The 72,089-nt window shown below is 41.1% G+C and overlaps 1 protein-coding gene across 4 annotated transcripts; it reads right to left on the reverse strand.

Moving 5' to 3' along the window:
• Positions 1-11,451: 11,451 nt before the first annotated feature.
• On the reverse strand, positions 11,452-47,157 carry SDHAF3 (succinate dehydrogenase complex assembly factor 3). 4 transcript variants are annotated; one of them, XR_010609895.1, is made up of 5 exons: positions 46,889-47,157; positions 29,739-29,814; positions 25,493-25,600; positions 24,594-24,721; positions 11,850-11,932 (listed from the first exon to the last, which is right to left on the reverse strand). XR_010609895.1 is itself a non-coding variant. In XM_065666328.1 (4 exons), the coding sequence occupies exons 1-3, from the start codon at positions 47,048-47,050 to the stop codon at positions 25,539-25,541; spliced, it is 300 nt and encodes a 99-aa protein (XP_065522400.1). In that variant the 5' UTR covers positions 47,051-47,157; the 3' UTR covers positions 11,846-11,932; positions 25,493-25,538. The 4 variants fall into 4 exon arrangements, 2 of the variants coding, with proteins under 2 accessions (XP_065522399.1, XP_065522400.1); XR_010609896.1 differs by lacking the exon at positions 11,850-11,932 and adding an exon at positions 24,231-24,489; XM_065666328.1 differs by lacking the exon at positions 24,594-24,721 and having other exon boundaries at positions 11,846-11,932.
• Between the last annotated feature and the right edge of the window lie 24,932 nt (positions 47,158-72,089).

Raw genomic sequence — 72,089 nt, forward strand, 5'->3', positions numbered from 1 at the left:
GCTGGAGGGGTCTGCCTCACACCTCCCTGTCCTGCTCCTTAGCTGACAGTGATGGGGGCCACATCCAGGCATGGGGGCCACATCAAAGCTCCCTACTCCTCTCCAGTGGAGACCAGGGGTGTCTTTGGGCTTGTCTGAAATACCAGGGCCGGAGCTCTTTACCTTTCTGGGCAGTGATACATCATCATTTTTAGCACAATTATCACTTTTGTCTTCCCAGCACTCATACAAAGCAGAAGCTGCCCCATCACACAGGCTGAGAGAGCTGGGCATGTTCAGCCTGGAGAAGAGAACTTATAGCAGCCTTTCAGTACCTAAAGGGAGCTTAAGAAGAAATCTGGAGAGGGACCTTTTACAAGGGCATGTAGTGATAGGACAAGGTGGAATGGCTTTAAACTGAAGGAAGATAGATTTAGATCAGATATTAGGAAGAAATTATTCACTATGAGGGTGGTGAGGCACTGGCACAGGGTGTCCAGAGAAGCTGTGTCTGCTTCATCCCTGGCAGTGTTCAAGGCCAGGTTGGACAGGGCTTTGAGCAACCAAATCTAGTGGGAGGTGTCCCTGCCCATGGGACAGGGGGTGGAACTGGACAAGCTTTAAGGTCCCTTCCAACCCAAACCATTCTGTGATTCTATGACCAGCCAGGAGGGAAGGGAGCAGTCCTTCACCCAGAGAAGAGATGAGCCTCCTCTCCTGCAAGAGACCAGCACATCCTGCTGTCTGTACATGCAGGCTGCCATGGGACACGCACTGCAAGCCCACGCACCAAACTGCAGCTGCATGCAGCAGGAATGTGCTGTTCTTAGAAAGAACGTGCTGTTCTAAGCAGCCTTCATCCACCTCTGAATGTCAACAGCCCGGATCCTTCACATCCTTGATGTAAATGTCTGCCCAATCTGCAGTTTGACAAATTACATACCTTATGCACAGCCTGTACTGATATCTATAAATCCAGCATCTACTGGCTTGACACACTGATAAAATATCACATTATTTATTCCAACCTTATAATCGGAAAGTCAGAATTACAGTAAATGAAATCCTTTCTATCCTCTGTTTTAAAAGGTCTAATTATTTTATTATTCAATGTATGTACATGCAGATAAGTAATAATTCTTCTGAGTATTATCCTGCATAATACAGCCAGTTAATGCTCAGGGATAATAGCACAGAGACAGCTCATTATACCAATTTGTGCAAAAATAACAGTATTATTTTTTCCTTCTGAACAAACTTGCTCTGGTTTGATAACAGCAAGTTTCAACCTCTTCTTTATTTGCTGAAAAATTAAACTATGTGCAGCCAGGATAGCAGTTATTATTTTATTGATGAATCACCATGTGCTTTTATATGGGATACAAAGAAGAATTAGCCATCCAAAGGATTTAAAAACAAATTCATGTAATGCTACACTAATATAGGGATGATCCTGAAATTATTGCACATCTGTTTATAAACAGCTTTCTTACAGGAAATGTCACATATGAGCTGGTGCTGCTAATGGCTGCTAACAGCTGAGAAAACTCTGATGAGAGTGGAGAGGAGGAAATGGTGATGTTTCCCAATTCTTCAGAACCACGCATCTTCGAGGTGCAGAAAACCAGCTACAGGTCCCAAGGAGAGACTGTGCCAGCAGCAGACACGCGTTTCTGAAGAATACCCATGTCTGTCAGCTCAAAGGCACTATGCTTCTGTCTCACATTTAGCCATCCTGTTCTCCCTATTAATTGTGCCTGGGAGGAGCCCTGAATCCTGCCCATTGCCATCACTGCTTTCCTCATGTGAGTTGTTTATCACTCTAAATGTCTGAGATTGTAATCATTGTTAATTATGACTAATTACTGAGGCAATTGTTACTTCCTTAATACCAGCTTGATTCAGAAAGGGAGTTTGTAATGGGATTCTGACTGGAAGCAAAAGCTGCTGCTGATGCTCAGTGAGATGTGGCTGGCAAACTGGAAAGCATTCAGGAGGCTCACTGCTTCCAACCCAGCAGCTGCTCATTTGGTCACTGCTGTACCATCACCAATGCCCCCAAGGGCATGCGGGCAGCATGGGAGCCGGCAGGGCACCACACCAGAGCTCCTGAGTGGAGACACCCACTGCCTCCCTTGCTGCAGCAGTCCCCTCGCCAGGTTGGCAGGGGTCCTCACAACACCAAAGCCATGCTCTGTTGAGGAGCAGAGTGCCGGGACGAATCAGGCTCTGTAGTCACCTCATGCACATGGCCTACAGCAGAAGAGCCCTGTCAATGTTACCAACAGACCACCACCTCCATCCCACATCACGCACTGCACTGTCGGTACACAGAGCTTCCTACCGAACTCCCAAACCCCAACCTCACCTGCCAGCCCCGTACCTAAAATCCCCACTGACAGATCCCTACTGACAGATGGGCTCACCCATGCCCTCCAGATGATGGCTGGTTTCTAACCTGGATGGTTCTATCAGAGACCAGCTAAACTTGGCTATTTGAGCTTTGCACTACAAATGCCTGATTTATTTCCAGTTTGCATAAAAGTATTTCAGAAAAACTCCAAACCCAGCAAATCTGCATGTGGGAAGAGCTTTGGTCTCCTGACTGAGCACTAAGGAGCACAAACATCCACGGCTCCTGAGGGCAAGACCGAGGATCACCAACCACGGCATCCCCGCAAGGTCCCCCAGGATGTCTCCTTGGAAGTGAGGCAGATCAACCCCATCTCACAAACTGACAAGGGGTAGCTGGGGCTGCAGCCAGCAATTCCCAAATAGTCAGCTCTGCCCTAGAGCTGTATCCTGGTAGCAGGGCATGGCCAGGCCAAGCAGCAATGAGGAGACTGACCCCCTGCCACCTTCTTTTCTTGTTGGAGGGTGGCTGCCAGGGCAGTGCCAGGGGCTTCCAGCGCAACCTACATTCAAAGAAGGAAAGGGAAGCAAAGCACAGAGGAAGAACTTTAAAACTCCATGGAAGAGTTTAATCTCAAACTTTTCTGTCTTGCTTCCTTTAGAGTCCTGTCCTGCAGTGAGAAGAGAAAATCACTACATTGAACACAGTTTCATAGCTCACTTCTGCTTTTGATGAAAACTCATTTGTGGGATTTTTTTTCTGCACCAACACTTATGCATGTGCTCAGGGAGCGGGAAAGTTCCCTTTAACCGAATTAAATATTGTTCCTGCCTCTAGACAGACATTATAGATCTTTGCAGTTTCTATCTTCCAGCAGAGGAGCCCAAGCCTGTGAATTTATTTGCGGCTTTTGGATTTGTTTCTCTGACAGCAAGGGTGAGCGATGCTGCTCCTCAGCTGTGATCTGTCACTGCTCTGACTGGAAGTCCAGGTTTGTTCTCAAGCCATGGCACAGACCCATCTCCATCACTGACACAAAAAGCAGGAGCCTGGCTCCATGGGTGCAGGTGAACTTTGCCACTTTCTCCCTGTATCTGAGGTTTATTGGAGGAACAGTGTTTGCCTATGTCCTGGATTCCAGCTAGTTGCTGATGATGCTGGTTGCAAATCTATTTCTACAGTACTGATGGGCTCCTTTTCCATAGACTAAAAAGGGAATTTTAAACATCTGAATTGAATGAGCCAGCAAGAGAATTCATTAGAATACAGTACCTCTATAAATATTTCACAGAAAGATGTACTACAAGGTGTTTCTTACAGCCACCCCTGAACACCGCCGAAGCACAGTGCACGCCAAAGGCATCGCACGGCCTGTGGTCTGACGCCTAGGCAGAGGAGCTGTCTGTCCCATCTTGGCAAGGGGAAGTAAATACACTTAAAACCTTGCTGGGACAAGGCACTCACCAGCATGCTACCCCAAGGCTCTGTGACAGGTCTTAATGTTCACAGCATGCAATCTGGGCAGAATGTCGTGCACAGAATAGAAAGAAACTTTGTATCTGCAGCACAGACTGACTCCAGTGCCCAGTCCTGGAGCTTGCCAAGCCTTCTCCTCCATGCTGAAGGAAGAAGGCTGACCAGGGATGCCATGGGGCAGGGAGTAGTGGGTGCTGCAGACAGCAGCTGTACCAAGTGCCTCTCAACATCCTCCCCCCCTTTTACATCTGCTTATCCCCAGCCCTTAGTGTGCTTGCCAGGGGTGATCTCTGTGCCTGTCTCCTCTCCCTTGCTGAGCAGATGTGCCTCTTACGCAGCAGATGTTGGGACGTGCTCTAAAATAAGTAATAGATCTGTCCACCAGCACAGAGAGTGAGAATAATTTCCATAAAAAAAGAAACCAGCCTTTTGGGGGGCTTATTGCCAATGCTCATTAAAAAGTCCATTTTTTATTTAAAGATGTAGCATTTTAAGGCCATTCTCTATAAAACATTGGTGTTACAGGCCTTAGGCAATGTACTGAGGCTGAAAAAAATCCAGCCTGGAAATGCTTTGATCTCTTACTGCTGCCTGAGGCAAACCCCCAGTAGCACAGTGGGTCCTGAGTTGATGGATAAACAGTCCACAGCAAAACAACATCTGAGCAGCCTGTCCACACCCAAGAGTCTGAGTAACTTCCAGAAAGGCTCACTTGCAGACCAGGACAGACAGATGGTACAAAGCTTCCTTTCTAATCCCCTCTGTGGCACGTTACAAGTAAGCCAGAAACACCACACAGACCCCTCAGAGCACGTCAGAGGCCCCTGCTCACTTGGACAGAGGAGACCTTTTGTACAGAGCCCAGTGCAGTGGGTCCCAAGTTTCCTGACGCTTCAGACACTGCAGTTAAATAGCACCAAATTTAGTAACCTCAACCGGGTTTGCAAGCCTTAAGCAGGTTTGATTACCTGCAAAGGGGAAGAGCAAAGGACTCTCTTTTTCCAGGCCAGTCTTTCTGGTTTTTTTCAGCTGAAAAGCAAACAGTTCTGGTAAAGAAACACCACTTTAGGACTAGAAAAAACATAGTCAGAACAAACACAATTGGGACTGGATTTGGATTGATGCCATTTTCAGCTTCTTCCAGTTTTTCCCCTCAAAGAGAAAGGTGAAGGCTAGCTGCGGGCACACCACTGCAATGAGGAAATGCTTCAGTGATGTGTTACACAGCGAAGAAGTGAACCCTTAGCAGTCCAAACCTCGGGCCAGTGAAGGCAATGAGCAAATGCCTGCAGGATAACATTAGAATTTCTCACAGTGGCTTTCTGTGCCATGCCTGAAGTGCCCTTCCTCACCATGCAGAGAATGGAGGTGGCTGCCTTGAGCCCCCTGAAGCTGGTCATAGAGCCTGTGGAGGCGCCAGGAGCAGGGACCACCAGGAATGGCCCTGGCCATGGGCCCCCCTTTCCCATATAGAGATGCTCTATAGCCCCTACCAACGCAAGCACTCCTTTGGGCCCTAAGGGATGTTGCAAGAGTGTGCCATCCAGTGATAACTGATTCAGAAAGAAGCCAAATGAAAACCGAAGTGCATGGCTTAGGTTTTAAACATAGCTATACAGAATGCCTCATGTTCCCAAATATCCGTGCTACAGCAATACACTGTTAAGCATCACAGTTCTTGGAAAACAGCAACGCAATCCCACAGGCAGCACAGATATTTCATGTTTTTAGCTCTTCCCAGCTCCCATTAAGCAGGGAACAAAGGTTTGCTCTTATAAATGACTACACCATAACTAATTACATGGTGATGAGTTTGTTTTAATAGAAGGGGTTATGCGGTAATGATGAGACCCAGAACTGATTATAAATCACACGTAAGGTTCAAGTAACACATGCAAAGAGCTGCACAGATGTCCCACTACATATATTATGTTCAAGAGTAAGCAATAGCATTATTCATTTTCTAGGTCTTTTTCTCTGGAGTACAGCCCAGGCATTTTCAGATTTCTAATGTCTTAGTTACTTATAGAAACTTTTTTACAGTGGGCTTCAGAACCCTTGACATCACTTTGTGCAATTATTCCTGAACTTGAAAAGAAATCGCTGAGTTTTAACTCATCAAGCAGTTCTTCCAGTAACAAAGAGATTAATTAAGCACAGGAAGAAAAGCAAAGCTGATCACCTGGAAGTCCCAAACCAGAAGGTAATTTCTACTTCTTAGAATTAAACAAAACTTGACAGGAATAACCCAGAAAAGCAGCTGGGTGAAGAGGAAGTTTCTTACCTGGAAATGCATGCCACAGCTTAGCTATCACAATCCACGGAAAGTTAGCAAAGCAGGCTTTGTCCTGCGAAGTCTGGGATTCACTCCCAAAAGCCCCTTTGACTCCCTGGTCACCTGTGAGCTACAAAGATTTGTTGCATAAGAGACAGCAGCTCCAGCTCGTGTGTGACCTGCTCTGCCTGTATCACACTACACAGGAAAAGCACCATCCCTCACAGTGACAGGCAAGAACAACTAAATTCAAGGTAATACCCATTTCTTGCACTTGGCATTTGAAGACACTCTGGGCTTTCAAGGACCCCCTGTACATGTCTCAGATCCCCCTTCCAGTTCTGTAGATGTTTTCTCAGGAGCTGTTTTACTCTCCCATCCTTTGAGATTGATTTTTACATGGATTTTGAGATGAGAGGAATTATATTTTGGCCAATAAACTTGCTGAATATTGGTTTCAAAATAACTACTCACATCATAGCATGCCAATAACATCTATAATAGCTTTTACAGGATTGCTTCTAACTTCAAGCACCCCCTTGGCGTTCGAGGTTGATATTCTTTGCTTGCTTTGTTGGTACAGCTTTTAGTGAGCCTCTCCTGTGGTATCTAGTAGAAATCCCTACCACAGTTCAGGATTAGGGATCAAACTAGTAAATTCCTATAACATGTCCACTGGCATCTCACTTCTGTTTGCTTTGATTCTGAAAGGCATTAACCAGTCTTTAAACTACTGCCAGTCAGCACAGAATTCCATATGCCCTCAGCCTGGCTGCTCTTAATGCATGAAAGCTATAGTAGATGTTTACAAATAGCCAGGAGGGCGCCTCTTGCTTTGGGAGCCAGCTGTGGCTTTGCAGAGCTAATGTGAACAAAGAAGATAAAATGGAGTAGCTAGTTCCACCTGATTCACTTGTCCTGGAGCATTGGCACTTGGTGGGCTGTTGTTTCTGGACTAACACACACATCACTGTGGGAAAGCACAGACATTCAGCTATGTCCTGAATTGTGACAACCAGAAGAGGCTGTCGATGGATCTGAAACGTTAGTGATGGGGCAACATGGCCACTGCCTTTGCTCCTTCAGCACAGGACTTCAGTGCTCATAAACCAAAAGGAATATTTCTCCATGATGCTCTGAAACCTACTGACCATTGTGTTAGAGACACTTTTGTGCTTCCATTCAGGGTTTAAATCCTGTGACATCAAAATAGCATTAGTATGGCAGTCACACATTTTTGTATGGATATGGTATTCTTTTTGAAGGCCAATTATTATGCTTGAGATGGGTCATTTTTTGAAGTTTCAGAGCTGCTTTCAAAACTATGCCTAAGCAAATACTGCAATAATCATTTATTGTAGCAATGTAATCACACACATTTCATGCTTTAATCTGAAACAGAGCAGAGTACAGACTCCACACTGATCACAAGGAACAGGTACGTGTTAGTGCTTCCTACACTGCCATGAACTGCAGTAGATACTGCCACAGGCAGCAGACTAGCAAGGGAAGACCTCATCCACAGCCACTTAGAAGGTAAAATCCCAGAGTCCATATCCCAGTTGTTCAAAGACGTAAGATTTAAAGAAAATGTGGGATTTTTGTTGCAACATGTCATGCTGCTCTGATCGTGACCAGAGTACATGAGCTGAGGGGCTGGAGCAGTGCCTCTGTATAGGAACACTGATCCACCAAAGTGTGTCCCCTAAGGCCCTAGTTCCTTCTCTGCAAAAACAGACTGTCTTGACACAAATATTTATTTTTTTCCCCCTGTTCCAGTTGTCTTTCTTTTTCCTTTTGATACTGCAGAGAGGTCACGCACACTGCAATCTCAGGTACCAGAGGTTTTGTCAGTGATTTTTTTTGTGTTCCTGGGTTGTTTTGGCCAGGTTTCTTTGGACTCTTTTTTTAACAAGGCGGTAGGAAACAGAACAAGTCATTGCAACATAAACTCCAGTCTCCATAGCAACAATGAAAATTGTTTTCCTTCCTCAGCTTTACAATTCCAATCCTATAGTCTCACCTGAAGCTTGGGTGAGTGTCGAGAGGTTAAACCATTTCCTAACTTACTTGCTTATTATGGAGTTTTAAAAGCACGCTACTGGTGTGAGTGGCACAGGCCAAGTGAGACCTGAAAAGCTTTCCTGGGCACCAGGATATGTGACAAGGGCTTGAGAAGGGCAGATGAGAAACAGCATACTTACCTCACTTGGATTTTCCCACCACACAGCAGCAAGTATTCACATTAAAAAATTAAATTGAATGAAATACAAATTCTCAAATCAGTTCTGAGTCTTTGATTATATTTTCTTCAGCTCTGAAAGGTTCTTTTGCCAGACTGGATCATTATCAAAGGTGACTTAGAATCACAGAATAGTTTGGGCTGGAAAAAGCCTTAAGACCATCAAGTTCCAACCCCCTGCCACGGGCAGGGGCAACTTACACTGGACCATGTCACCCAAGGCTCTGTCCAACCTGGCCTTGAACACTGCCAGGAATGAAGCATTTACCACTTCTTTGGACAACCCGTTCCAGTCCCTCACCGCCCTCACTGTAAAGAACTTCCTCCTTATATCTAACCTGAACTTCCCCTGCTTAAGTTTAAACCCATTACCCCTTGTCCTATCCCTACAGTCCCTAATAAAGAGCCGCCCTCCAGTGCTGACTTCACTAGTGACAACACAGTATTGTTAACCTGTACGCGAGTAGTATGGGGGATGTACTAGGAGGGAATCCCTCTGTGAGTAAGAAACATGGACAGTGATCATCTCAATAGGGCCACAGCTCCTTACTGCCTCTCTACAGCACCCAAAAAGGGAAACAACCAGCTGTCAGGCAATCACAGGAAATGTTACTACAGATAACATTTAGCCAAATTAACCAGTGAATTTTATCACTCTCTTAGTTCTAGCACAGCCAAATGGATTTAAGATCAACAAACACAAAGGATCTTTTCTTAATGGATAAACTGAATGCGGAGAGGTCTTTTAACAGTGATAGGAGCTTTTCAGTGTTCAGTGGTACAACAGCAATCCATTCCAACACACACAGCTTAAAACTTTGTACTCATTTCTAAAGGAATCATAGCTATTTTTCATTATAGGGTGATGACTATCTTTTTTCTAAGTAATTCTTCTGCCATTTGAAATAGCACACTGCTTGTAGTTTTGCAGTAATTTTGATGGATGCTTTCGTGTGCTCATTATCCACTAAATCCTGTGTGAAGTTCCCCACAAAAAGTATTTTATACCTTAGAAAAACCAAATTAAAGAGAAAGCATCTTTGCCATTCTATTTTTCTGTGGACAGGATGAGAAGCCCATTGTCTTCCTTAACTGTCATTAACCACACTTGTAAATCAAAGAATTTCACTAATGCATAGTGTTGGCGGGTGCAATGCTTCTCTGGGGCCACTCATAAGCTCTGTCAGGTCAGAGCATGCTTTACTATTAGCACTGGCTGCCTTAAAGCCAGCAATCTTCAAAGATGTTTCATTCTTATTGTGGAAACTTGGCTTTTGTATGAGTTGTTTTAAACAAGAATACAAACATTGTACAAAACGAGCTACCATGGGGAATGAAAGGAAGAAGCTGTTGGACTTACTAGAATGTGGATGTAAAGATACTTACTTTCACCTGCACTCACTGGAGGTCTCGTTATAAGCTTAAATTTTTCAAACCAAGCAGAATTTTTTCATTATGAATTAATTTGGTCTCTAGATACATGCATTAGCTAGGTACATAAATGAGTAGCCAGATGCAGAAGAAGTATTCAAGCTAGCTGCACTGAACTAAAAGCTTCATTAAATGTGTTGATAAAAATAACTGCTCAAAATTGCAGTATTTGAAATAAATTTGAAGCAACTTGGGATATTGACTGGAAAGTAAGCACGTGCACTAGCAATCAGGGAGCAGAAACAAACTCCGTTATCAACACCCAAACATTGCTTTTAGTATTAAAACTGAGCAGTGATGCAAATTACTGGTTACTGTACATCTGACGGAAGTGCAACAAAATACATCCTTATGCCTTAAACTCTGGAGTTGGGTTAGATTTTTACAGACTTTGAAGTTTAAAAAGCAATAAAGCTTTTGGTATGTGTGAATGGCAGTATCAGAGAAATTATCAAGCTTCTCACATGCACACCCCATCCACTTCCCACTCTGATGCTGGGGCAAGACCTCAGTACACAGCAGGCCAGAAGGCAGCTGCTATTCTCTCCAACCATGCCCTTTAAGCTACAGGAACCAGGACTTACGACCCTCAGCTCTGCAGTCTGGACGTCATCTCTGCCCTTTGACCCTGTATGGATTAAGCTCTGGAGCATAAAGGATGTTCCTACAGCAAAAGCAACAGATTTTGGAGCTGCCAGAAGAAGATGTAGCAAAGCAATTGTAAGAGTTCCTTACGCAGGAATCTTGCAGTTGTACTTTCAATAGAAATGAGCAAGCTGCAACCTAAAACCCTAGCAAAGAATTGGGAAAAGAGGTAAGGAAGAGAGAAGCAGGCTGCTCCCCAAATTGCACCCTGTTAGGATCCAGAAGCACAGCTTTGTCAAGCAGCATGTTCTTACGTAAGATAGATGGAAATATGCTTACGTGTCAAAGCTGTTATCCCCCAAGAGGAAAGAAATTATGTTGTCTTGAACATGCTGTGGGTAACAGACAGGGAAAGGTCCAGAAATAGAACAGAACTAATAATACAAAGCTCAGTTTGGAATACAAAATGAAAGCTGTCTTTTGCACAGAAAGGGGTGGGGTTTTTTCTTAACAGATAGAGGAGCAGAACTTTTTTTTTTAGTCCTGATATAGTGTATTACAATATGCATGCACTGTCCTGATGAAGACTGAACTACTAATAAATTAGTAATGTTTGTCATGCAGCATTATCAACAACAACATTTCCATGATTGAGGAGTTTACAAATTCCGATCTATACAAAATACTGAATAATATGGGATACCGAGCTTTTGAAGAGCCTTTGAATTATAACTATCATGAATGGTTTTTAAAAATTTCAGGTACTAACAATAATCTAGAGTTCAGCTATGAGAAAAATGCAGAGTCTTCTTCATCAGTCAGTGGTTCCTTTGAGCTCAATTTAATAATCACGTCCATCTTTTATTTTAAAGCACGTTTCACAATAAAGCTCAAGAAAACCAACTTTCAATTGCAACAGCTGCATGTTTTTCTAATACAGCTCATTCCTTTCCATCAAAACAAAGCCACTCTAGTACCATATCTTTGTTCTCTGTCTACTTAGTCCATATCAGAAAACAACTGCTAATTGTATCTTTTGCATTAAGGCAGAGAATGATAGGCAAACAGGAAGATGTTTTGCCCTGGGGGTGCTAAATAAACAAACAAACCTTGTCTTTCAAATATGCCAATTTACTTTTACCAAAATCTTCAAGTCTCCAACTTTCATTAGGAGAAAAAAAAAAAATTGCAATTAACATACAATTATTGTGATTATTCCATTTTAACATTTATTCTTGCACAGAAACCCAAACAGCCAGACACATCTGTTTCAGACAAGTCATGGCAGCAGCAGTGCCCATTATTCCACAAAAAACACATTCAAGTTCAACTGGAAAAGGAAGTTTCAAAATGCTTCCATATGCATTAAAACAACTTTTAAAACCCTTTAGGTTTTGTTTTCTGAGTCTTTAGAAACGGTGAGTTTTTTATGAGGTTTGGTAACTTCGTCCATCAGTTCCTTCAGCTGCCCAATTTGTTCATCATGGAAGTCATTAAGTTTTTCTTCTGTGAGCTGGATTCCGTATACAGTCTTTTCTGTCAAGTTTTGTTTGTCCTCATGAATTTGTTGCTGTATCAGTGCTGCATAGTTCTAATAAGGAAGGGATACAAAGGTCACAAAAATGACAAATGCAGAAGTCAGGTCAATGTTTTTTAATACCATTATATCGTAATAACATACTCTTGCTCAACCTTCTACAACAGTCTGTTAATGAACACCAAATAACAAAAAACTACACTTTTTATAAGAAAGAAAAGTTATGAAGGTACTTCTAGTATCTATAGTCAATTTTCTTAGCTAGGTTAAAATGCATATCATATATGTACAAATTAATTCTGTCACATGCTACTGAAAACAAAACAATTCTAGATCAAATATATTCATGTAACTGTAATTATTAAAATACACATTTTCTATCTAGCAGGATATCATTAGGATTCACTTTGTAAACTGATACATCTGCAAAGTATTATTCTTGAAGAAATGTATTAGAAAAAGCAATCTATAATTAGACAAATGTCCTAAAGCCTTTCTGCCAGTCTCTGTATTTCAGGGAACTGATAAGGCCATTTGCATCCAGTCTCTGGGCTTGCTCCAAAGGCAGTAGGAACTCAGCAATTGTGAGACCTGGGTCATTATGCCAGATCTGAAGAAATCACTTGCAAAATTAAAAGCTAGGGGAGAATAAGCAGGGGCTCCAAGGACAGATACCTCCATACTATGTCTCGTTCTGTGCTGTTTTAAATATAAGTAAGTTTATTCAGATTTACTTTCAATCCTGTTCTAACAGCAAGTGTTTGGACCATGTTTACTTAAATAACAGCATTTATGTCAGCGGATAGTTAAAACAATGAGTACGTATTATACCAATACCAGGCTGAGGACCATTATAAAAGCAAAATTTTCTCAAGGGCAGAAATGCAAGTGGCCAACAGGTCACACCAGTAATGTGGACACAGCTGGAAAATTACTTCCTCAATGCTTAGGAGCAATCTTTGACCTTTATGACTTTCCTAAATTACAACATTTGAGGGTTTGCAAGTGGTTCTGCAAATTTAATTCAGCGAGAAGTGACACAGCTGTGTTCAAACCCCCTCAGCACTGATCCTGTGCGCTCCCTGGCTCCCTCTGCCCAGCACCAGCCTAGCGCTGCAGCAGCTCTCAAAGATGTTGTACTGAGTGAGTCTAACAAAAGCCTCTTGGTGCATGTACTCACTGAAGTCAGTGAACCTAGTCAGTCATTCAAAAGTTAATCACATATTTAAACACTGGGTTGGAAGGGAGCCTGAACTTTAATTTTTCTAAAGAGAAAGTTAAAAACAAACTTCACAATTACAAAATTAACTTCAAAAGTTAATTTGTTGGAAAAAATATAGGCTTCTCTCCTACTTTTGTAAGCCATCCTTTAAAGCACCCTTAAAGTTTCAAGCACAACTCTGAATACAATGTAAGAAACTGAACTAAAAAAACCCCTATACTCTGAATAACAGTGATGACTGTGTTACATGGCAACACTTTTTCTTAAAGGATTATGTATCATGAGTATTCAAAAGCACATGATTATACCAGTGAGATACAAGATTATTTTTATCTTCAATTTTCAGCTAAAAGAAGCCTCATTATTGCATACTGAATTGTTAATCCAATTATAAGCAAAGTTACTAAAGCCATGACTTCAGCTGTCTGTCTAGTAGCTCTAGAGAAGTGGGTGAGAAGGCAGAATGTTATTCATGAGCATGTGATATATCTCAAAACGACACTTACTAACATAAATATACTACATTGTTTATGGACAACTTCCAGCCTCACTAAAGTCAGGAGGATCTTACCAGTCCTGCTGCAACGCTTAATTCATAGCTATTTAAAGAAAACAGATAAAACAAACCAGGACAAACAAATGTAAATTTTCATTAATACAGATTCTGAACTAGAACGATTCCTCATTTCTAACAGACAGATCTATTGTGGTAGAACATTGTGTTAAAGTTACCTTATATGAAAAACAACAACAGGTTCATAATACTGAGGAACCTCCCCACATCACTTCTCCTCTTTTTATGCTAAATGTGCATTCAGGAATAGTGACGCTACAGCTAATCCCTGCAGTAATCCTACACCTCAGTGGTATTACTTTATGGCACAGCTGGTCCAGGGTTTAGAAGGAACTAAATGCAGTTTTTTCCTGATAACTAAACAACCAAACAGTAACAACAAGGTAAAAAATCATAAGGGGTTAAAAAGTCTTCAACTTTGTGATTTACAGAATTTCTTATCAAGGCAGATGGACAAATGCTGAAGCTATTAGCAGATCAGTAACACACCCACACATTACACATCAACTATTCCACCTCATTCTATCTTCAAATTTCTGCACAGAAAAATCCAGCCATTCTGGGCTCCAGAAAAAGAAACTCTCATTATACTGAACAACAACATTTGCACTGTGTAATTCAGTAACAATACTGAAAGCAAGCAATGTGAAACTCCCCATGTCTTATCAAGAGACCTAACCAAATGTACAAACCCTAAGAACCCCTCCATGCAATGTCCTACCACTGCAGCTTCCACAACAGCAGAAAAGTCCTCCTTACTGATAATGATGAACCCCCCGGAGCAGCCTGTGGCTACTGCTGCAGGCATGGGCTATGGTATCTGGAAATAACTGAAGTCCAGTGAAAGACCAGTTACGAATTTACAAACTTTGTTGACTAGAAGATCATCGTTTCCAAAAATATCAAATTAATTCCTTGTAAAGAGTGTGCAATTTTTTTTTTTTTTTTTTTTTTTTATATCTAACATCAAAGCATCACATTTCACGAAGCATCAGCTTTAAAGAATCCAGATCTCAGAAGCAGTGGTCCTCAACAAAGCCACAATGTCCACTCACACAGATGCCCTGCATCCCGATGCACAGCGACTAACTGTATTGACCCATCCCTTGATATCAGGTGTTCTGCTTCACAGCACTCCAACGTGCTTCCATCTGGACATGTCACCACTGGCTCTTTTTCGCCACTTATTTTCTAGCTGAACAAATGTTTTGTACATGCCAGAAAGCCTCAATAGTTGCTTGTGTCACATCGATTTGTAATGTGAACAAAAATTCAAAATTGGACCCTGAAAACATGCTGGGCTTTGGTCGGCTTATGACAGAAAACAGAAAACAATTTTCTCACCTCATTTTACCAAAAGGCAGTGATACACCAAAGATAATACATTTCAGCCTCTACAAAAGCACTGGAAAAAAGATCAACTATGTGGCGTTATCACATTTTCTCTGCCTGTGATGCCACAAGAGGAACAAACAAAGCTTGGTTTAACACACTACTGTTCCCTCAGAAATTCATACTGTTGCCAGTGATTTGTAGAAAGGTACTACATAATTTGCTGCTACATAGTTCCATAATTTAAGATCCGGCTTCTACACAGAAAATGTGCCATTTTGCTAACTGCACATGAACTTTAATATGATGAACTCCAAAGTTCAGTAATAGGTATAAAAGCATAATGGGGAGGGGGGAAGGAGGGAGAAGCCAACATCTGTTCTTTCAATAATATACCTTTGGTCACAAAATATGATGATAACAGTCCCTCTCAAGGAGTAAGGAGGAGCAGCATGTTTGTGTATCACAGAATCATAGAATAGTTAGGGTTTTCATTAGAATTTAATAGATACAGAAATTAGCTATTTTTTAGTGTCATCTTCCCTACTAGCAGAATTGAAACAAACACTTGCTTAGCTTTCCCAAACAAAGAAAATTTCCTTGCTTCTGCATCTCATTTTATGTATAACTATACTTTCCAAATATAACAAAACCTCTCTGTCAATCATGACACAATTTTCTGTAATCTGGCAGATTTTCCAAGGGCATCTTATTCAAATTACAGTTCACAGTGTACAGTTTGCTTACAGAACCAGGAGATACAAAATGGAAGGCAGGTAAACCCAACCCTGACCCAGGCAAGCTCAGCATGCACAAGGATGGCAGATACATACAGGGGTTCTCCTCCCTTGCATAAATGGTCAAGTGTTGCAAGTCAGTCAGGGACAACCCCTGCATCTTGGTTTTTTTAGGTCAGCTGGTTGTTTCTCTGTATGCAGCTCTTACAGCAGTGACGCTCTGCCTGCACCAGCTGTATACCTTCTTGGGCACCTACACGAAAAAAGAAACCCAAGCAAAATCCAAACCACCAGCTGAATGGTAAAAGCCTTTGCCCCTTGTCTATGACTGCCATGAGAAACAATGAGGATTAGAATCAAATCCAATTCAAGAAAATCTTTCCTGACCATTTACCATCAAAAAACAGCTGATTTATCCAGTACTCAATCCCAGCTGGCCATCCATATCACAGACACCCTCTGAGTCCCACTCCTCCCAGCATCCATCCCAGTCTTAAGGGAGGGTAACAGTCTGATGTGCAGACTGGCCAGGTCCCTGCATTGCCAGCAGTATGTGCAACCACAGAGACGCCCCAAAACTCTCCGCACTGCCAATGCAGAGGCAGATGCCTCACCTGAACGCTCTGATGCGCTCTTTAGAGATGCTGGTTCTGCCCACAGATCACGTTGGTACCTACACGATGCAAGCTGAACCTAGCCATTAAGGTCTTTTAAAATCCTATGACATGATTAAATACTTGAACCTTCAAGTGATTTCCACAAAAACATAGAGGGTATTTGCTGTAATCAATAACCATAGGGTTTTTTATTTAAATTCACTCTCTGAAGCAGTACTGTTTTCCTCTGCATTCACGGAATGCACAAATTCATCAAAAGGGCAAGGGAATGGGTGACATTTGAGATTTTAAAATACCAGACATTACAAAAAGGGTGTCAGCTTTGTTTTCAAAGTTGAAAAAGGATTAAACATAAGAATAAAAGCAAAACCACACAACCAAAAGCCCCACTCCCTCACTGCAGATGTATAGTCTCCTACCTGATCCAGCACATGCTGACAGACATTTGTCTCATATGTGAATACAAAATGCTAATAGACATTTATGCTTCAATCATATGATTAAATGGGTTAACAGTCCATTTGCCCGTTTTCACTACGAAGAGTAGTAATCATAATTTCTATTTTCTTTGGCATTCTCCTCAACATGTACAATGCTACATTTTAGCTAGTTGCTAAAAAAAAGATCTCCAAGATTCATTTAGATAGATTAAGGACAGAGATCCCTGTTCCAGTAAATACCTGTACAATTAACTTTGTTGCCAGATTTTCTCTTATTAGAAGATCTAAAATTTAGTACTGCTTAAGCAATTGAAATATAAAGCCAATGTATGTATCCATTCCAAAAAGACTATTTCCACGTGCAGTCAAATTAATGATAACACCGATGAACAACATTCCTGGTGCCAGATCAGAACCCACTACCCTGAAACATGTTAAACAAACAGTGCACAGTCAGGCACTGAAAAATGCTATCAGGCTTAACTTTATTTTTCTCAGGATGACAACAAAACCCCAGGCATGGCCTGACAGCCCACCCTCATTGCTCTCTGGAAGTTAACTTAAAGTTGCAGCATTTGAAATTTTGCTGCTGCTACTAGAAGCAAAAATCAAACACATGCTTCTAGGACAGTAACATGAATAAACAGCTGTGAACAAACAGCATAGGAAGGAACAACCTGTTCTTCTTACTGTGCAGAGATATGTTGAATGAATTATTTAATGCATGTTCACACAGAATTCTGCAACTGATTTACTGTATTTTTTAATACAAAACTGTTTTGTTTGTTAAACTGAGTATGAGCAAACAACAAAATCTTTATAGAACTGATTTTTATATGGGAGATACACCTTATGAAATTCCAGAGCATCTTCATACATATTCTACCTGAAGCTGTAAGTACAGTTGGAAATAAACTAAGAAACCCAGAAAAATTTCAGTAGATATTTTCATACACACACATACATGTTAAGCCATAACAACCTACACTTTACCCCTAATATCACTTAAAATAGCCCATAAACATTTTTAAAAGTGCATGAAATACAGTTAATGTCAAATGTGAGTTACCCAGTCTGAATAAACAGTTACATGAAGTCACACATCCTCTAACAGGAATGACATATTATCAATTTCAAACCACCTTTGTTTTTGTAAAGGACACACCATGATCACTTAAAAAAATGTCAATATACTATAGAGGGCAATGACTAAGCCTTCCCCCTGCTTTTGAAAATATCCATCAAATGGTGTTTGAATGATAGCAGGTAATGACATATAGCTGGCATTATCAGAGTTTCTTATGTAGAAAATTAAAACAGTAAATGCTAGGAAAAGGGCAACAGAATGAAGATGGGAATTTCGCTCTGAGGTACCCGGCACAGCAGACGACCTCTGGGAAATAAAGATGTCCAGCTGTCTTGACAGAAGGTGAAAAAACCAACTTTCTTTTCTGGCATTTAAATCATCTGAGCATCCATCATGTGTGTGACAGCAAACTAGACAACTCAGCAAGAGGAACTTGCACGAATATTCAGCACGGGCTTAACAATGCTCCTGCCAAAAGCCTGAAGGATGTAGGATTACTGCTCAGTGATTTTGAAAGAAAAAAAAAACAAACTACTGACTATAGTGTGAGCACTCTCAAAGATTATTCTCTTTCTGAAAATGCTACAGGACTTTACATGTAACCCTGGAAAACACCAACATCCAAAAAGTATGAGGCCAAATGCTTCATCCACAGACACTCCAGCTCTGGTGCTGCAGAGAACACTCGCATCCCGAGAGCAAGAGTAAGGATTCTAGAACAGCATTGTGCTCCAGGTAAATAAAGCATTACAAACTAGTTGATCATAAATATAGGGTTAAGCTGTAAATTTAACAGGCATATTCAAGAAAAGAAAAAAAAATTAGTTACAAGCTTATTTGTGATAGAAAATGGTTTTCCTCGGGTTTTCTTTCCTAGCATCTCCTTCATTACCAATGTCACAGCACAGACATGATCAAAATGTTTAGTATCTACTAAAGAGAGAGGCAGAGTTGTGCAAAGTAACACTAAGCCTTCTGGTGACAAAACCAGGAAGATCTTCCCAGCACAGACGTGTTAAAGAAAGCCTTAGAACAGCCTTTCAACAGGGTGATTCGGACTAAGGTGCCCATCAGCTGCAAAGTCAGAGCTGAGATGGTGCTGCACCAGCAAAGGCTGCAACAGAGGTAAAGAAAGCAAATGTTCTTCAAGTCCTGTGTTCACCACTGCCTATCTTGAGGTACCCCTTAAATAATATTCTAATCCTCTTTGTATTCACACACAAACCTCTGCCGCTTAAACTACACACACTGTAAACTCAAGTTTTTGGCCTAGTGAAGCACCAGGGCTGCTAATGGACAGGATACCAGTGGCTATGCTGTGACAGATTTAATTAGATCTTCCATTGAATAATTTATCTGTATTTCATGAGAGCAATTTGATTATAAATGATGCTGTTCTGAGAGCCATTTACCACCTTCTGAAAACTCTTAGACATAGAGAATAAGATGCTTTAAACAAAACAAAAAAAAAAAAAAAATCTGCTATTCTGTTAACTTTTCAAATTTCAGCCATCCTTGGTATTTCCTGCGAATAACAGAAGGGTTCAGTTAAGCAGCAGTTAGGACATAACATACTATATAGGTACATTTTATTCAGAGGTTTGCTATGTATAAAAACCAGACTGAGTAGCTTATATGACCAGTCATAAGAACATTAAGTTGAAACTTTAAGGACATGTAAGTAAGAATCAAAAAGGCGATCTGAACAAGCACATTATTTTTATTAAAGCTAAAACATTACTCACACTATTAAAACAAAAACCAAACCACTCTTCACAGAAATTAAAGGAAAATACATTCATACAAATTTTTGGAAACTTCATCTTATGTGAAAGAACAAAAATAAAATTTTTAAAGTATTTTTTCCTAATCAGCAACAGTGCAAACTGTGTTCCTCACAGGATGAGACCCCAGTTCTTCTCTCCCGTGCATCACCACCACTTGAGCAGGGCAGTAGAAGAATCCCCAAAGGGGAAGAAAAAATAAATCAGAGGTGGTAACCAACAACCACTGTCCCTGCCCCTCTGCTGAGGCAGCCACTACAGTGGCACTCCAGAAAGGCAAGTAAAAACAGGAAGAGCAGAGCAGCACACAGAGTTCATTTAATCACAGCTGCAAAATGCAAAAGGTACAAAAATGGCATGGTTTGACAAAGGCCAAACTGGTTCCTCGAGTACCCTTCAACACCGTAAGTGTGGAGAACCCACCTCACTACAGGATACATCTCCTACCCCCAAAGAAAAATAATGCAAATGAAATAAAATCCTCTTTTTTCTGGTAAGTGTACACCATTGTAATTAATGACAAGCTCTAAAACCAAGTTGTGTGCAGAGCAGCTTGGATAAGCTATTTTGTATAGTTTATTGTTCATTATTAGATGGAAAGAGGTGTAGATGCAATTTCAAGTCAAGGGAATAGTCTAGCACTGGCAATGAGATTGTCTGCATCTAAATGTTACATGTCTGAGTAAAGCTAGAGATGTAGGTTGTCTCTGTGCTGAGCATCAGAGAGAGAAACTTCTGTCTTAAAACATGATGTGATAACGGGATACACTGTCCTCCAGAGATGTGGGTCTCATCACTGCAAAAGCAACTACATCTTTCTCTGACTGGCTGTAGATGACTGGCTTCAATCAACTTCCTTCCTTTCTTACAGTAAAAGGAAAGTGTTCATTAGTTGCTTTGTTTTGTGTTTTTTTAATTACAAAAGCCAACAAAAATACTATTGCTCCTTGAATGAATCTATAATCTATCCACTGGAATTTGCTTTATCTTTGTGCGATGCTGCTGAAATCAGACTCAGCAACATCCTGAAGTGAAACCCATGATGGGAAAAAAAAAATAAAAATAGTTCCTTTTTATCCTTAGAAAACTTTGAATTATGTCTACGCTAATTTCTGAGGATGAAAGACCGTGTCACCATCTTTAAGTATAATGCACAGAGGTAAAACAAATTTCTCCAGGACAAAGTCACTGGATCAGAATGCGAACAAGCAGAAAACTTGAAACCTTTCTAAAAGTTAATCTGAAAGGAAAAGCTATAAGAACTTTAACAATATCCTGCTTTCCCAGGAGATTCAGGAAGGATGCTAGAATATGTGATTATGGACCAAATTTCAGGGCAGCAATCACAGTAACACAATGATGCACATACTGTAACTCTATAGAACTGTTACCGTAAGGGTTCAGGGCTTTTTGTTTGCTTGTTTGCAGTTTGGGAGGAGAGAACGAAAAATTGTTCAGCTGAAATGGAGCCAGGGAATATAATTATGTAATACTTAGTAATCAGCATGGAGAATTATTATTTGATCAGGAAAGTACAAAATGGACTACTTTTTTTTGAACATAATTTACTAATACTGTTGAAGTGGAAGAAATCACATTTATTTAGAGGAATGCAAAAAAAAGCTCAGGGACTAGCTCAGCTTTGTCTGTAGCTTAAATAACGTGTTATTTTAATGTCCTTTTTCATGTAAGATTTAAGAGATCATAATTTGAGATAGAAGTGGGAAGTCTGTGGTCTGACCATCAAGGTAAACATATATAAATGCTATGAAGTCCAAAATGGAGCACAATAGCATTACAGTGCATCACAGTGACTTTATTGTCATTTGTGGAAAAACAAGCTGTGATTCTATGTCTTTCTGGATGCACAATACTTACATCAGTATTGTACATGAGGGCCAAAATCTAGGTCACTAAAAGCTTTTTGCATCCTCTGATAAACAACCATAGTCTTTAAGATCCTCTCCACTAACATTAATAAGCTTCACCTCAGGCCTTAAATAGAAAGCTTGAGCTTGTTGTAGGGAAGAAGTAAGGAAAAAACATTGGTGCATACTTGAAGGAAGAACAACATTTAAGAAAAAATAACATGACTAATTAAGTTCTGCAAAGAGAGAGCAATCTGAAATGTAGATACAGTACAAAAAACAGGGCAGGAGAAAGAGATGGGAGGTAGAATGGAAGAGACAGTCACACAAATGTGTTTGAGTAGCTCAACAAGATCCTGTCATAGTTCTCTTCGCCTTGACAGGTTGTTATCAGTGAAAGTATGAGCTCCATTTAAAAAAAAAAAATCCAATTTCTTAAGAAAGAACATAAAATATATTCTTCTCTGAAGTACGTAACAGAATTGGAGAGTCTTTTAAATTGGTACTGCAGACAAAATTTCAATGTTCGGTTGATATGCTGGAGGGAAGGGATGCCATCCAGAGGGACCTTGACACACTTGTGAGGTGGGCTGATGCCAACCTCATGAAGTTTAACCATGACAAGTGCAAAGTGCTGCACCTGGGTCGGAGCAAGACCAGGCACAGCTACAGATTGGGCAAATAAGAGATTCAGAGCAGCCCTGCAGAGAAGGACTTGGGGGTGTTGGTCGATGAGAAAATGAACATGAGCCGGCTTCAGTGTGCGCTCGCAGCCCAGAAAGCCAACTGTATCCTGGGCTGCATCAAAAGGAGCACGACCAGCAGGTCGAAGGAGGTGATCCTGCCCCTCTACTCTCCTCTTGTGAGACCTTACTTGGAGTATTGTGTGCGGTTCTGGTGTCCTCAACATAAAAAGGACATGGAATTGTCGGAACAAGTGCGGAGGAGGGCCACGAGGATGATCAGGGGACTGGAGCACCTCGCTTATGAAGACAGGCTGAGGAAGTTGGGGCTGTTCAGCCTGGAGAAGAGAAGGCTGCGTGGAGACCTCATAGCAGCCTTCCAGTATCTGAAGGGGGCCTATAGGGATGCTGGGGAGGGACTCCTCATCAGGGACTGTAGTGACAGGACAAAGGGTAACGGGTTAAAAGTTAAACAGGGGAAGTTTAGACTGGATATAAGGAGGAAATTCTTTCCTGTTAGGGTGGTGAGGAACTGGAATAGGTGGCCCAGGGAGGTTGTGAATGCTCCATCCCTGGCAGTGTTCAAGGCCAGGCTGGACAAAGCCTCGGGTGAGATGGTTTAGTGTGAGGTGTCCCTGCCCATGGCAGGGGGGTTGGAACTAGATGATCTTAAGGTCCTTTCCAACCCTACCTATTCTGTGATTCTATGAAAATAACTTGGAAGAAAAATACATTTAAAAAAAACATTAGAACTTAACATAGTTAACAATTTGAGAACAAAATATGGAAAATTATTCAGCTTGGACCTTCACCTGTAAAAATCATAATGAAATTACACTAATACCAAACTCTGAGACTGCCGTGCCTGGACAAATAAACTACAGACCAGAAAAGTTAAGCTTCTTTCAAAAACATCATTTCATATTTTCATACCAATCCTAATAAATCCTCAGCAGTTTGAAAGATCTTTATTTCTTGACTCAGTTTCTGTTTTGCTTTGACTTTTTATGCTGTGCATGGCAGCTCCTTAGCTAACAAAAAGCTGTCCTGTGCACTTTTGTCTACTGCTGATGTTTTGGCTGGCAAATATTATGCTACAATCCCACAGAATATTCAAGGGTTTATCACATGCTGTTTTATTTAAAGCAGGGCAAAGGCAAAGACTGGACATGCTAGTATCAGTTCATTTTTAGGAACTTAAATTTGTCAATGCAGTTATACCACTGTATTTCTATTTAAATATTAAGCTAGGAAATCTGGCAAAGTGCTTCACTGTATATAACTCCCAGACAAGTATCAACAATAAGTACAGGCATTTTACCTTAAAAAACCCAAACATTGTTTTAGCAACGTAATCATGCAACTATAATAAAAGCAGACAATGCAAACACCACTTACAGGCTCCCATATCAATTCTTTAAATAGAGACAAGCATCTAACATTTGCAGTTATTTCTTTCAGAAGTATTAATTCCAGATTTTCAAGGAAGACAATGATTTCACATCTAGATATTTGCAAAAGGAAAATAAAGCCTGTTGCCAAGACAACCACATTAGTTTCCAGACTACTGGATACCAAGAACATGAAAAGATTATATATCCCACATGATGACACTTGAAAAAACTTTCCACACATTCTTCTACTCAATTTATACCTAATGAAGCATTTCAAGTGTCCAAAAGAGACTCAGTATTATTTTTCCATTATTCACATTCCTATATGCTCATTAGAGACAAAACCTTAAACTAATACAGGAACAAAGAAAACCTCAAGTATAAACAAAAATTAATTTGCTAACAGGCATCTTGCATTGATTCCCCTGATACCAGAAATAACCTCTCTACTGAGGGTGCACCGAATTTCTTGCTTTAATGGAACTGTAAAAGAACAATGTGATTGAATGAATTTCATAAAAAGTCATGGGCCATATTTAATAAACAGACCAGAAGGTCATTAGTGTAAAAGTCAAACCCACCCATTAGGACAAACAGGCAGAAAGTCCCCCAGTTTTAAGTTAACATATTCTACATTCCCTGTTCCAATACAATACATGGGATATTAATTTAGCAAAACAAATTGGGCAACAGAAAATACAGAGTTGGCTGATGTTCTTGGCCACTCTCACCAAGTTCCCTCTAGCAGCAGGGGAAAGAGGCAATGCTTGTGGAGACATCTAAAACAGACAAGCAAGGAGTCATTAAAGTTTCTCTACCTGCTTCTTCAACATGGCGTGAACGTTTTGAGGTTTGCTCTTCATAGAGCGCTACCTAGGAGCGCAATAGAAGAAAGCAGGTGGACTTGTCTGATTTCAAAAAGAAGATTTACTGCCAATGGCAAACACAGGTGAATTCTTATTAAGGATATTACTTACCGAAGTATGAAGTTCAGTCTGGTACTTTTGAAAGTCCTACTCTATAGAAATAACTCAGTGTATTTGACCACAGTCATTTGGTTACCATTCAGTCCTTCTTGCTTTTAAACAGCAGCAATAGGGCATCTCTATGAAAATGAATGCGTATTGATGTAACTGACATTTTCCTTAAGACAGCTAACAACATGCTGGTTTATATTTGCAAACTCACTATATGGAAAGAAGACCTATTACTGCAATTAACTTCACAGTACTTAATAAAAGGCAAAAAAAGATAAATTCACTAGTCTTTGTGCTAGATGCAGTGCAAATTTTTAAAGTTCTTGTTGCTACAGCAAAAGATGCTAAACAACACTGAAGTTTTAATCCACACACTTTTATACACATAGCTGTACCTCTGTCAAATTAAGTTCATAATAAAAATTGTATAGAAGTCTCCCATATTCTCCAAGCAATAGAACAAAGCACAGCACTTCCTTTTTCTTTAGTTTTATCTCAAAATTACAACAAAAAGTTCCTTACTCTTTTTTTATTTTCCTAAAAATAGTGAGATAACATATATGCATCTAGAAAGCCCTCTGATACAATAGTGCAGACAAAAAAAAAGCCAGAGAAATTAAAAGTTCCCATTCTAAACATAATCCTAAAATTGCGTTGATTTTTTAAGAATTTCTTAAGGTCAAAAACTCTAAAGCCTACAAATCTATGTATCTTACCAAGGGGTTTTAACTTGCAGATTTACCGACAATCTGAACTACTTCAGAATTATCCACAGAAGTTAAATGAAGAAATCAAATGTGTCATCAGTATCTTCGAGAGTTGCTATAAAGGAGCATGCACCTCTACGGATTACATCAGAGCCCCAAAATCTGAAAAAGCCAAAAAACTTCTGTAATCACCTGCAAGTTGCTGTCTCTTTATTCCTTTATCCAATGGCTCTGACATTTAAGGGGATTTTGATAGCGTCTCTCTCAACACAACAAGCAGGGCTGGGCTATCACAAAAGACTGGAGGGATACAAAAGGAAAAAGGAAAATTCACTGATCTGCAGAGCAATTTTCAAAATTCAGTAAAGTATTGTAGAGACACCCTATTTGAAAGAACTTCTGGAAAACTCCGTGAAATATTCTGAACTGTTCTTTGGGAGATAAAGCATATACCTAATTCAAGCCTGAACATGTTCTGCATTCTCTATACAACAAATACTTCAAAATTAACTCACCTAAATCTTGTCCCACTCCTTTTTTTTTTTTTTCCTGATGTTGCAGGAGGTTTTCCAACTATTAAGGGGGTCTTGCTTTGAATTAGTAAATGACAGGGAAAACAGGGTATGGCAGTAATAAGGATGGAAATCAAGTAAGTCAGGAAGCTTAGAGTTCTACATAATTTGTTCTGAAATGAACACTCAATTAATAGAAACTTAAGCTTTTGCAACAAAAATCCAGACTGACTGCTTATTCCTAGAAATTCTCACCCACCTAGCGTGTCTCCTTTGTGCAAGCACAAGCTGTCTGGCCCCAAGCAAAAATGCATGTTTAACTGGAACAACAGTTAATTTACCTCCATGATTTAAAGGAAAGCATCACAAAAAAGTAACATCAAAACACTAGAGCCAGGAAAACATCAAAGCAACCTTTCAGAAACAGTAATGCACCACATCAAGATCAGCCAAGCCAGCTCAGCTCCATGCTCTGGCTGTCAGTATCCCAGGTGCTTTCAGAGCTGAGTACCACAGTCTTCAGCTACAGGTAAAGCATTAACAATTAGAGCAGAAGCAGCCTGCCTGTAGAAAAGGTATCAAATGGCAAGTGTAATATATTGGTTCTACTTGTGTATCACCCCCAATATAAACTACCTCTGCTCTAAGTGGTACCATTTAATCATTTTGGTATGATACATCTGCTTCCGCTCAGATGCTCTCTCCACACTAATGCAATGGTACTTTCATCATTAGTGTCAAAATCCTGCACTGTTTGTTTATACTGCACTAAGAAACAAGTCCTTTCTCTTCTCACAAACAGCTTTCAAACTGATTATATAGTAAGCTCTAGAAAAATCTCGGCTTGCCATCTATTGATGACATGAATAAATAGGTTGCCTCAAGGTTTCTGTCAGTCAGAAAAAACTACAACCATTCAGGAGGTTTCATTTTTGTTTCAAGACTTTTCAACATTAAGGAATGATCTCAGCTTACATTTGCATGGCTCTAGAATTACTCTGGACTAGTTTAAAGCAAAGCAATGCAATGCTATGAGAACAATAAAAACTTGAACTATTTCTGAGGTGTTTATACATTTTAATGAATTTTGCTTGCTAGCTAAGAAAAATGCGTAAAATAAAGTCTTGTGTACATCTGCCCACAAGTAGTTATGTGAGAATCAGGATGACTTCTTGTCTCACTTTCCACTCTAAAGAGGGCTTTTGGAGCTACCTGCTTAAGATAAACTCCCAAATTAAGGTACTCTCCTTTTTAATTAGCACAGGATTCACTGTAGAGTTAGGCCAAGACAGTAAACATGAAAAAACTCTCAAATAATTTGGCTGGAAACACCAGCAGAATAATCTTGACTAACATTTATATCACCTACCACCCAGCCATGCTTCTCCTTGAACCACACTGATGGTAAATTATGAGGTTTTCATGGGCAGAGGTTTATTTCAGTCCTAAAGAGGGGGTGGATATTAGCATGCTTTGCTGTCCTGCAGAATGTTTCATGTGCCTTTGGGAAAAAAAAAAAAAAAAAATCTTGCTAAATAGCAAATAAATTAATAATCATAATCATCCTCCTCCTAGTAGCATCAACCCCCTTGCATCTGTGAAGCCACCAGTCCAGGGGAGAGCTTCGAGTAGTTAACAGTACATCTGTTCAGTGATGTTGTGTAAACTCCTCCTGCTTATTAGTGTCATGAAGATGCAGCGAGCACAGCACACAGATGCAGCAGGGCACAGCTCTGAGCACTTGCGCTGCATAGAAAGGCATCAGGTTGCAAGGGTTCCTCTACCCTTCCAGCACATGCTGCATTTCTATCATAGAAAAGATGGGCAGACTAGAATAAAGAGTTGTTTATGGCAAAAAGCACTTGTGGGCAGCTCACCGAACTTCCCCTGTGGGTGAGACATGGCAGGCAGCTGCCTGGGCTCATGTCGGGGGCCACAGCCAGGCATCACCCTGGTGTTCTGACCTTACTGTGCTTCCCAGCTCTCACCAGCTCTCTGTGGATCTCTGACCTGCAGGAACGTGTACTACAGTAAACTCAACCATTAAATCCACTTTCTGTTAATATAGTGCAGGACTAACCTTTACTATTGATCGCTGCCCTAGAAAATCAGAACAAAATGTAAGTTATCTTCTCCATGTCAAAACATTGTTTTAACATTAATTTTTAATTTCTTAAAAGGAGAACACTAAAAACAAGACCGTACACCAATGAAGGTGGGTGGGGGCAAAGGGATCATTTGTATTCTACTGTGTTTATTTATGAGAAACATGCAATAAATCTCATCTTCACTCAACTGACTGCTATATCCACTAGAGCAATGATTTACAAGTAACAGCTTCGAAAAAAACATCTGCTGCTGCAGAACTCAGCTTAGTAATGCTTTATTTCATTGGGTGGAAAATTTCCCTGGAAAAGTTCTGCCAGAATTGCTGTCAAAATTATCACACCTATCTGAAGTATCCTTAGGATCCTACTTCCCTCAAAAACGCTGCCTGCAAGAAATCTAATCACAAATGAAAACAAACAGAAAATTCCATTAGTCAAGAAAAAGTAAACCTCTGCAAGTAACTTGTAACTTGCCAGTGATAGATGCATTACTGTACCAAAAGCTTTAGTCAACGAGTGGAATATGCTAAATAGTACAAAGGGTCACAAGAACTTCAACTCACAAAACAGAACTGAACTTCCGAAGAAGGAAAAAAAAAAAAAAAAAAAAAAAAAAGACAAAGCCAAATAAACCAAATTCAGTGCTCATTCGCACTGCAGTTAAATCCATTACAAACTTTTGCATGCTTTCTGCTAAAATAAACAAATTCAAGTAAAGAACTGTTGGATATCAATCTAGCTAATGCATCCTAAAATTGTAATGCCATAGAAGAGCGGAACTAAGTCTTTCAGATACTACGGAATCGATTTTCAGAAAGAAAAACAGCACAAACTCATATGCTTAATTTATTCCTATCTATACTTCTTACTCTGAATTAAAAGTATATATTTGTACAAGGGAACAAACAATTAAAAACAAAACAATAAAAATTAGTAATTATGTAGACAGCATTCGCATCAGTATAATACTGGTTTCCAAGCCCTTGCTAACTGCCCTAAAAGTCCTTCCATCACAGTTATACCTCATACTGCCTAGCACACTAACCCTCATTTCAGCCGTTTTATGTAATTTTTATAGCTGACTTGTGTCTCAATCTAAAATCAGATAAACTAAAGCATACTAAACCTATTGTTGAAATATAAACACACAGCCAACATCACATAGAGTTACACTGATATGTGAAGTAAACAAATTATTAAACACAACGCACTACAGTATGATTTTCAGTTCTTAAGGACTTGCTGCTCTTGGATTGAAAATAAATTATTAGGTGAACTGCAAAGGATACCAACGTGTGTCAGTGATCACATACTTTCAGAGTACTCAGCACTTGTACTTCAGTACCATTTAGTTCTGAATGCTGATTTAAATTATGGTTTTCTGACTTTTATCACTGTATAAGTTTTGTACCCAAACCATACCTGATCAAAATTTACAAGCAAAACATCCTAAAGAATACCAGTTCACCAAATTAGGCTCAGCCACAACACGCGTAAATTAGAAATGCCCTAATCTACAAACTGTCATTACACAAAGAGAAATAAAGCCTATTTTTTGTCTACTCGACCCTGGGGTACTGTGTAAGATGATAGTACCTCTCACTATTCCAGGGAACTCAGTTCTTCTACACCCATCATTACTCAAGCAAGTTTAATCAGGTTTCTTCAGGCTTCAAGATCTTCACCCATTCAACACCCTCTTACAGGCACTGCGCACAATGTTATAGTCTCATCTGCTGTGGCCTTTGAGAGTTTAAACTTGACCCATGACCCACAGAAATGGGTCAGTATAAGGGAATGATGAGGAAGTATGCTTACTTGCTTGATCAGTGCAAGGAGCAAGTATGAATGACAGCTTCCTTATGTTCTTCTTGCTTATGTTCTCAAGAGGACACTGAAAGAGTTAATAAGAGAGAACACTCTCACTGAATGGAAACAGAAATTAAATTTTCAAGAAATGGTAGTATTCAAATAACGTTTTTCAGATCTAGGATGCAGAGTAACAAGACACAGGTGTGGCAATCCCTCCTGGCTGTAAAGAAGCAATGAGGTTCTTTTTGTTGTCCTTCTAGGAATACATTTTCCACCTATTCAGAGAAGAACATTCACAACTGCTGCATTCCGTAAATGAAATTGCATGACATGCATTTCCCCTTATTTCACCAGACCAGCAACAGAACAGCACTACAGAGTTCAGAACTTAGAACAGCTCCAATGTGCACACAGGTTCCAGAGATGATGACTTTTGATTTGGAGAAAGTTAGTATCTAACAGTTGATGAGACTCTGATAATGCAAGAGAGAAAGAATCCAGAAAAAAAGCACCACTTGCACTTGACAGCAGAGGAGTCAGAGCTTTGCCTGCAGTAACAACTTAAAACACGGCCAAGGAATGCTTTGAGAAGGTATCATACCTCAACCACCCACACTGGGAGCCTGGTGCCACAGTCCCTTGCATAGGTTTTGATTAGGGATAACTAGCTTTCCCCCAAACAGCTCCCAAGCCTAGGCAGTGAGCTGGCACAAACTGGGAACTGCTCCCAGTAGGCAGTTTTGATGTGGCCACCCTGCTTTGGAGGGCAACAGTGCAGCCACATGGACATGGGCCGTTTCACTGGCAGCTGCAAAGCAGCCCCAGGCACATCTGATTCAGCAGTACAGACACAGCTTCAGCCTGACAGTGCTGAGGCCAGTAAAACCAACAGATCCCACCATGCTCCTCAAGAGGTGTATTCCCAAGTCAAATGCTTATTTCACACACTGCTTGGTGTGAAAACTTTGGCTTATAATCTTGCCTGTGATGTGCAGTTTTCGTACTGGGGTAGTTTTTTCCAAAACCTTATCACTCAGCCTGTGAAAACTCCAGGTGACAGAATACACCATCTGAAAGGGACTGGATTTAGCAATATGTTCTCAAGCAGCATTAATATAAAGGTTAGCTTCAACGCAAACAGGTAAATGCCTAAGTTCTTCAATTGCAAAATTCAGACTCCCTTCTCATAACCAAACACTCTGATACATGAATGACTTTACCTTCATACTTCAGTAAAAGAACTGAAAGGAACTTCACCTTTACCAAGTTTCCCATGCTTTCTAGTGAGGCAAGCAACAGCCAGAGATTGGTGGGCTCGTTTTCCTTCCTTACTATTATAAGCAATATCACAACTTCCAGTTTAAAAATTCCACTATTTTCTTTTTTCGATTTTCACTGTCTTCCCTTGTGTCTCTAGTTTCCCGTCTCATCCATAAGCAATACTTATTAGTACTTTAGATAAAAATACTAAAACTGTGCTGTACTGAATACAATAAGAAGTTCTTTACTGGCTTAAGCAAGATACAAATCTGTCTCCCATGTGCAAATTTTCAATTCTACTTAGCAAAAAAAAAAAAAAAAGTCAGCACTATACTAAGTATTCCTCATATTCTGTTGTATCTGTTTAGTTTTATTAACAGAAGAAATACCTTCCAAGTATCAATGACAATACAGCAACAAAATTCCTCAAGTTTTTTCTCCATACAGTATGTTACAAAAAGTACCCAGTGGTCTTCAAAAAGGCCAGTCATGGCATAACCAAGCACATGTTCAGTAACAGAGTCTGAAGGTTGAATGTATATTAATTTAGCAAAGTCAAAACGAAACAGCAAGAAAACTACAAAGCATTTAATAGACCCCCTCCGGACTTCTGCCTGTACCAGCCAACGGCATTACAAACTGCAGCAAGTTGGAATGCTGATTGTTTTGTCCAATGTTCTTTTTACTAGAAGTATAGCAATTTTGAGACTGTTTTCCTGCCTTTTCAAGATGCTTCAAGGTTTTATGAGGACTTGTCCGTCCTACTGCAAGTCATTGAGACTTGAGCTCCTTAATCATCCTCCTCATTACATCTTTTCAGCAATCACAACACAGACAACTTTCCACCACCCAAAATCCTTCCATAATGAAACTTCCTGATTCTAAAAGATTTCTGGGTCATCCTCTATCCAACTAAAATACTGTTCTACACAAAACTTTGAAGAACAAATGCACCTTACTCTACTGCCATTTTTCCAGCCCTGGCCATTGACGTATCAGCAGAAAACAAAACTTTAAGCAGCTCTATTGTAAAATATAAATATTTCTTTATAGCATAGGTTGTTCTTATCACAGAAAACAAAGACAATCCCAGCAAACTGCCACCAATGTTTCTAAATACAAAGGTCTATCACAACTATTTCCCAGGTCAAGACTGGGAAACCAGCCTGCTGCTGAGGAGTGGCACCTGCTGGCAGAGAGGCATTTCACAAGAATCAGATTCAGCAATAGAAGAAAAAAAAAAGGAAAGGAAAAAAAAAAAGGAAAATCAGAGTTCACATGACTCACAAAGCAACTTTCACTTCCTTCTTGGCTAATAGGATGAGGATGCTTAACAATGTAACTCATTTACAGCAATGGTACTGAATTGCCCATGAACTAGAACGACTTTGCTAGCACTTTGTAAACCACTAAGGACACAACATACGTTTGTTATTTAATTAAAACTCTTCACATCACGGGTCTCTTCAATAAATTCTTACAATGACTCACTGTAATGGATGTTTAAAAGCTCACTACTGTACTTCACTGAGAAGAATGAACTGAATTTAAAAATTCAACAGGCCCAGAGAACAACTGTTGTGATTTGCTAAACACATTAATTCTAAGCATTAAATCAAATTTAAACTACTGTAAATGAAGTACATGAACAGAACAAGTCATTCCACCATGAACCAGAATATCCTTAATTTTAGAGCAACCTGCTTGTAGCACAGCCTAAAGCCCACCTACACTTTTGACGAGGTGCTGCTCTTACAAGACACAGCTTCTGTAACTGTGGCAGACTATAGTTTTTTGGCCCAAAATATCATGATGGATGACTGACCAACACCATACTCATTTCAGAAAGGAAGAAAAAAAGAGAAAGAGATTCCTTTTAAATGCTTCACTCATGTCCAGGAATGAAAGTAGGAATAGATATGGTTTTATACTAGATTTTCATTTTTTAAGAAAACATACTCTTAAGAGCATCATGCAATACCAACATACTTTGCAGCAGCATCTAAACTGTGGCATTAAAGTTTTTCTTTCACTGAAAAACAAATACGCATACTGGGCCATTACTATATGCTTCCAAAAATGTAATCACCTTAGAACTCAACAGATCCCTTATGAAAAAACACAATTTAAAAGAAGAGGTTTGTGTCCATCTTCTCTGGGGACACTGTACTGGTGGCCACTGTGGCTGATCAGAGTTTTGTAATGGTAATGACACTTCTCAGCTGCCAGGTTAGTCAGATGAAGCCAGAGCAGAAAGTTACTGCAATCTCCCTTCATGACACCATAGAAGAAAGCAAAGGTGTACTTTTATGTTACGCGTGTCGTAACATATGACATCTGATATCAGATTTGCTAAAGAACCAGCTGGTCATCCAACTACCATTATCCAATGTTCTGAAACATCAACAATGACCCAGTTGTTAAGACTTATAGAAACTAAGGGAGGCTGCTGTTGGTATACACAAGCTGTGCTCACAGAAAAACTCAGACCTGGCGTCCTCACCACATCACTGGGGACCTAGGCGCAGCACTTCTCAACTCCCTTCCAAGCCCCACTGTATTAGAAGCCCAAAGGTGGAAACCAGGAAGCTGCTGTGCACATCTCAGTGCAGAGCCCAAGACGCAGCCTAGGCGCCATCAGTGATGGGGGTACTGAGGGTATTTCCTTGGACAAGAAAGATTGCTGGAAAACTTACATTACTGATCTAGATTACAAGATGAGAACTTGGAAAGAAAGACTACAATGGGGGAAAAGAAAGAACAAAACGCTATATGGTATGTCAAAAACACACACCCATTAAGGAGTAATTAAAGCATTTAAGCTGATAAACGTGCCAGAGAAAAGCCTGAAGAAGAGCAAACAAAGCAAACCTGTCACGCTGGACTGTTTAATCAAAGACTATGAGAAAAAAAGAACCCAAGAACTTTCCAACTGCAAGAAAATAGGAACTTTAACCATGCCAGAATCTGTTGAAAAATGCGGAGCATATGCTGACAGTTTATAAAGTTCCTACAATGTGCTTAGCATATTTTTGTCATTTTTTAAATATCGTGGAGGCTCATGCAGGGTGTTTATCTCAGGTTGGTTCTCCATTGCAGGTTTGACTCATCTACAAATCCAATTGTGAAAAGCAACTTGAGTAAAAATTATCACAAAATTAGATCAGCACTCTAAAAAAAAGGAAGTGAGAAAGAATAATACATGAGATCTCTTTGCAGAGAGGTCAGACATACTTCTCCAATAGAGAAAAATAAAAACAGGCTTCAGAAAAACAAACTTCACCCTTAGGCAACGACAAGTGCCAGGGCAAAATTTCAAGGGACAACAGAGTGTTGTAAGTGCCATTTTCCCTGTTAGGGTATCAAAAGGTAGCTGTACTAAACACTGCAGACTACTGGGGTAGCTGCTGCTGTGTTTCTCTACTGGGGTGGCAAACCACCCCAATGGAAATCAGAACTAGAAAGCATATTATGGAAACCTTACGGCTATACCACGTGGAAACCACAGTAAAGTTTTTGAATTAAAAAGACTCAAAATCTGCAGCAGTACATTAACAAATCTCAATCTGTATTTTAATAAATAACAAGAATATAATCTGTGAAAATTCTAGTTTATATTTGAACATTCAATATCTTGCTTTTTTCTGTAACAGGAACAAGCCTTCTCAGTTTAAGTATTTGCTGCCATCATGTGTACACTTCAAAAACTGCAATCTTAGGAAGGTTACTTTTAATTTATCATAATCAGCTGCCAGTGTAATATTAATTCCTACCTCGATAAATACTGAATATACATAAAACAGCATACAACTCAATTCAATTACAAAGACCACGTGCTATGCAATTATACAAAGCAAGAAAGTGATTATGTGCTAAACAGTATTTGATGATCCACAGAAAATAAACCAATTGCTCTGTTTCATTCCATGCAGATATCAACACTATCACCACAATTCAATGTTCCCAAGTCATGACATCTCCAAAGAAGCAATGGTGATGGGGACTTAAGTTCAAATGCTTCCACCAGGCTCCTTCTGGTTCAGCTTCAGAAAAAGCAAAAAAAAAGAATGTTGCAGTAACCTCATGATTTGCTCACTTCCTCTAAATTATGGAACAATTCAGAAAGAAGAAAAACATAGTATAAAATAGCATAACACTAATACATCGGTTTTACACCATTCAGGAATTCACACAGAGCAAGGGAATATGTATCTACATTTGAAAGATCAGTTGCTAGCCACTCTTCAAAAATGGGCACATGATCAATTCAGAAGGTATTCTACAGATTTAGCTAGGTACTGCAGGGGAGGCGGAAAGTGCATCATGCTCTCTTTCACCTCAGTCTGCTCTGTCTCCCACTAATACCCCTGTAACAAAAAGAAAAAGAGCATATTAACCAGACTCAAGGTCCCCACATATCAGGAAGCCTAAAAACCAGCACTCAGTAACTCTACTCCAAGTATCACTTCTAACTTACTTTTAGTACAACAGACATTTCATTACAAATATCTCATAACCTTACTTAGAATCATAGAATAGTTAGGGCTGGAAAGGACCTTAAATCATCTAGTTCCAACCCTCCTGTGGGATTGTAGCATAATATTTGCCAGCCAAAACATCAGCAGTAGACAAAAGTGCACAGGACAGCTTTTTGTTAGCTAAGGAGCTGCCATGCACAGCATAAAAAGTCAAAGCAAAACAGAAACTGAGTCAAGAAATAAAGATCTTTCAAACTGCTGAGGATTTATTAGGATTGGCATGAAAATATGAAATGATGTTTTTGAAAGAAGTTTAACTTTTCTGGTCTGTAGCTTATTTGTCCAGGCACAGCAGTCTCAGAGTTTGGTACTAGTATAATTTCATTATGATTTTTACAGGTGAAGGTCCAAGCTGAATAATTTTCCATATTTTGTTCTCAAATTGTTAACTATGTTAAGTTCTAATTTTTTTTTTAATGTATTTTTCTTCCAAGTATTTTCATAGAATCACAGAATAGGTAGGGTTGGAAAGGACCTTAAGATCATCTAGTTCCAACCCCCCTGCCATGGGCAGGGACACCTCACACTAAACCATCTCACCCGAGGCTTCATCCAGCCTGGCCTTGAACACTGCCAGGGATGGAGCATTCACAACCTCCCTGGGCAACCTATTCCAGTGCCTCACCACCCTAACAGGAAAGAACTTACTCCTTATATCCAATCTAAACTTCCCCTGTTTAATTTTTAACCCGTTACCCTTTGTCCTGTCACTACAGTCCCTGATGAAGAGTCCCTCCCCAGCATCCCTACAGGCCCCCTTCAGATACTGGAAGGCTGCTATGAGGTCTCCACGCAGCCTTCTCTTCTCCAGACTGAACAACCCCAACTTCCTCAGCCTGTCTTCATAAGCGAGGTGCTCCAGTCCCCTGATCATCCTCATGGCCCTCCTCCGCACTTGTTCCGACAATTCCATGTCCTTTTTATGTTGAGGACACCAGAACTGCACACAATATTCCAAGTAAGGTCTCACGAGAGGAGAGGGGCAGGATCACCTCCTTCAACCTGATGGTCACTCTCCTTTTGATGCAGCCTAGGATACAGTTGGCTTTCTGGGCTGCGAGCACACACTGAAGCCGGCTCATGTTCATTTTCTCATTGACGAACACCCCAAAGTCCTTCTCCGCAGGGCTGCTCTGAATCTCTTCTTTGTCCAACCTGTAGCTGTGCCTGGGATTGCTCTGACCCAGGTGTAGGACCTTGCACTTGTCATGGTTAAACTTCATGAGGTTGGCATCAGCCCACCTCACAAGCATGTCGAGGTCCCTCTGGATGGCATCCCTTCCCTCCAGCATATCAACTGGACCACACAGCTTGGTGTCATTTGCAAACTTGCTGAGGGCACACTCAATCCCACTGTCTATGTCAGCGACAAAGATGTTGAACAAGACCAGTCCCAACACCGATCCCTGAGGGACACCACTCATTACTGGTCTCCAGCCAGATGCTGAGCCACTGACCACAACTCTTCGCGTACGGCCATTCAGCCAGTTCTTTATCCACTGAGTGGTCCATCCATCAATTGATATCTCTCCAATTTAGAGACAGGAATGTCATGTGGGATAGTGTCAAACGCTTTACACAAGTCCAGGTGGATGACATCAACTGCTCTACCCCTGTCCATCAGTTCCGTAGCCCTATCACAGAAGGCCACCAAATTGGTCAGGCAGGATTTCCCCTTAGAGAAGCCATGCTGGCTGTCACCAAGCATCTTGTTGTTTTTCATGGGCCTTAGCATGCCTTCCAGGAGAATCTGCTCCAAGATCTGGCCAGGCACAGAAGTGAGACTGACTGGTCTGTAATTCCCTGGGTCATCCATTTTCCCCTTCTTGAAAATGGGAGTTATATCTCCCTTTTTCCAGTCATCAGGAACTTCACCTGACTGCCGTGATTTTTCAAATATGATGGACAGTGGCTTAGTAACTTCATTCGCCAGCTCCTTCAGGACCTGCGGATGGATTTCATCAGGGGTTTGGTTTTTTCTTTTTTTTTTTTTTCCATTTACTTCTGGAAATGACCTTTAAAAACCTGCAAATTCAAACAATTTATCAGGCACTATGATTAAATATGTTTTCCAAATGGTATCTTTCAAAAAATGCAGTTTGAAATTAGCAGCTCTGAGACACAGAAACAAAAATATTTCATCAGAAATTTTCTGCTCAGTCTATTCCCAGGAGTGAGCCACAAGCAGGGTTTTATTAGAAGACGTATGATTGTAGATACAGTCAGCTTCAGCGTTAAAACAGCCAAAGCTCTTGGCATCACAAAAGGCAGCTAGAACAACATGAAGATTGATAAAGATGCTACTAAATGCAAGATTATGAAGTCAAAATCTCAGGTTCAGCTTCTTGCAAAAAAAAGATATTAACTGACTTTAGTATTACATTATATTAACATTATAAAAAAGCCTTAATCCATTAATGCATCCAAACGTATCAATGTGTCCTAAGTAGAGCTCCATATTCAGATGTGACACACACATTCAAGGCTTCAAAAATCTTCCAGTTTGCATAATGTTACTTGTGCAGACACCTCACATTATGTTGACAGAACAAGGAAAAAAAAAAAAAAATCAATTCCGAAGCAATTACTCAGATGTGCTCCAGATTCCATTTTAACTCGCAGAAAATATCAATTTTGTGTCTACACAGGACAGAAAAGCACATCTATACAGTGTGTGCAATTACAGCACTCATAATATTATTGCAGTAATTACAAAATATGATACTTGACAGCACTTGTGGAATGTTGGCAGTGTTTATAGTGGAAATGCACTGAAAACATAGGAAAACTACCATGCTTACAAAACACTACAAGCTGACAATATTCACGCAAGTACCAAACAAATGCTAGGAGAAACGTGTCAATAAAATACAAACAAGCAGAAATCCTTATAAATTTGCAATTCCAATTCATACTCAGTTTGTCAGTTTGACCTGCTACATTGTCTTAAAATACAACAAAGTTCAAAGGATTTGTGGATTAGTAACTTCAGTATTATATTCATCTGAATACATAACCTGGTATGATGCTCTAAACTCTATTGTAAAATAATTTAAATAATAAAAAACACAGCACTGTAAAATGATTTAAATAATAAAAAAGACAGTACTGTAAAATACTTTAAATAATAAAAAAGACAGCTCCTGACAGAACATCAGGATGGTGGCAAAGCCACCAGAATACCCATTTCCTCTTTGTTTTGTGGGGAAGGGGTTCAAGTCTAAGATGAAACAAGAAATCTAACAAGATTCGTATTTGCATGCATACAACTTTAAAAGACAATTTTTTAAGATATCAGTTTTCTTTCTGTATCCTGTGCCAAGTTAAATTTTCTGAAATGCCTGTATAGGAGCACAGAAAGAGCAGAATCGGGCTAATTTGCAGCAAGTAAAATAAACTGTTTGAGTCAGAGTACTCAGGGATCTGAATACACACTGCCAAAACAATGGATTCCTGATCATTACAGCTCTAACTTAAAAGAATCTGGTGGCCCTCAAGAATTGTGTCCTCTTAGGTATGTAATTTATACATAAGAAAGGCTTTTTATTTCCTAAGTATCAAACATATACACAAGTACTATGGTAAATTACCTAGAACGGTTATGCATATGCTATCATATTGCTTGGACAAAATTTTATACCACCACTAGATGGAAACCTGAATTACCTTTTAAACTGACAACTGTAAATGTTCCATTGCTGGTTCTGCTTCTACCATGTCTGACCATTCCCATTTTTTTTATTTAGAGATCGAATCACACACTGGCTGTCACAAACCTGCATTCATCAGGAAAGTATCCATGAGCAGCCATACACATAACTTCTACAGTGTCTTCAAATCTCAGAGCATTAACATAAATCTGCTCTGCTCGTTTCCTAAGCCAGTACTATTCAATGCAAGGAATAAACTCTTACGTATCAGGGATCTATCCCACTTCCATAGCAATATAAACTTCTCCATCTAAGTTATAACTAAGAAAAATTACTGTATTCTGCCAACAAATTTCAGCTGGGGTTTAACTGATGCCATACATTAAATATCAAAGGCATCTTATATGCTTTATAAATGCATGCAACAATCAAAAAATGTGACATTTATAAACCTATTTGCAAACCATGTATTCATACAAAGTTCCACCACCTCAATGGAATTTACCACGCAGTGTATTGTGACTTGAGGTGACTGGCACATGCAAGTGACTGACATTACTGTCTGATGTGACCCCAATGACTCAGATATTCTTTCCTGCTGTGTCAAAACAGTTGTAAATAAAAACTCCAACTGGCAGACAGGCACAGTTATCAGGACAGCCATCTGACTGGCTACATGCAATGGTAGTTATGTTAATAAAGAGATAATTGTCATAGTAACATGACAGAAGCATTAAGAGTACTGATGCCACAACTTATGAAGTTTTGAATTTGGAAAATACAGTAAAGGTCTAATGAAAACTCCTACATTTGCCTTTATGTCTCGCTTCCCATCAATCCCAGATCACACCATTTTTTAAATCTGAAGGAAAAAAAAAAAAAAAAGAAAAACAATGCAGTCTACTTACAGATAACAAAGTTGAACAAGAAAAGTTAATCAGATGCTATCCCACACCAGTAGGTACACCAAGAAATTACTGGCCTTAGCAGTGGGCAGATGAATCTCCAAGAACAATGCTCTCCAGATGAAAAGCACCAAATGTCCCTTCCTGTGATGGGCATGCACCACGCACAAGTTAGTGGGAATCCACCAGGTTGCCCCAAGCCTTTATGCATGAGAAGGCTCACAGGCTGCCTTTATTATCCACAGAAGAGGAGCAGACACCAGCTCCTTCTCTAAATCCAAATTTGAAGGAGCACTGAAAGGATGGAAGTGATACCATAATATGAAAAGGATGTTACTACCATGAAAATTTGCTATAGGGATCCACGTGGTCAACGTTTGCCTTTATTTTTTTTGGTCAAAGGGACAATTGCACATGAACGCTGGCTCAGGAAACTCACTGAATCATAGGTACACCAAACTGCAATCTTACACAGGTAGACTTCAAACCTTGCAGCAAAGAAGGCCATCATGAAGACCAGGTCAGAGCAGCAGGCTCATTTCTTGTGGCTGGTCATACCCAAATCTCACATGCTCTTCAATTTATCAGCCACAACTCCACATTTCTCAGAGAAGTGAGAAACTCTTTCCTGCCTTTTGAGAAGTATCAAAGAAAATAGAGGAAACTGTCTCCAATTTAGTTCTTACAAATTAATACCTAGTGAACACCCTAAGTGGGGGTTAAATACGTAAGTCTCAGTAGGAATTTACTCTTAATAAGAGGGTTTTCACCCAGATAGCCATAAAAACCACTAAAAGCAAATTCCAGTGTATCCGGTAATGTTCCAGTAACATAGTACTCTTAAATCCTATTTCACAAATTTATTAAGGTCATAAAATGGCAAAAACCTTAAAGTCATATTTCACTTCCAAAAAAATGTATTTCTTTGTCAGGCAAAGAAAAGATCACTTATATAATGTACTTCTCTGAAACTGAGAGCATAATACAGAAAATCAGCAGGAGATTTAGACTTATGCAACCTATATGTTTGCTGAAAGACACTACAAAAGGCAACCCGCACATCCCATTCCTATCCCAATCTGACTCCAGCACTGGCCACAGCTTCCTCTTCTACCCATCCAACTTTCCCTGGCTATTTGCTCTTCAAATTCTCTTTTTAATATCTTGATGCATTTATCAGTGCCAGTAGCTTAAAAATAAAACAGTAAGGGGAGGAAAAACCTTAGTAGCCCAAAGAATTAAGGAGCAAAAAAATCTGTTAAGAGTATCCACTCACGAGCAGAAAAAGATGTATCAGAACAACTGTCCTGGGAAATAATGAGACCATCCCACAATCACCCTAGCAAACTATATACTACAAGCAACATGGGCAATGGAAAACAGATTTGATGAATGACAATTATTTGCATCTTATCAAATAACATACCGAACAAAAAATCAGCCATTCTTGAAATGCTACATGATCAGGTTCTCAGATAGATATAATTCCACCTTAATTACCAATATAATGCCCAGATTTGTTACTAGGAATGAAAAAAAGTCACCTTTCTTCTGAGTACACAACAGCAGATGCCAGCTCCCAAATCAGTCTCAGTTCATTTGAAAGCTTATAAAAAGGCTTTCAGAGTCAAGAACAGCCAAAGCATTTCAAAGGCAATTTATTCGATCTACTAGGTGTGAGAAAATTTCATGTAATTCTGCAGAATGATTCTGTTAATCTCAAGACAGTCCAGACCTTCTCATCTACAGGGTCAGACTTTTTAAACAAGCTAAGTATGAAATATTCATTTTCAAAATTAAAAGGAGAATTATATAAAACAAATTACTACTGAAATTACATAGCTGAATATTCTACATTGTATCATTTGTTAACTTGGAATAAAGGAATCAATATTATCTTAGTATTACCTAGTCTTAAGTAAGTATTCTCATTAGCTACCATAAGATTTAGAAGACTTGAACTACTACATCTTATCTGTCAACATTAATTCAATAGCATTCCAATAATCACTATCAATCTAACTGTATCAGCCATCCCCTGTAAATGAGTACCAATTATTTTAATTAAAATATTAAATATTTACAAAATAGAAAGGAACATATATTAATAGTTTATATACTTAATTTGAATCTGAGCAACCATAATTCCTGAAGAACAAAGCTTGCTTTCCTTGTACTACTCTTTAACACTTCCCAGAGGATATCAAGACACAAACTAACAATTCAACACTAATTATAGGAAAAACACCTGAATTTACATTGTTCTACTTTTATATAAATGTACATGGACATGAAAATTATTTCTATCAGACTTAAGAAGTCTTCCAAGAACATTCAAAGGATAGTTTCCTCATTCTGTCAACATAAGCAGGTCAGTTTAGGTTTCCCATAAAATGACACTGCCCATTTCTACAGCTGGCTTCTAACACTAAACCACTCAATTCCACCGCATGGTAAACAAGGCCATCCCTTCTCAACTTCTCTATGTGAAAACAATACATATCATTCACATATTAAGACAATATCATTTAGGAGCCTTTTTACCTCTTTTCCTCCCATTTTTAAAGTTAATCTTAGAAATCTCCCTTTAATGCTCCATCTGTAAGAAGGGCTCCAAGAATATTCAAAATGCCTGTGCCCCTGTCTGAGAAACAGGCTGAGTATTCACACCCTGCACTGAGATTTGGGTTCTTCCCAAAAGACACAGAACAGAATCTTCTATTAAGGAACTGCTGCAACATGAGAAGCTACAGTTGCTTGAATGAGCTATGAGATTAAGATTTCTTTAGCAGTTCATTTTAAAGCTTTTAACAGTAAAATCCTGCAGGTTTTTCATCATGTATCACAGGAAATAAAGGGAGTTTGCTCAGCTTGTTTTCTCTGCTAAACAATAAATGCAGTTGCCTTAAATTATTTAAATACCAAGGTGGGGAGGAGGGAATCATACTCACACAACCATAATGCGATAAAAATGCCAGGCCTATTACCCAAAAAATTAGCAAATATGAATCAAATTGGAGGACAAAAAAAGCATACCACAGACTAGGAACTAGTATATTCAAGCACACAAAGAAGGTCTGACTATCCAATAAAAGCCTGAAGAGTTTTAACAAAAGTAAGTAGTTTCATGTCAAATTAAGTCATCCCTGGAAATTTTCATTCAAAAAGCATATGGGACACCTTATTAAGATTATACTTCATACTGAAGTCCTTATAAAAAGTCAAGAAATACTGATTCAATCAGCATCTCTAATCTCTACCTTAATCTCTACCCTCTGGTGAATATACAGTAAGATATACTATTTTTATATCTATTTCTGAATACTATTTTTCTGTAACATGAGATATCATGCCACTCTGTACTAGACAGCCTGCATGCAATAGAGGAAATAACTCTTCCAGATGGTAGTTGAGTATGGCAAACATTGAAGTAGATACAGAAAGGTATATGCATAACTTAATGAACAAGCAAATAGGGAAGTGCTTGACATGCAACGTACCAAAATATTGTTAACAGAGCTGTAACTTTGCATTTAACCCCTCTGCCTAAGGGAAATAAATATAAACACCATTTTGTATTAATGCTGAAGTGATTTGTTTGGTTTGCTTGGCTTGTTTGTTGGTTTGCGGTTTTAACGTTTGCTTTTGTGTTTCGATACAGAGGCAAGAAGTACAGTTACTGTTCATGTATGTGAAGTCACGTATCACACCTGAACAACTGGGTGCTTTGCAGGCACACTGATGTGTTCCGCAAGAAATGTTGTAGAGCCTCCAGCCTATTTCTGATTTAAAAAGTGTCCTGCTGCCCAGGAAGGGTGCAAAGAGGACTCCAACTAGAGCATCTTTCCCTGTTACCTAATGTGTCAATGACAGCAGATAATGGTCCGTGGCGAAACACACAAAAATATAAAAAGTAGTTTGGTACGGGTTATGGTAACATAACCTTGAAAATGCGGGAGTTAACACCGCTGTTAGCAAAAGGGAGTCTTATACCAGTAAACCTCTGTTCCCGTGCTGGCTACGTGTGCGCTGATGTTGCAACTGTTAATTTTCCACTCCAACCCAATGGGTGATATAGGGACCTGTGCAGCGACAGACATGTGAGAAGGCCATATGCGCATCTTGATTCAGGGGCCGCCCTGACAATGCACTGCCTACCACCTCTCCAACTGGGCAACATGTTCCATCTCCTTCTGCTCAGTGGTATCCCGTGCAAACAGGGGTTGGGATGTATGTAACCTGCTTCACATTAATATATATATATATATATATTTGCTTTGCACTAATAATAAATAGACTAGAACATTTGATTGTTTACATCGTGTTTGGCATCCAGTCTTTGTACATGCGAATCCTATGAGCCTTGAACACCTAATCAAAGTTGCCTACAGTCCACCTTCCTCAGTCGTCTAGTCCAAGTTTTCAAGAGGTTGGAAACCACAGCACAGAGTAAGATGCAGCATGAGTCCTACAGGCCAAAAATGTGGAAGTCCAATTTAAATTCCACCCTGATTATTCGGGGAGAAAAAAAATATCCCAGAACAAAACAAAAATTAAAGATGAGAAGAGCCACATCAACTACATGCTAATACTCAGTATCTCCCAGCATCTTGTTAGAAGACAGACATATTTGCAAAGTTCTTTATATGCACACACTCAAAACAGTTATTAGTTTCCTTCATAGCTAGCAGCACTAAACATCAGGTTTCAAAATATGACTTCTGTTCCCTGTAGTCTAATCTTGTCCCAGTTTTCCCTATAATCTACATTAACAACATTTTAAAACTGAAAAACATTTTCACTACTTGTTTACTTCACAGAATTGGCTAAAGATATTTCAATCTAAACATTTCCTTTTCTAAAACTATTTTAACAGAGATTTTAGCACTGAAAATAGTAACATGCAACTTGTCTTTTTAGATAATGTTAAAATTGGAAGCAGTGATGTGGAAACATTTTGGCAGTATCAAGTAAATGGCAATTGAGAATTACAATACCATTAGGTACATCTGAGAGACAGATACAGATTTTCCCAATCTAGGGATCTATTAATTGGCAAGAGGCAATTAAAGTACACCTATTCCTTTCCTATGAAAGGAATTCCTATGAAAGGAATACCCGGCAGTGCTCTCCTTGCTGGCCCCTGATGCCCCAGCACCAGAGAGCTGCTTTACCCTCAAGATTCCAGATACAGCAGGCAGAAAGCATGTGAGATTTCCACACACCACCCTTCTGCTGGCAAAGCAGGAGGCGTTGCACGCTACCTGCGCTAACCAGCCTCCAAGACTGAACAGCATACAATTTTCTTCCACAGAAACCTACCAAAACAGCAGTTCAACGAACACAAAAACAATGGAAAGCTTGCCTGTAGATCAGTCTCTTGCAGTTGTTTTCCTGTTCTAATTTGACTTTTTTCTCTGTGAAGCATCACTACCATTTGCCTGTGGATTTTGGGGGATCTATTGATATGGTGGCATCTGATGGAATCAGGCACGCAGGGAAAGCACCTCAATAGTCTCCTTCCTCTGCCATTTGTGAAACTCCTTACATCTTTATCGCTTGCAAATGATCTCCTTTTCTGTCTTGATGAAATTGGGCACTGAATTCAAGGGGACAAGGTGCCAGGGGGTAAGCAGAGAAGCAACGTTCTCATGAGACTTGTTACCTTAGGAAACACTCCAAAAAAAATGTCACTCAAAAATTAAATTCAAGTGATGTTCTGGGTTGGAAGTAACCTCAAAGATCATCCAGTTCCAACCCCCTGCCATGGGCAGAGAGACTTTCCACTAGACCAGGTTGCTCAAAGCCCCGTTCAACCTGGCCTTGAACACTGCCAAGGATGGGGCAGCCACAACTTCCTTGGGCAACCTGTGCCAGTGTCTCACCACCATCACAGTGAATAATTTCTTCCTAATGTCTGACCTAACTCTCCCTTCAGTTTAAAGCCATTCCCCCTTGTCCTGTCACTACATGCCCTGTAAAGTCCCTCTCCAGATTTATTTTAGGCCCCTCTAGGTACTGGAAGGCCATTATAAGGTCTCCCTGGAGCCTTCTCTTCCCCAGGCTGAACAAGCCCAGTCTTCTCCACTCATGGGGAAGCTATTTACACCTATGTATTTAGCTAGCTATAATTATACAATTAGCTATGCATGTAGTTATAAATACATACATTTATATAATGTATTATTATAAATTATACAGATAATTGTGCATCTATTTTTATATATGTATATATAGCTAATTATGTAACTTGCCATTCTGCTATATATACTTGTGTATAGCTGCATACACAAGTATATAATCGCACATAGATAGTACCAAGGATACACGAACCATAAAAGATAGCCTGCCCAGAGACGCAGAACTACGGGGAATTTTGTAACTCTAACACATTCACCCTTCAGAGAAGTGTGCTAGAGGAAGATAGCCCAAGCACTCAAACCACCTGTCCACACCTCAGTGGCCACAAGCAGCGAAGAAACGAACAGGCATTTCCTATCTCCCTTTCTATGCCACATGTCCTTAAACAACATGAAGTCCGGCGGCAGCTGCTGCTGCTGCCGCTGCCGCCACAGGTAACAGCAGCTCCGGCTAAAAGCCGGCTTGCGAGTCCCGCTGACCGGGGCAAACGGCTGGGCCTTCCGCGGGCCACCCCGGTGCTCCCAGTCGAGGGAGGGAGCAGAGAAGCGGCGGCTGCGCGGCACCCGTCGGCAGTGAGGGCCGGGCTCGGAGCCACGCCACGTGCCCACGGCTCGGGAGGCAAACCTGGTTAGAGCGAGCCCCGCGGGGCGGCGGGCACTTGCCTCCCATTCCCGCAGGAAGCGCTGGGCCTCGGCAGGTCCCGCCGCCTTGTGTTTCCTGAACTCCTCCTTCACGTAGCGGTCCCCCAGCGCCCGCAGGGCCGTCGGCAGAGCCCGGTGCAGTAGCAGGATCCGCCGGTACAGACGCCGCGCACCACCCGGCATGGCGACGGCGGAGCCCTAAGGCGGCCGCACCGGGGGCGGGGCGAGGGGGCCGAACTCCAGGCAGGGCAGGGCCCTGACCTGGCCGGGCCGATACCCCACGGGCTGGGCCCGGAAGGGAGTCTTGTAGTGGAGGGAGAGATGTCCTGCCTGCTGGCTTCAGCGACTGCGGAGTGCAAGCGCGTCTTGAAACTAAAGCTTTGCTTTATATCAATGAACCATAGGATACCAGGTTGGAAGGGACCTCAAGGATCATCTGGTCCAGCCATTCAGTCCCATGTATTTCAATTCCAAATTACGGTACGTTGCAGAAATGCAAAATTAAGAGACAAACAATGACAAACTCGTCTGTTTGAATTTTCTGTTTGGCTGTATGTGTGCATAGAATCACAGAATAGTTAGGATTGGAAAGGACCTGAAGATCATTTAGTTCCAGCCATGGGCTGGGACACCCTGCACTAAACCAAGACTCCATCGAACTTGGCCTTGAACACCCAGGGATGGAGCATGCACTTGTGTGCATGTACACCTGCATTTTAAAAATAAGATTCTTTCATTAAGGCAGTAAGAAGATGGTCCGCTGGGTGTTAATGAATTTAATTTTAAAAATGAAACCAGGTAAAAATAATCAGAACAAGAATCTTCTCTGTTCTGTTAATGGAGTACTGATGAACAAGGCTTCCAATAAAAAAAAAAAAGTAGAACAAACAAACTTGGAGTCTGCTGAAAATTCATCTGCATTGTGTTCTTCTGTGCAGTCTTTAAAAGGTTACCAAGAAATTCAGTTGCAAATACTACTTTTAAAATAGGTAGAGGGTGAACAACCAAATTGCATTGTTTCAAAAAGATGTGTGCAGATGGCAGGGGTCACAATAAAAAATTAAAACCGAGTTAATTTTTAGCTGTTTTCACCACCAAAGGAACAAACTGCACTCTGTACCTGGGCAGAATTTGGCAGAAATTAATTAGTCCAGTAAAACCAAGCTTAGATTTAATTTACCTGCAGTTTTAAGCATGGGTAACAGATGAGAGGAGACGTAGTAGGAAATCTCACTGCCTCCATGCAGCTGCCCAGGACGTTGTGCCACCTCAGTGTTACCGCTTTGTTACCTTCCAAGTACCTTCATTACCTTCCAAGTACCTTCATTACATCTACAGCCTGAGCTCCAGCTCCGCAGTTTTCCATGCAGTTTTTCCAGCTGCTTAACATCCCATCCAGCCCACCCACATGGAAAAATCTTAAAATGTCAACAGTATTTTGGTAAAAGCAGAGTCTGAAGATCAGGCGGTGGCAGCAGCGATGAAAGCCCTGCCTCATCACAGGTGCCTGTTAGGCTCCTTCCAGCCAATCAAATCAGTGATGCTTTGAAACAAAAAGGAAACATTTCGATAGGCCCAGGGAGCATTAAGCTTTGTCAGAATACTCAGAAATGCCATAAAAACGCAGTCTCATCAAAAGCCCAAGTCATTGTTTGTGAGCAACAGAAGAAAGAGCAAACTGAAGACTATTTTGCTCACTACCCTTTCTTGATGTTTATTTATTCTCCTAAGTACTTCAGTGATGGAAAACTGAAGTTCCCAGTAACACAAACGTTAAAACTGTTGTAGTTTCACTTTTTTCTCAGTCTCAGTTTCCAGTTCTCTTTGTGCCTGTGATGCTCTCAACAGATGGGTCCTGCCAGGAGAGGCCTGAGCCTCAAGTTGTTTGGTCTTGCTATATTTTCAAACTGTTTTCTACTGACATTTCTTTAAGGAAGGATTTCTAGACTTAATGCATTTTGTCTACCCCTGTGCCCTTCAGTATGTTCAGATTTTTTAAAGACTGAAGTTAAAAACCACATTTGCTTTATCAGTTTTTGCATTCATTTGCAGAATTTATTTAAATTTATTTTTATATAATGACCACCATACTTATGTTGCACGTTGATAGCTCTCTCCTTGCTATATCCACCCTGCATGGTTTTTAGAAGTCCTTTTCCTTTAGTGGCCTGCTTAAGCCCTCTACTGAGTGATTGCTCTGTGGATCATATACTGACCACAATGCATCAGCCAGATCTGTGATCTCTAAAAATGTTTGCACTTTGTCTTTCTGTCCACAGAGACCAAAACCCATTTTGGCCATTCTCAGGGGCAGGTGGCTCCTGCCCAGCAGAAGAGAAGGATTCTTGCAGTATCTGTGCATCACTGAGTTGCTTCAGCCTTCACTAGGCACTGACAGAGGAGCAAAGTAAACTCCTGTCATGGTTTTAAACCCAACCACAAAGCTCGTTCACTCACTCACCCCCCTTTTTTTATCTCCCTCTTTCTTTTCTTCTCCCCGCCCTGGCCCTGGCCCTCCCCCCTCCCGGAGGGATGGGGAAGAGAATTGAGAGAATGTAACTCCCATGGCTTGAGATAAGAACAGCCCAGTAACTAAGGTATAACACAAATCACTACTGCTACCACCAGTGATAATGATAAGAGAAAATAACAAGAGAAGAGAATACAATACCACCGCCGAACAAGTTCGACCCCCCCGAAGGGAGACCGTGCCTTTCCGGGTAACTCCCTGTTACATCCCTGGGCATGACGTACTGTGGTATGGAATACCTCTTTGGCTAGCTTGGGTCAGGTGTCCTGGCTCTGCTTCCTCCTGGCCTCCCCTCGTCCCCAGCAGAGCATGAGACTCACAAAGTCCTTAGCCAGAATAAACATTACTTAGCAACAATTAAAAACAATCGGTGTTATCAGCTCTCTGCCCAGGCTGGAAGTCAAAACACAGAGCTTGCACCAGCTACTAAGAAGGAGAAAAAACAGCTACTGGTAAACCCAGGACAACTCCTCATGGAGCAAAAGATAGAACTCTAAGGTCAGCAAGCAGCTTGGTAACAGACTAAGTTGTCAGCCTTTGCCCATTAATTGTTTTTATATCCCAAAGTCCTTGAAGGGCTCTGCACTGTCAGGGAATGTGTAGAGGCTGCAGAGGTAGTTGAATGCCATATCCCTTGTGTATGGGCACATCAGAACTTGCTAAGATATGATATTAGAGGTATTATTTCCTTATAATGACCTCTCAATCATCAGGACTCAGAACATCTATGCCACAGCTGGAGTCCAGAAACAATTTTAGCTAACGTGCATGAGAGCAACTCCTCCGCTTGCCTCTTGGAGACACCTGCCTGTGCTTCCAGGCAGCACTGCTTCTGTGCAGGGCACTGGGGCATCTGTGCTGCCCACCTCAGTGTTCCATGGCCTGGCAGCACTTCTTAGCTTGCACCAAAGAAAGAGGCACCTCAGGAGAGGGATTCATCCCACCCCTTTAGGGCAAGTAGAGGCAGTTAATACCTTCTTCTTTTCAGCTGTCAATAGAAGGATATGGTGGGGTATATGTGGTTTAGATACCACAAAAAGGATTTTTCTGCATCCAACTGGGCCTTTGAGCACTGCCTCAGTGTTAGTTACGCTAAAATCAGAGTTGATCCTACAAAGAGACCGGAGTATCTCTGTGCCATACTCCGTAGTGCCTTTGGATCTGGGGAGGCAGCATCAGTTTTGCCATAGGGCAGCACAAAAGCAGGCAGTGGCTTAGCCAGTATACTAAATCTTTATTTATGTGGCTAGGACTCTGTGACTAACATCTCAGCCTTTCCCCAAGGATACACAAGAGATCTGTGGTAAACCATAGAGGCAACGTGCTCTAGTTGCTTAGCCATCTTTCTGAGCTAGGAGCAAAACAGATTTTGACCCTGTGAATCTGCCAGAGTGGCCATGTTCTTTGCTACAGTCCTAACTCCAAACGTAGAAAGACTGAAGGAACATTTCCACGTTTATTTTTTTCTTTTATCAGTAATGTGTTGACTAAAGAAGATGAAGCTGAAGTATTTATTGAGCTGTTATAATTGCTGTAATTTTAAAAATTATCAAGAGCATCCTGAGAGGAGTTCTTTTTGTGAAGCAAAATAAATTATTAAATATAGAATGCAATGACATTCCTTTCCAGAACTGCTGATAGCCATGACAAAGCTAAATTGTATTGTCATCTGGAAAAAAACAGGATGATCTCCAATCTTCTTCCTTAAACTGTAGATAAATGCTATAGTCTAATTTCCTGCTATTAAAGAAAAATAAAAGAAACAAAACCATATATTCCTGTGTCTTTTCCTATTTTTGCATTTTGCAGATAACAAAATTGCATCTCTTATTTCAGAACTATGAAATTTTTAATAAACTCTAAATATTAAATAGATTCAAGACAGTTCCTTTTTGCGTACTATTCCAGACCAAGCAGGCTCTTCTGATTCAGAAGCCAAGTCAGAGATCTGTTATGACAGCACAAATTGCTGCTAAATATTCTGCGGCATCTTCCAGTGTGCCTCATAAACTGAAAAGACATGGAATTATCCCTTCTTTGTGGGAAACAACTGCAAAATTAATAGTTTCACAAACAACTTAGGAAAAGCTCTGGGTAACTGGAGGGTGCTTCTGCCTGTGTCAAAGTGAAGCAGAGCTCTGTCCTTGATTCAACAGGAGCAAAAGGAGTCCTAGCATAGGACGGTTTGCTTCAAAACTCACCAAAGAGTTGGACATGCAAGCTATTATACATGGATGCTGTTAAAAAATGGACCAGCTCTTTCCCCAAGGCTTGGGGAAATACAAGCTGATGAAGATACCAGCCATGTTTGCTGTTGTCTGCAAAGACAGCTGTCAGTGCCTGGCCCAGATGAAACTGGCATTCTTCACACAGGCTGTGCCTGGTGTGCCCCAGGCTGGGCAGCAGGATACATAGAGCAGGACAGATGGTTTTCATTCAAAAGCTCCATTTCAGTGAGGGAAAAAAGATGCTAGAATAAATGCTATTTGGTGCAACTCATCCGAATGCTTCGGGTTTTCCTGTGTGCATCTCATAGTAGTATGAAACCAAATAACAGTATTTTTTATGAAATAAATAAATAAATTAAATACATGATGATTTTGGAAGGGAGAGACAGCCATCTGATCCTGAAGTTCAGTCAATTGCATGCTTGGCGTGTTGATAGCTTTTGGACATTAAAAGGAAGTTCTGCTTTGGTTCAGCTTATGCTTGAGCTGCTCATTCATTCTAGGATTCCTTGTTCTTTCATCTGAAGCATATGATCTGTATCATCCAAAACACATTTTTTTGACAGTCAGAAGAAGCAATTCCTGAGGAAGTTCTGCTTGCTTCCTGCAGACTTGAAAGATGACACATGCATTGGAAATCTTTAGGGAATTTAGCTGCCAAACTCTGTCAAGTTTCTGTTTGAACATGTGTGAGCAGAGCTTTGCAGCAAGCCAAATGTAGGCAGCTTCCCACCAGGCTCATACATGGACCCTCCTGCTCCGCAGCTCTCCTCAGTCCATTGCCAGATTTCAAGGCAGAGAAGCACCAGCACTTCTCAGGTGATTGTGGAAGAAAGACAGTTGCAAAGAACCTGTGAGGGTTTTCTCTAATCTCATTTTCAGAAACATCTGCTATTCAGCTGAAACATTCCAAGTTCAACTCTGTGAACTGATCCAAAATTAAAATGTTGGGTAGAATGATTAAAGAACATCAAAACTCAATGTAATGACAGGCAAGATATTTTTAGGGGAAAAATCCTACACCTTCATTTATAGGCAGTGGTGCCAAATCAGACTGTGAGCTGAAAATCTTTTTGTCCTTAAGCCATTATTGGTTTCAGCAATCAAAGAAAACACCCAAAAGATGGCCTGTGTTACAAAACAATCTTTCTGCTTCTACCAATCCAAACAGAAATTGAAAATGTCAATATTATGATCATTGCGTGTCTTTTCCTTTATGAACAATCTTTTTGACAAATCACTACTAATCCACTTGGTTACTCTGCTACATAGGCTGTTCTGTTCAACTGCATTAACATTCTATAGAAGTTGCAATTTCTTCTATTAACTCAAATAAATACAGTTTGAAAGATCATGTTTTGTTATTTCAAATATAGTACAAAGTGTGCACCATTCATGGGGAAAGTTTTATTTTGCTGGTCTACTTAGTAAGCCATTATAAAACGTAAAGCTGTGCAAAGATGCTTCTGCAAATCCGTTAAAATTGCTTCCAGAAGAAGACAAAAAGTGCACATAAATTGTTATGCTGATGATTGTAACAGAGGGGAGAAACAGAAAAAGGGAGAAGGTGGCCAAACTAAATAAATTAATATTTTGAAAAGCTGCAGAAAAGACCATATGTGTGCAAATGCAAAACCATTCACCAGCCTTGGAGCATCAGGGGAGAGCAGAAGTGAGCCCCTTCTGAAAACCAGTGTCCATGGATCCTGGGAGTTCCAGATGACATGCTGTCAGGCCCTGAAGTCTAAACTCAGGGAATAAAACTAGCTAGGCTACATCACTTTCAAGCTTTTATCCCACGTTCACATTAACCCAAGGGGAATTTAAAACATAACATAAACATGTGCTTAAATGAAGTTAGAAGAAACCTTGTTGTCCTGTCTCCTGTTTTAATTAAATATGTTTTATATGAAAAGCATAGCTTACAAATGCAAGCTATGTGGTTTCTCTGGCAGCATTGCAGCTCTAAATAAACACACTATAGTATTATTTCATTTGCTTTCTTCCCTAATTAAGTTTTAAAAGTTTCCTCAGCTCTCTGTGTGGCTGCTTCAGTTTTGGCAGCAGTACTGTGGCAAAGGGGACTGGGAAGAAGATTATGCTTTCTCTTTTTCTTCCATCCACCGAGCAGACCAATCACAGATGGATTGGAAATCCCTTCTCATTTTTTTATGATATAGACATGACAGACTACAGGCCACAAGGGAAGCATGAGCCCTGAGGATCATACTGGTGTGCGAGCTCATTCCCTCCCACTGGGAGAGAAACAAAGCAGTTAACAGCACTGATCTTGGGAGGTGCATGTAAACACCAGACTGTGCTGCACACTTTAGAGAATAAATCAGAGCTGATACACAAAATTTGAAGCCAAACATTAAATTTGTCATCCTTTGAGAGTGTTTGGGTTTCTCCTTTTACCTTTCTCAGAGGCTACAAGTTTTCAGGTTCAAATCTTCGTTATAAAACTGCTGCGTTTCACAAATCCGATCACTGCCTGCAGTTTAAAATGAAGCATGTATAATCCAGCGTCACTGAACATTTTGGCACAAACAATATGCTATCAGCAAAGCACATTTCCCATCTCAGGCTCTTCCTAGCATTTCGATAGCCCTCTGAATGCTGAATGCATCCAGTCTGTCCAGGACAATTTATCGTACTGGCCAAGTACTGGAATACATAACTGCCCTTGCATTAAAACTCTTGACATAACCTTTGATGTGAAGCGCTGGATAGGCATCTCTTGTCTCTGTCTAGTTTCTGATGTTGTGATCAATCAGGAAAACAAACCTGACACGAAACTCTAACTCTATAGCTCTGTAACTGTTCATGCCTGTTTGTGTCTGCTCCCTACCCTGAAACTCAGCACCACACTTCAGGCTGGGGAATATCCGGATGGTTACTCATTCTGAGTTTATTATTCACTGGATCTGGCAATATCTGGGATTGCATTTCTTGGTAGTCAGGATTTTCCTTTCTGGTTTCTTGATGTAACATCATGTATTAATGGTTGAGATTCAGGATGGAACTGTAGGATACCACATGAAAAAAATGTAGCTTTAGCATAAATACTCAAGGTTCCTTAAACATGTTTCATCCAACAGCGCTATCACTGTTCATCAGTTCCTCCCTCCGCCCCCTTCCCAAACCACCTGAAGGCACAATCAGTAGTGATCAAAAGATATGCTGCATTTCTTAGTATTGAAATGATCACATCTGTGAAATACGGTTTTTAATAATGAGTTTATTGCTGTTTGCTTTGTGAATTATGGCTTTGCACTTTTCCTAAACCAAAACAAAAGTTATTTACAAGGTGCCAGAGGAATCATTTTTAGAATGAAAAACAAGTAAGTTAGCAATCACAAACTCCTCGCTGATTTGGGAAAGTACTAGTTGGTTTTTTACCTCTTTGAGACTTGATTTTACACTGAGATGTTAAATGTTCTTGTATGCCATGGAACAGTGGAAGCTCCGGGTGCACAAAGCCCTTCAATTGCAAAAGCAAGCTGTAGGGGAAAAAATTATCAACTGTTTCAGTCTAACTTGTTAGATAGTAGGATGCTCACAATCTCTTCAGAAGAAAAAAGTTGGAGACTTTCCACTGATGGGAGGTAGCCACTACAAAGTGCCATGCACTGTTTCTTTTTTTTTTTTTCCCACCATATATAAATTATAGCATTCTTATATCAATCAATAGGGCAGAAACAATAATGTATATTTTACAATCATTGACAATGAGTCTTGAAAGCAAAGTGTTTAATGATGTGATGGTGTACTTCTGGAGCTAATGGTGAAAGCAGCATTCTGTAGGACAGCTGATTTTTCTGTGAGCTCTAAAATTCAAACATTTTGAGAAACTGGAGAATCCCACCCAGGTCTGTGGTACAGTCTGTATTTCAAATGTCAGGTTGTTTAAGAAATGGATACCCAAAATAAAGCCCACCATTAAAAAATAGCCCAGCATTAATATCTGGCAAGTCTTTCTGCGATCAGAGGATCATTGTGTTATCTTTTATACATGGAGCAGCATGAGCATACCATGAGCTGTACTGGAGGGGGACAGTACTTCAGAAACTCTTCAGAAGGAGACCAACTGTATCCCTTCTGTTGATCAGCTTCATATATCAAAATTTTTCTCTTCACAGCTTCCAGAGGGCTTTGAGGTGACTCATTTACTGTCTTCCTGCACTCTGTGTTCAAAGTTAAGCAAAACTTCTCATTTAAGACCTGTATTTCAAAGTGCTGTAAAATCCACAGGCATCTCCAACATGTTTGGAAAATTGTTATACCTCATCAGAACCAGGGGCAACATTGTCCATGCAGGTCTGAAGTCAGTTGGTTTAGCAGGTCTTTAGATAATGCCCCTTCTTTTAACCTTTCCAAGAGGACTGCATTTAATATGCTCTTGAATCCACTGGGGTACAATGATGGTCTTGAAGACTCAGCCATGACAATGATTGCAGGACAATTCACAGGGCAAATTTGGCGTCATTCCCCCTCCCCTCCCTACTTACAGCAATTTTTACTTCTTTATTTTGTCATGAACAGCTCATGAACCCTCAGAGAAATCTGAAAGTATGAATCCCATGAAATAGGTACATGATGCAGTCTGATACTGAGCTCTGCTCTTTGGCTGGCCAAACTGACATTACTGAAATTTGGTAGACAGCCAATTCAGAAATACTTACCGGTACTGACTGACTAGAAAAAGAATAAAACAAAATAGAGAATTGCTTTTCTGATCCTAGAACACAAATCATTTTTGTTGCTGTCAATAAATGCTTTCAATTCCTGCTTGGCTATTGTCTGTATGGTACATGTGCTGTTGTACAAGCAAAAAAACAACCAGATATGCCGACCAGTAGTGTGTGCATATATATGCATATACCTATTTTTATATAAATGCATATACATATACATACACCCACATGCACCTCCAAACACGCATATGCCCGTACACACACTCATAAACAAGTGCACACAGACCTGTTGTGTTATTGTAGCGGTCTGAAGTAATGTACCAAAACCATACTTCTCTGTTTTACTTTGTAATCCCATTTTTTAAGGTTATTTAAACTGTGACTTTTTTTTTTCTAGTAATTCATCCCAGTACTACCCCCAATGTAAGCTGTACCCTGTGCATAAGTACTTGACACTCACCAATTGCTTTGCATGCTTGCATTTCAAAATGTGCCTTCAGCTACATCAAGATTGTGAGTACTACATCCCTGTTCAGCAGACAGGAAGCTTAGAAAACGAGGACATCCTGCAGACCTAGCACTCAGTAAGACAGTGGCAAAGATGACACAATAACTTAAGACTTTCCTGGGTCCCAATTCAGTGCTTTAGCCAATAGCTCATATTGTCTTTGAGGTTTGCACAGCTTTGTATTAATCCACACTGTGCCAGTGTGATGGCTTTTATTAACAACTTTTTGGACAATACCTTGTCGTTGTGTGATGTGGCCCATACAAAACCATAGACTTATGGGAAGTTTAGAAGAATCTTTCTATATACACTGTAGAGGCTCTCTCAAGAAAACGAACATGCAGTTGTCAAGACTTGAAGCCTTAACCCTAAAATGAACAGAGAGATGTTCCCACAGATTTCCAAATGGCCCAAGCGGCAAAAGAGTTGAAAGATACTGATTGTCTCTGATTGACATTGAGTAACAGTATGTCTTAAGGCAAGATTAAACAGGGAAAATAAAACAGCATGACAAGAAAAGAGTTTTTCCCCATACACTTTAGTAGTTACAAAATATTCTTCTGGCTCTTTAATTGCAGCTTGCAAAGGCTTTATACCGAGTCATTTAGTTTCAGTAACAACCCTGTCCTAGCCTTCTTATTGGCATTTACTCCTATGCCACCCACATTGAACTCCAAATCTGGATCCAAGGATTGCTGAGCTGTGAAGACTGTATTTGTATAATTCTGCCAGTAACCACCCATATAACCTCAGAAGAATCAAAGAGAACTAAAGATATGCTGAAACATTCAAAAGTCATATGAACACCTCCTACCGGGAGGTGATCACAAATTTAAGGATATTTTATATGTCTTATTCAGTTCTCTGGTTGGTCTTTCCAGGGTGGACAAGGATGGGAAGAGGTCAGATGAGGGTTTGTGTTTGGTCATTTAGCAAAATAGAAGTTTTATATTCCATCCATCTCACTTCCAGATGGTGGTAAGTCAAATCTCAGCACTGTGCCACACTGCAGCACCAGAGGAAAGCAACTGAGTGTTTCCACAGGATGAAAAAGCATGCTTAAAAGGAGATGAGGAATAAAAACTGCTAAGAATAATTAACATGTCTATGCTGTTTACCCATTCCACAGTTGGCTCATTCACTATCTAGTAACCATCCCTTCCTCAGCAGCTGTCTCCTTTTTGCCTGCTTGCCAAAGAAAATTAAGAGACATATCCAGGGCCAACAAGAGGTCAAGGCAAGAGCAGAGCACCTCACTCTCCTGGCTTCACCCCTTACCTGGGGAGTTCCTGTGTCTAGTTTTGTCATGTCCCAGAGGATTTCTGTATTTAGGCTCCACAGACGATGCTCTAAGGCTGGAAACAAAGCATTCATCACTTGAAGTGTCTGAATTAAGTGCCCTAAGGACAGCACAGGTTTTGTGCTCCTGAAAAGCAGGTCCTTCCAGGATGTCTCAAAGTGAGCAGCCAAAGATGAATAAGGCCAGCTCGTTTCTGAAGCGTGTCCAGATGGAGACTGCAGCTCTGTGCATGCAAAGCTCTCTGGTTCATCTCTACACACCTTTGTGAAGAAGATACATCTTTATGCATCCATATATGCAAGCAGACCTCAGTATTGAAAACAGGAAAACAGAAAATTATGTGGAAGCCCCCTCCCAACTCTAACTGGCAATAGCAGTGATCTGGCAAACCTGATGAGAAATGTTCTTCTATCTGTGTTTTTAACCAGGGTGCTTAACCCTCCCACCTTTATTTTCTCAAACTTTGTGACTGTTTTTCAAGCATTTAACTGCCTTTCTGCATTTTCTCATTCTTCCAACTCAGACAAACAAAATGGGTCAGTGAGTTTCAGGTTGAAGTAATTAATTTCTCTCCATTTTCTCTCCCTGACTCCCATGCGCAAACAAAAGGCTGCATTGCCTGGGATGCATTGCCTGCGTGGAAGATGTTTATTTTTAACAACGATACATCAAAATCCCCTATATCCACTGGAAATTATAAACACAAAAATATCTCCATGAGTTTTCGGTTTGTTAAAAAACCCCTGTGTTTACAATTACTACATTTAGGTCCCCATTTGACGTCACAGTGTCGCTTTAAACAAATAGCCCAGGCAATGCAATGCTTTTTGGAGGGCGAGTGAAGGTTACCACTGGCTGTCTTCTTGCTGGCTAAGAGATTCAGCAGATTTTTGGAGTCTGGATGAAAAAAAAAAAAAAAAAAACCAAAACAATGCATCCTTTACTATCTAAACAAGTATTTTTAATTAACATGTAACCAAGTTCATAGGAAATGTACGTAGAAATCAAACAAGGGAAGAGAATACTAGGGGCACTCTGCAGAGTGTTTGATTATTACCCGGAATTACTGTGGAGTGCACCCATAGACATTTACACATGTCAGCATAAAAAGCAGAAGTTTTATATCAGCACTAAACAGGGACACAAGTGTCATGCTTATGGTTTTCAGGCTACATCTCGGTTACTGCAATGAGAAACCACTAGCATACATGACCACTTGAAGTCATGGTGGCATGGTAATGTAGGATAGCAGCCGAGAAGTCTGTGTCTAATTTATGCTTTATTCTTTATTAGGTGCCACTGTGTTTAACATGAAAGTTCACATCCCATAATAGCTCTGTTTAAAGAAGTTACACATATCAGAAAATATGGAAGACATTTTCTTGCTCTTGATTTTGTTTTCTCAATACAATATAGCCATTCAGGACCAAAACCCAGGATGTCATACCCAAACAAGCAGCTTCGCAGATACAGACATTCCTGTTTTGTCCTGCACCCTGAATGCTGCCAGTCAGGAATCAAATGCCACTTCTGATGCTCTGAAATTATTTGTGGAGGGAAATCCAGCACACAGTTGTCCCACTGCTAGCATCCCTACATCCCCTGCAGGGGATGTGCAAATTCGATGTGCAGAAGGATACATCTGCTGTATGTTGTCTGGTAAGAACTTGCTGTAATATTTTGACTATCAGATCATTCTTATCACACATTTCTGTTTTACTGCTATGAGGAAGACCATTTTTAGATCTATATAATCACATACTGAAGTAGTAACACCTTCCTTACCATATTTTTCTTTTCTGTGTTTTGGTTTTTTCCCTTCTGTCTCCTCCCTCTTCCCCTCTCTGCTCTTCTTCCTTGCAAACAGCACTGTGAAAAGCCCTTTGTTGAGCAGTGGGGTTGTGACATTAGGGTCAGATCCCTACCCCTTCACTCACAACCCCTCTTTTCCTCTGTAAGGGATGAAATCTAAGTGAGGGAGTAGCACACTATTGGTTTTGTACAGAGCTTTGGACTACTTGCTTATGTTATACAAGATGCTGCTCCAGTTCGAGCACATTCTTGACTCCCTCTAAAACCAATGCATAACAGTACTCAAGTCTCCATGAATTAGGGTGATCACCTGTAATACAGAGCTTTACATCAGTGCATTGCTTCTATTTGCTGCTCTTGCTTCTGTACACAATATTCACAATTTTTGGTCAGCCTAGGTTTTCTTCTTGCCACCTAGAGGCCTGTACAGCCCTGAACTAGATCTAATCCGTGCTGTATCTCCCAGCTCTGGATTGCTTCCATGAACTGGAGCCAAAGCCTTCCTTTCCGCACAGTATCTTCCTCTCCTGGATGCTACAACATTTCCAACCCAGTGGTGTTCACCAAGTACACTGGAACAGCCTATCAGTTTAGAAAGCAAGTATGACGATTTTCAGAGGTGCTGGTTCTGCTGAACCACATCAACTTGTTGAGACAACAGAACTAAAAATTATAGGAGCAGAGCTGATGGAATACAAGGGATTTCAAAATTATACACTTTGAATGTAAGAAGTGTGATCTGGTAGGAAATTTATTCCCTTTGCTATCATTAGCATTCACATTTCCAGAAACAGACATGTTTTGATTGCCTCCTTTATTTATTTTTAATAACACTATTTGCAAGAGAAATACCCTGCTGCTAGAGCACTGTGCATTTGGGGTTGATTAAGTGTAATTTTCTGCATTAGACTTAGAGAGATTGCATCATGTTAAGAGAAAAATGCATTAATAGTAGTGCAGTGCAGAAATCAGGACTCTGTCAGTTTAGGCTATCATAAACCCCCGCTTAAATGTATCTCTTTCTGAAGAGCAGAGGAGGTGCGTTTTTGCATTTTGGAACTCATTTGTAGATTTCATTTGATTATACCCAGTGTAAGTTGCTTTAACTCCTTTTTTTCTCTGACAGCCACTACTGAAGGCAACAATCAGAAGATTCGTCTCATGTTTTGCTTTTCTATTCATTTGTTTTTCAACTAACAATAAACAAGTAGTACATGAGTAAAATACCTTCTATTTTCTGGTTTGCAGTTCCTCTTGTATTACTTGAGGTATCTGCAGATGTTCTGATTTATCATCCTGCCTCTGGAAAGGATGACATCTCCTTTCCTCCTGGAGTTGAATCTGTGCTGTTTTCTGCGTATAATCCTCCTGCAAACACTTTCACAGCCATCTTCATTGGCCAGTAGATGTCATTGTGTTTCCACCACAGGAGCAGATCAAACATATTAATCTGGCTGCAAATGCATGTTCAGTCCTGCAAACAATGCTGTTGACTATTTAGGACTTTTTCTACCCTACAGCAAAATATTTGTTAAAGATGCTTAGCCAGAAAAGAGTGAAAATTAAGTTCCAAGCATTTGATAGCTGTGACTAACTAGCCAGAATACCCTTGGTCTCAGCTAATATAGTGCCAACGGTGTTAAACAAACATAGATTACTCAACAGACATAAATCATTGTTAATAAACTATTACAAAAGATGCCAACAGAAGAGGACAGAAATAATGTCTCATGGATTAGCCAGCTTCTTTAAGTAACCAGCTTGCTTTGCTGTGAGGTAATCTGCTCTTCAGTACTCAAAGAGACAGGACTGAGGATTTACACTCCTGAACTTTTTAGGCCTTTGGAGTGTAATGAAAGCTGTGGCTGTAGCCTGTTATTTTTCAGCTATTTTATCCTGGAGTATGTTAACAGCTTCCTAATTTGCATGATATAATAATATTTGTGATGTAATTAGAAAATTCCATTTCAGGTCAAAATATGGTAGCAATAGAGAAGCAAACACTTGTCAGTAATCCCAGAGGTAGGGTTTTCCAGAAAGTCTGACATATTTTTATCAGCAAAAACTCAGGAGACATTATTGAAAGTTTTATTTTTAACCATGGTTTTATAAACTTCATTAATGTAAACTGACTTTAATACCTCAAAAGCTACATTCTTAGTTACAGCTCATTTCCCAGGCTAAAGAAGAAGCACAAGATGAACGGAGGGTGAAGTCAGCTTGCAACATCCACACTGGAAATGGCACACAGAGCCAAATTCCCCACTGCAACAACCAGCAAGGCTCTGCTGGCTCTAAGAACACAGGAGACCCTTGACAGATTCAGGAGAGAACTGCCCTTTTACAATGCGTTTTGAGTCCCAGGGGCCAGCCACAAAACCGAGTGAAGTCAATGGAAATCTTTTGCTTGCTGGCAACGGGCTGTGGATGAAGCCATGAATCAGGTTTTCTGGAGGCTGGGTGCAGCACATCTGTCTTGGGGTGAGGCAGCTGAAAGGCGCGGGCTTGGATTTAAAAGGATGAGCTCTATCTTGAGTCTCCACTCAAGCTTTACTAGCTCAGGAATAACCTGCGATGATGCTGTGATAAATTATGTTCTTCCCGTGCAACGCCTATTGGAGCTATGATGAGAGTGACTCATTCTCTTGCTGCTCACAGAAATGTTGAAACCTTTTTCTGGCTTGGGAGACTTTTGCACAGGGAAAAATCAGACTGGTTTTCATTGGAAGGGACCTTTAAAGATTATCATGTTCAGCCCCCCTGCCATGGGCAGGAACACCTTCCACTAGACCAGGTTGCTCAAAGAATTGTCCAGCCTGGTCTTGAACACTTCCAGTGATAGGGCATTCACAGCTCTAGATGGGAACTGTGGATGTTTCCAAGTTTGGATATGAGGTGTATGCTGTACATACAGCAACCCTATAACTGCAAATACAGGAACCACCTACAGGGCAGAACTTGCCATTATATTCCAATGTCATAGAATAGGGTTGGAAAGGACCTCAAGATCATCTAGTTCCAACCCCCCTGCATGGGCAGGGACACCTCACACTAAACCATCCCACCCAAGGCTTCATCCAACCTGGCCTTGAACACTGCCAGGGATGGAGCATTCACAACCTCCCTGGGCAACCCATTCCAGTGCCTCACCACCCTAACAGGAAAGAATTTCCTCCTTATATCCAATCTAAACTTCCCCTGTTTAACTTTTAACCCGTTACCCTTTGTCCTGTCACTACAGTCCCTGATGAAGAGTCCCTCCCCAGCATCCCTATAGGCCCCCTTCAGATACTGGAAGGCTGCTATGAGGTCCCCACACAGCCTTCTCTTCTCCAGGCTGAACAGCCCCAACTTCCTCAGCCTGTCTTCATATGGGAGGTGCTCCAGTCCCCTGATCATCCTCGTGGCCCTCCTCTGGACTTGTTCCAGCAGTTCCATGTCCTTTTTATGTTGAGGACACCAGAACTGCACACAATACTCCAGGTGAGGTCTCACAAGAGCAGAGTAGAGGGGCAGGATCATCTCCTTCGACCTGCTGGTCACGCTCCTTTTGATGCTGCCCAGGATACGGTTGGCTTTCTGGGCTGCGAGCGCACACTGAAGCTGGCTCATGTTCATTTTCTCATCGACCAACACCCCCAAGTCCTTCTCCGCAGGGCTGCTCTGAATCTCTTATTTGCCCAATCTGTAGCTGTGCCTGGGATTGCTCCAACCCAGGTGTAGGACCTTGCACTTGTCATGGCTGAACCTCATAAGGTTGGCATCAGCCCACCTCACAAGCATGTCAAGGTCCCTCTGGATGGCATCCCTTCCCTCCAGCATATCAACTGGATCACACAGCTTGGTGTCATCGGCAAACTTGCTGAGGGCACACTCAATCCCACTGTCCATGTCAGCGACGAAGATGTTAAACAAGACCGGTCCCAACACCGATCCCTGAGGGACACCACTCGTTACCGGTCTCCAGCCCGACATCGAGCCATTGACCACAACTCTTTGTGTGCGGCCGTCCAGCCAGTTCTTTATCCACCTAGTGGTCCATCCATCAAATTGATATCTCTCCAATTTAGAGAGAAGGATGTCGTGTGGGACAGTGTCAAACACTTTGCACAAGTCCAGGTAGATGATGTCAACTGCTTTACCCTTATCCATCAATTCTGTAGCCCCATCATAGAAGGCCACCAAATTGGTCAGGCAGGATTTCCCCCTCAGTGAAGCCATGCTGGCTGTCACCAAGCATCTTGTTGTTTTTCATGGGCCTTAGCATGCCATCCAGGAGAATGTGCTCCAAGATTTTGCCAGGCACAGAGGTGAGACTGACTGGTCTGTAATTCCCTGGGTCTTCCATTTTCCCCTTCTTGAAAATGGGGGTTGTATTTCCCTTTTTCCAGTCGTTGGGAACTTCACCTGACTGCCATGATTTTTCAAATACGATGGCCAGTGGCTTAGCAACTTCATTCGCCAGCTCCTTCAGGACCTGCGGATGGATTCCATCAGGTCCCACAGACTTGTGTGCATTCAGATTTTGAAGATGGTCTCGAACCAGATCCTCTCCTACAGTGGGCCCAAGGTCTTCATTCTCACAGTCCCTGCATCTACCTTCTAAGAACTGGGTGGTGCAGTCAGAGCCTTTGCCAGTGAAGACCGAGGCGAAGAAGTCATTCAGAACCTCAGCCTTCTCCAAATCCTGCGTAGCCAGTTCTCCTGAAAGCTTCCTCAGGGGGCCTATTTTGTCCCTAGTCTGTTTTTTGTTTGCTACGTACCTGTAGAATCCCTTCCTATTATCCTTAACATCCCTGGCTAGGTTTAACTCTAACTGGGCCTTAGCCTTCCTAACCTGGTCCCTAGCTTCCCAGACAACATCCCTGTACTCTGCCCAGGCCGCCTGTCCTTGCTTCCATTTTTTATAAGCCTCTTTTTTCCTTTGAATTTTCCTCAGCAGCTCCTTATCCATCCAAGGAGGTCTCCTGGCCCTCCTGCTGCATTTCCTTCTAGTTGGGATGCAGCACTCCTGAGCTTGTAGCAGGTGATCCTTGAATATCAACCAACAGTCTTGGGCCCCCCTGCCCTCCAGGGCTATATCCCATGGAACCTTACTAAGCAGGCTCCTGAAGAGGCCAAAGTCTGCTCTTTTGAAGTCCAGGGCAGTGAGCTTGCTACATGCTCTTCTCACTCTCCTGGGGATATCAAATTCGACCATCTCGTGATTGCTGCATCCAAGGCTACCCTGGAGTACCACATTCTCAACAAGCCCTTCCCTGTTGGTGAGCACAAGGTCAAGCATGGCACCTCTCCTTGTCAGCTCCTCTATTACTTGCAGAAGGAAGTTGTCTTCCACACAATCGAGGAACCTCCTGGATTGCTTGTGCCGTGCAGTGCCATCGTTCCAACAGATGTCAGGGTGGTTGAATCCCCCATGAGAACAAGGGCCTGCGAGTGTGAGGCTTTTCCTATCTGTCTGTAGAGTGCTTCATCCACAGGTTCTCCTTGATCAGGCGGCCTATAACAGATTCCCACAGTAATGTCTCCCACGGCTGTTTTCCCTTTAACCCTGACCCACAAACTCTCTGTAAACTGCTCACCTGCCCCCAGACAGAGTTCCATGCTCTCCAGCCTATCCCTAACATAAAGGGCAACTCCCCCTCCCCACCTGCCAGGCCTGTCTTTTCTAAAGAGCCTGTAACCTTCCATTCCAACACTCCAGTCATAGGAGCCATCCCACCATGTTTCTGTGATGCCTATTATATCATACCCCCGTAGATGTGTACACATCTCTAATGCCTCTTGTTTGTTCCCCATGCTACGGACGTTTGTATAGAGGCATCTGAGACGAGCTCCAATTGAAGCCGGCTCGTTGGCTGGAGCAGCTGGAATATATCTACATTGTTCCGAGCATTTATTATAGGTGATGGCAACTGACTGGGTGTGTTGGGATGGAATGATGCCCCCCTCCCCCAACACAGCTAGTTTAAAGCCTCCTTGACCAGTCTGGCAAGCCTCCTACCAAAACTGTTCTTCCCCTTCTTTACCAGAGCAGCTCCACCAGCCCCCAGTAGATCTGGCCTACTAACTTCAGTCTTCTGTTCAAGACACCCAAACTCCTGACTATGACACCACTCTTTTAACCATTTATTGACCTGGCCAATCCTCCTAGCTTTTTCTTGGTCCTCCCCTGTGTCCTGGAGAATTGACGAAAAGACTATCTGAGCACCGGAGCCCCTAACCACCTCTCCCAGGGCTCTGTAGTCTTTCTTTATGGTCCCCAGTCTACTACTACCTATATCCCTAGCACCCACATGGATCACCAGGAGCGGGTAATAGTCTGTGGAACTTACTACAGCAGGCAGCCTCTCTGTAACATCCCTGATCCGTGCCCCTGGTAGGCAGCACACCTCCCTCAAGACAGGGTCAGGCCGACAGACAGACGAGTGCTTCCATCCCTTTCAAAGTAGAGTCCCCTATTACTATGACCCGCCGCTTTTTCTTTGTAGCGCCAGTAGAGATCTTTACCCATGCATAATCCGGGTGTTTGTGGTGCAAGTACGTTTCCTCGTTAGTCTCCTGCAGGACATCAAAGCGGTTCTGCGTGGGGACAACAGATTTAGGAGGAAGCTCCTTGCTTTTAATTGTCCTTTTCCTCCTTCTTTTGTTATTTTTCTTTGTCACCAATTCCCAATTTCCCGGGTTGGTGGCCTCCTTCTTTCCTTCATGAGCTGGACGGGAAGCTTGAGGCCCCCGCACAGTATGGGGCTGGAGCAAGCAGCCCCGCTTCCTCTCAGCTACCCTGACATCTTGAAGCCCGCTAATAGCATTCCGCAGCTCAGCCCCTGCTGCAGGAGGGCCTCCACCAGGGAGCACCGAGTGCAGCCCTGCCCATTGTGCACCTCTCCCTCACAAGCCCAGTGCAGGCACCCTCCACACTCCGAGCTCTGCTCTGCAGCCTCCCCTCTCATCGGCTCTGTCTGGGTGCCTACGCTGGGCACCGCCGGGGCAGCCAGAGCAGAGCTCCCATAGCGGGCCCTGCCCATACGGCCAGCGCTCGCCATCCCGCACAAACTTTCTCGACCCGCTCTGTTTGCTCGCGCTCCCCGGAGCAGGTTTTTACCCCCTCAGGGCTGGTGCCGCTGCTCCTGGCTCCGCCCCCTGTGAGTCCCTGCTCGCGTCAGCTGAGCTGCCGGCTCCTGGGCAGGTCCTGTCGAGGACTTGAGGCTCCCTCGGTAGCTCTGGCTGCTCTGAGTTGAGGCTCCTGGACGCTGATCTCTCCCCCGCTCCGGTGTTAATTTCATGACAAAACAGTTCATCACTATTCATGGTCCGGCTGCAGGTGACATACCCATTTCCCACACACCACTCCACACTCATGTTATACATCCTGCTGCTGTTCACTCTTCAAAGCACACGGAGGAAACTGCCCTACTCAAATGAGATGGCTCAGGCTGCTGAGCTCCCATTGCTATGCCTCTAGACTTTCACATTTACCTGACATTTCTCGTTGGAATAAGATAACTGAGACTTGCTCCCAAGTAACGTTTTTGATCCACATCAGCTGAGCCATAAATATAAAATAAGAAACATGCATCACTGTCTCAAAAAGCTGTATTCCCAGTTGACTGCTTTCCCATCTGATTCCTCTCAGCCCTGCTCCCTGTCCCACACAGCCTGGGCTTGCTGGCACATTTAGGTGACTAAAAGCACTTCAGGAACTTCTCTACTTTCAGGTGCATGCTATTTCCAGGCAACCTACCACATCATTACAGTATGACACTGTTAAACATACCCCAAATGTAAAGGAGAAGAAAATATAGCCCTGTTTTTCTATCTGCCTGAGGACATCCACACACAAGTGGAGACAATGGCATGTATGCTGGTGGGATGGATGTGGGAGCTGACTGTAATCTGGACTCCAGCAAGTCTCCTCTGTCTCATTTTTCCCTCTCAGACAGGGGAGGTAATGCTATTCATTATCTCATTTCACCTGAGGGAAAATGTTATCAGGGTTGGTAAGGCACTTACATACTGTGGAGTCTAGAAAATCCCCACTCCTGCAAAAGATCATGAAGAAATGACTGACTCTACTTGTTGTACCAAATGCAGTAGCTAAGGGAGAGGATCACTAATTTAAAAATTACAGTGAAAGTACTGGCCTGTCTCACTTCCTAAGCATGACTTGGATATCTGTGCCAACACAAATGTGCCAATTAAAAACAAAAAAAAATAAAAAAGTGGTTGATGATGTAGTTAGAACCTGCATTAGAACACACTTCCAGGAGGGAGATGAATGAAGACTTTCTCAACATCATTCATTTGCATAAATCCAAGGTTTGCTGTATTTATAGGTGCCACTACCTTAATATTCCTTATTTTTTCATGTTACTGTGCATGAGCTTGCATCTCTTTCCTTGCTTAGGACAGATCCAAGCATGGGAACAGCAAGATGCAATGGAAGTTTTGCAGCAGGCCTCAAGGAACCACACCTTTACCTGTACTGTGAATCACAGAATCATAGAATAGTAGCATGGAAGGGACCTTAAAGCTCACCTAGTTCTTACCCCCCTTCTATGGGCAGGGACACATTCCCCTAGACCAGGTTGCTCAAATCCCTGCCCAACCTGGCCAAAATATCAAACTTTGCAACAGCTGAAAATTTAAGTGAGAAAACCTGATCATGTTCATGCATAACGATTACTCTTCAGCAGGTTTATTTTGCAATTGGGTTAATAACCTATTTGTTCTAACTGTTCTTAGTATAGTATCATCACAAAACTCTCTTGGTGTTCTCACTGTGGAAAGTCAGTTGAGATGCTATAATGATGTCAAAATGAAATGCTGTCAGCGCAAATCCATAAAATGACATAACGGTGTCAGAAATGAAAGGGAATCATATCAGAGTGTGTTCCAGCACCACTCAAAAATTTGTGAGAGGAAAAGGTGCCACAATTTGGGGACAATGTTTGTTATGACAGAATCGCTCAAACAGCTTAAAAGGGAAACTGCGTTTGCCAGGCGCATCACTTTTTAATCCAACAGATTTATCAAGAAGTTGTGCTAATTTCCTCTATAAATGCCTCTATGAGCAGAACATGCTTTGTGTTGCAGAAAGTGGTTTTTAAGTAGTTGCAACTGCAGGTTTCTTTTCTAAAACAGAATAGGAAGGTTCATTGTATTGTTTGCCTAAATAAACAGTCATTTCTCTTTTGAGACAGGAAACAAAGCACTTCTCATCCAGTTATCCTCCTTAAGGCAGCCCACATCCCCATGTCTGTAATACCTCCTAAAGAAGGGACTCTGTAGCCATCACAGGTAGGACAAATCCCTGTACCTATTTTTCCTACTTTGTAATACTTGCAAGTGTCTAGAAATTCTCACACCCTTGGAAGAAGGATCTGTATTTTGCTGCTGTTCACCTCCCTACCCTGTAATATCAGGCTCAGCCACAAAACCTGAGCAGAAGAAGAACGGGTGGGGATCTGCCTTCCAAGGTTCCCTATGTTCAGCAGCTGGCTGGGCATCGGTCTGCCCATGGGAGATGGTGAGTGGTTGCCTTTGCTTTGCTTGCTGTGTTTTGACTCTTTCCTTCACCTACTAAACTGCCTTAATCTCAGTCCATGAGTTTTCTTGCTTTTGCTTTTCCTGTTTCTCCCACTGTCCCACTGGGGCTCAGGGGGAAGGCTGGCCAGCTGAGTGAAACACAGACCTCCCAAGCTTCAGGAATACTTTTCATTTACCTGATTAAGTCTGTGACACAGGCTTTGCCTAGCTATTTCATAACAAAAACTATTTCTAAACACTTCTTATTTACTTGAATTTTAAGTCCTCATTAAAGCCAAATGCTGCGGGAGACATAGCAAAGGGTGAAATAGCATGCTGCGAGAGCAAGCAGCCAGCCTCGTCTGCTGCAACACACAGATATAAAACCTCAACTATCCCCACCCCATTCAGCAACTAAGCTAAAGCACATCACGGTAAGCTGAGAATTTGCAAAGCCTTGGCACTGACCTGACTTGGTTTCTGGGGAAGCCCATGTTAAACCTCCTCCAGCAGGAGTGGGAGCAGCCGGACTCCAAAACAGTTGATTTGCTGGCGGTAATGAATTTCCATGATGTTTACTATAGTGTCTGAGGTTTAACTGACTCTTACTAAAAAGAAGTGGTGTCACTACTGTTTGGAGGGCTCTGGCTTCTGCTTCTTCTGGCCCCATACTACACTTGTCCCTGTGTTAGAATGCCCATCCATAGTGATAGGAGTGGCAGCAGTGCCAGGGCGTGCTCTGGTTACCTACCAGTTTGAGGAGTCAAACATTAAACTCATGGCATATGCACACACAGAGAGAGCAAAACCACCTTTATCTGCTGGTTCTTGGTGGATCTCCTGGTCTACATGCAGTTACAGGGCTAAATATTCAGATAGTATTATGGATGGTCTGGAAAGTGTTCTTGAAAGTCAAATTAATACAGCTTGCAATGCTTATATTAGCATCTACTTGTATCCTAAATACTCGAGTTTGACAGTATTCTTGGTAGAAGCAATAGGTCAGGTATGGAAGCACACTGCTGCCTCATAGTGTCTCTCCTAGGAGAGAAACACCCATCTTTCTCCATCTCAGCAATGGAGGCTGAGGGTCCTGGCCTACAGTGGAGGCAAGCTGCAAAGATCATGTTAGTGGAGCTTACAGACCAGATTGTGTCTGATGTTCTTGGGTAGAATCTTCAAACAAGACAAAAGAGGTTGCCTAACGTTTCAGCTGATGAGAATAATTCTTCTAAGTGCCTATCTGCCGCAGGGGCTTACATCACATTTGCCAGTACTTGATTTAAAAAACAAAGTCAGTTCTGATTACTTCTTTTCAGCCAAAGTTGTCCCTTAACAAAAACTGTAAATTTGGTTACTCAGAAATATTCTATTACTTGATTTGAGAGGTTTTATCTTCAACTGCCTATACTGAAAACAAAAAGATAAAAAAAGACAAAATAGTATAGAAGTCTAAAGCCTACACTGATGTTTTACAACACATTTGGTTTTTACAATCACGATTGCACAATTTCTTTCATTTCCTTTGTAGACGACCAAAGACCTTAAAGAAACACTTGAAGCTGAAGTAAAATATTTAATTTCAGGTCAAGAAAAATGTATGTTTTACATGACCTGAAAAATTTATCAGAATTTCTGATTTCTACAACATTCAGAATAATTACTGAGTGATCATTAAAAATAAGTTTTTAAAAGATCCATCAGACTTTTCACTGAAATAAAATCCTACATAAAATGCCTGGACTTTTTGAAAAGTGGTTACTTCATGTCAACAATGGCTGAAAATTGGAAAGCAATATTGTTAATTTCAAGGGAAAGGTATTTTTCTGCAATGATTGTCCAACTTATTTTTGCTGTAGCAATGAAAGCAAGAAAAATTTCAATTTTATTTCTAAATAGATATTCAAGCAGATTAAAACTCCTCAGGAAATCTCTGAAGGTGCTGCTGATTTCAACTAAATAACATTCTTCAGATATTTGCAATTTTGACAAAATATTTCTATCCGACTAAGCATCATAGCTCATTAGGCTTTCATTTGTGTAAAACATGCTCCCCAAAGTAGTCAAGAAAGTAGAAAATCGTGTTTCACATTGCGGTAAAATAAGGATATGCTTTAAAGCCTTTCAATTAAAATTTTGATATCTTCAAGGAAGGTTGAATATTCTTTTTTTTCCCTGTAAAAACAGGATTTTCACTCAAAGGAACACTCCAAGATCTTCTGCAGACTCATACATTTAAAAAGTAGGTCTATTACTATGTCAAATACGTCTCACTGGAAAAAGCTATTGACTTTTCCATTCTATTGCTTTAATTTTCCACTACTCTTATGCATTGGAATACTCCAGGTGGGTGCTGCGTGTGCTTCTGATTATGCTGTGTTACACAGCAGGGAAACCTCTTATCTCAGACTGGTTGCCTCGTTGAGAAAAAAACACATTTGAGGTAGTAAACACAGCTGTGGAAGAAGTATTTTCTATTTCCTTGGTGTTTGTTTTAATGTACTAAAATGACATAATTATGGAAGTTTGCAAAAATGCCAAAATGTAGAAACACAGTAATAATTTGGTCATGTGTTTCTATTATAGTCTATATGTCTTCAGGTATAGCTTTAAACAGTC

This window comes from Lathamus discolor, chromosome 2 (assembly GCF_037157495.1).
Source record: "Lathamus discolor isolate bLatDis1 chromosome 2, bLatDis1.hap1, whole genome shotgun sequence".
Lineage (NCBI taxonomy): Eukaryota > Metazoa > Chordata > Aves > Psittaciformes > Psittacidae > Lathamus > Lathamus discolor.

Excerpts from the sequence above, each read along its gene's own strand:
- SDHAF3 (XM_065666327.1), bottom strand. The coding sequence starts at position 47,050 with ATGCCGGGTGGTGCGCGGCGTCTGTACCGGCGGATCCTGCTACTGCAC. Across the intron at positions 11,933-46,888 it reads GCTTCCTGCGGGAATGGGAG|AACTATGCAGCACTGATACA; the intron begins GCAAGTGCCCGC and ends CTTCCTTATTAG.